Source organism: Nothoprocta perdicaria, unplaced genomic scaffold (genome assembly GCF_003342845.1).
Source record: "Nothoprocta perdicaria isolate Ctin4 unplaced genomic scaffold, notPer1 scaffold_55, whole genome shotgun sequence".
NCBI lineage: Eukaryota > Metazoa > Chordata > Aves > Tinamiformes > Tinamidae > Nothoprocta > Nothoprocta perdicaria.
Genome location: NW_020455810.1, coordinates 3,457,150 through 3,529,238, shown reverse-complemented (window position 1 = coordinate 3,529,238; position 72,089 = coordinate 3,457,150).

Here is a 72,089-nt window from a genome sequence, read left to right as displayed (position 1 = left end):
TATATGATGATTAATCTTTACTTGTTACTTTTGTTACTTTTGCTTACCAAGTATGTTTTAATTTGTTCAGTCTTCTCTTTTAATGTTTTTGTTGATATTTTATACGGTGAGTGGGAAAAAACAGTCATTATGTTATATGGCATTGCTTCATTGCTTGTGGTTCACAAGTAGTCCTTAGAGTCATTGACTTGGTAACTTAAGTGTTATGTGGAATTGCACAACCAATGCAATTATTTTTTCTATAGAAAAAGTATTTTTTTTCTATAGAGTTTTTCTATAACATTTCTGCTTTTGACACAACTATATCTACCCCAGAATGTAGGTTGTATTCAATAGTCCTTTAGTCACTGAGGGTGAATTTTAAACTATAATTTGTAATCATTTAATATGATTTGTCAGTACAGATTGTCCCATTGACCCAAGAGCTTAATGAAAGATTTTTTTTTAAAAAAATCATTAATATATACTTTAGTAAGAAACTTTAACTATCATTGATGTTCTGCATCTGTAGGGCTCAGAGTGCTTATGCTTTCAGATGAAGAAAGGCCTTTGATTCAAGCTGACTTAGAAGTCTGTATATCAGTGTATGTTCAGCACTGTTCTTTAAGGATTTTTTTTTGGTACAGTAGTTAACCAAAAACAAACAAACAAACAAATAAAAAAAAACAAACAAAAAACCCCACTATCCCAAGAGTAGTTTCTTCAATGATGCCAAACAATTCCATATATTTTGAAAGCACTGTTGCTATTAGACCTTAATTAATAGCCTAACTGCAGAATATATAAATTCATATTTTGAAATGGACTGGCAGCAAGGATGTGCTTTGTACAGCCTTGCTTCAGCATAAGCTTAATTGTAGGAAAAGGCAGCTGTGGGAGAAACTACCATGTTTCTCATAGTGGAAACAAATAGCAAATATATCAGGATAACTAGTTTGAACAGGAGTTGGTGTTTCCATCTTCAAACCTGTTTTTAGTTTTTCATAGCCTTCTTAAATGTTTATACCCCTAAATTAAATATATGGTCTGGTATCAATTGACAAGTATTTAATTTCAAAAAAAAAAAAATGGACATAAAAAGGCAAAAGAAAAACAAAAAGAGTTTCCATATGAGTCATTCCTAAACTTTTTTTCCCATTTGGAGAATGTTTTTCTCCAAAACATCTCGCACAAAACCATAGAATACAGTTCAGCAACTGTGTTCGTTGATGCAGTTTCAATTCCAAATTTTTTTAAAAAATAGCTCTTTGAATTGCTTGCTGCTGATATATACTATAGTATTTTCCCTGCAAACTGTAGAGCAAAGTTTTTGGATCTTTCCTGGAGTGAATATCAGAATACACAGACAGAATATTCAGAAAATCTCTGTGAACAAGGGTAAAAGAAAAAAGAAGGAAAAAAAAAAAGAATTGAAAACTTTAGCTTTTGATACTACATCAAAGAACAATGTTTTATATACAGCAACTGCACTAGGACTTATCTTCAGGGTAAGCATATAAAGTAGTGCTAAGGGAAGACAGTTTTTGAATAGTAAAAGATATTGTGGCAATATTACTGAATCCCATGGTACTGTATAATCTTACTAGGGGAGATAAGTACTCCTTAAGAGGAAAATGTAACTGCAACAAGATCCTATTACCTTTCCTAGATTAAGATATTTTATACTTCCCTAGTATAAAGATAATGCCAGTGTAGTGAGTACGTTACGGACAACTGTAGTGTTTGTCTGTTTTCACCTTTATTTTAGGTCTATTCATCAGAGACAGAGAATTGCACACCTTTTAATAGTTCATGTTTTTCTACTTTCTAACTATGTATTCATACAATTGCTTTCAATAATCTGTCAGGCTTTGAATAACTTTTGAGGCAGGCAGATGTGAATGGAAATTCCAAATTCAACAATGGCTCCTTTTTTAAAGAATGAAAATCTTTTAAAATAGGCTGTATCTTATTTAGGAGTTCCAAATTCTGCTTTGGATTTCTTGGGCAAAGTGAGATAGACATCGTAGAGCTGAGTGATGTGAACACAGTTCAGCACAACCGTGAGTGATGTGAACACAGTTCAGCACAAACTTTTTGTAGGGGTGGAGAAAATTAATTTCATTTATTTTTTCAAATTTTATTCTAAAAAAATCTGTATAACTTATGATTACATGGTTGCATATGTGTTGATAAAACACTTTATTTCCATCAGTCAAAGGCTGGTGTAAAGTTAGTCTCATAATATTTACAGGAATCCTATCTGAAGGCAAAATACAATTACAGTTCAGAAACAAGGGTAGAAACTAATATATCTTAAAAAGTTTTTTTTATCTTTGACCCAGAACGATTGAATAAAATGTTAGGCTGTTTGCAGTCAAAAATACATATACATGCAAAACCCATAATGGAATAATAATAAGAGTTCAAGCCAGATATAATTAGAGATTTGACCTGTTCTGAGAGTTTTATGTTGCTTTTGAATTCAGCGTTTTGGTTTGGCTCATTAGAGAGCCAAAGCATTTATGCAAAATTCTTATCTGTATCTAAATGTAGAGCCAATGTCCTTTAGCATTTCAAAGCATTTGCAGGAGAAGCAAATACTTGCATTAGAGGGATGAGAAGGATATCTAAATTTAACAGCAAATGATGTTTGCTATGTTGAAAAAATCTATTGTTTTATTCCAGAAACTTAACTTTGAAAAAATATAGAGAAGTTCTTTTTTTCCTTTGATGTTATACATGCATTGTCACATTATACCAATATACCAATTTTAATGACTTGTAGCAGGTATCTTCTGGTTTTTGCACTGTTTTCTTACCTTAGTTTCTCATATGTTATGTATTCACATCTGAAGCATTACTAGCAGTTCTCTAGGAAAAAAAATGAACTCTAAGATCTATCAAAAGAAACCGAAACAGATCATGAATTAATATAATTATAAATGATTCTAATCTGCTATATCATTTCATGTCATACCAAAACATGAGTAAAATCTACTTTCTAAGACAAACAAGAAAAATAACAGAAATTTCCACCTAATTGACACCCATTCACAAAATATTACAACAAACTCCTGTTACTGCATAACAAAGCAGAATAATGCATCTAGACATGGACATAGCTCTTGGCTAATATCAGATGGAAGGAGCACGCATATTCTGCTCATATTTATTTACCTTCTCATTATTTTACTACATTAGTTGGAAATAGTTCTGATGCCTTTAATACATTGTGACATAAATGAAAATATCTTTATAATGGAAATCCTAAAAATAGAGATTAAAGTAGCTGTGCTTTGAATTCTGTTCTGAATTAAATAAAGCCATCACTGAGATAAGTAAGCTTGTGTTTTGAAGATTTTAGTAGGCATTTTCAAACACCAGAGTTTTAAGGCAAAATTGCCTGCTGGATTAATGAATGAAACCAAAACTCGTAACAAAATTTAAAACAACATTTTAAAGAAATGTATCTCAGAGGAGTTAAGTGTTATTTAGAGAGAAAAGATATATAGACAGGGCATGTAGAGAAATGAGGCCTGTACTAATTGTTTGAGTAATTCTTTATATCCTAATACTTTGCTTAAAAGTATGTTTTAACTTGCTTGGTCATTTTCTTAGTCAAAGACTTTCGAAGAAAAGTTCATCAGGTGCCTGATTTATTACAGTTAGCTCAGTGTGAACAATGGGCCAACACATATAATATACAGGTATATATTATATGTGTGTGTATATATATATATATACACATATCTATATAGATATATAAAGGAACTTCATTCGTGATCTCTGTCTGGGCTGGGAGAAATAGATTATCATGCCATGGAAAGCCACCTAACAGACATATTGGGTACTTTCTTCATGATCCTAAATGGCATGAAAATGCATCCGGCCTTGTTATCCTGAGCATGTGCTGCCAGGATGTTTGGGAGTCAACAAGTACTCAAGAAGCTTTTGCAATATCATTCTGCTCCCTTTATATACTTATCTTTGAGCAAAGGATACAGAAGTAGCAATTAGCAAAGAAGAACTTTCTCAGATATTGCAGTAAACCCTAAAGAACTATGAACAGGTAAACAGATGAATCAGCTAAAACTGGAGCATGGTAAGTGAAGTTACAGTCCATCACTTGAATTCTTTCCTGTAACGAATAGTCCCACCGAAACAAAGAGAAGTTCTCAACATGAATAATGCAAACATGCAGATGCAAACCTAATTTAGGTGAGGTCATCACCATTGGGATTTTTTTCTGAAGAATAATATTTTTGGAGCCCATGAATGACATTAATCATACTAAGAATTAATATATGAGTTGAGAAATCTAATATTAATAATTCATGGAGTGTTTTATCAGTTAAAATAAACGTGTGATATTTTGTCTTCTAAAGGCAGAGCAAATATTGTGAAAAACAAACAGCTCTGCAGTCCATTCATCATTCTCAAAGGTTTTAGGGAGTCATGGATTGAGACAGATCATGGAACGTGTTTACGTATACTTCATACATCCTCATTCACATTGCTGGGTCTGTGTATAGGCAAGCACCAATTGCTGTTTCTTTTAAAAACCTCTTCGGGTAAAATTCCTGAGAGCATTCTTTACTAGACCAGCTAATAAATCTGACAAAAAGGAAAACCTTCTGGGCGTGCAAGCCCTCTGGCTGGTCTGAAAATAGTAGCAGCATCTTTCAAAGCAAAATCCAAGTTAAGTACAATTGCTCAGAATTTGCCTGTCTATGTATCAGTCAAACCATATCTAGAAAAAGTACTTCTTGTTACCTGTAGAGTAGAGGGAATATTTGGAGGATAAAAATAATTGAGGAGGGAGAAAAGCAGAGAGGGAAAGCAAGAGCAAGAGAAATCTTGAGGCAAGAGACATGTAGTTTATAGTCTGTGGGTATGGAAAGGTTAATTCTGTGGTGGGAGATTATAAGGTGATTTTACTGAGTTCATTGGTTTTAGTATTCAGAGGACTGGCAAATTTTCATTCTTCTGCTTGTACTTAAAAGTGGAGTTGTCAGTGTGTAAAAGGAGTGAGAGATTGACTGTTCTTTGGGAAATGCCTTACCTTGGCAGTCAGATGTTTCTGCCAGGCAGGTGTATGATCTCATTTTGGTGCAGAATGCTTGCTTAGTTTCACCTAAATAGATGTCTCAATGGCACCTGGGGCACTGAGTGAAATATGAGATGTTCTTGCAAAGTGCATGTGTAGCACCCAGGGATGCTGATGGCATATTGACAGTAAGTGGTGCAGACATATTGGTGAATCTCCCTTCTGTGGCTGAGTACAAGTGGCTCTGAATAGCCATATGAATAAAAAAATCTAGTCTCCCCAAAAAATCAGCCACATTTTAACCATACTTTAAGCCTGCTCTTGCCCCTTCTAACTCCTAGAGCGTGCATGAGAATTGTTTGGGAGGGTATGGGCTTGTCATCTCAGACCAAAAGTGTGTCAGGGACAATTCTAACAAGGTAGCTGCACAGGCAGCTTCATTCCAGGATCTAGGAATATTCCTTGGCAGTTTGTGATAAAAATAATGCAGGCATTGCACCTAAGCTGAATATTAAGACGATCACAATGGAATGCTATGTAATGCATCGGTATGGTCAATGGGATTCTGGTTGCACTCACAACACAAGGCTATATTCCTTATTCTTTGTCCCCTAGATTCTTGCATCATTTCTCTAATAGGACAACACTACAGAAATATGTTTTCTTCCCTTAAAGGAAAAATTAGAATGTGATTTGGGAATACAGTTGAGGTGCAGATTGCTCTTTTCTGTCTGAGTAGGACCCTGTTTACTTTGTTCTACTGCATAAGATCCTAACCCTATAATGATGTTAAAAAAGTGAGGAATTTCAGATAGGTCAGTGTCTCTTCTATGGAGTATACTATCTATGTCCAAAAAGAGAGTATTCAGTATGTTTACCCTTTCCCCTAGTATGAGAAAAATGACATTTGCTACAATGAATTTATTTATTTAAATTGTTCTAATGAGCTTAGAAAAATCATATTTATTTATAAATTTCATTGGATGGTCATCTACAGAAACACTTGTAAGGTGTTAATGAGTTACTTTAGTTCAGACCCAGGACTAAAATAACAGGCTGTGGCGGGAATACAAACCTTGGTAACGGAAGAATTGGATCCAAGAGAAAAAAAGAGGATTGTTTTCCCCTTTCAGTAGAAAAAATAAAATAAAATAAAAAAAGCCATGATGAAGACTGGGACTATCCAGAAGAGACGGAGTACTGAAGTAAAGAATGGGAGAAAGAGGATCAGGAGGTGGTTAGGCAGATATGAGAAGCAATTGTGAGCAAAGGGGACAATTGAACTGGGGAAACTGAGAATCCAAAGCAAGGTTCTGGCCTGTGTGCTCTTAGTTTCTAAGTTCACTTAGTTGGTAAATGAAAAATGAATGTTGTAGGACAGAATTATCTAAAGGCAGATAACACATTTTATCTCCATCAGAATGTTTGTACTTACTTGAGAAGTGAATGTTTTCAAGTTTTTAAAAATACAAAAGGGAGAAAGAATTGCTGATAGCTGGGAATGGTTTGAGAAGCACAGATGGATTATAAAAGAGTGGGGAAAAGCACACAACCTGTGCATTGGGCTTCCTGTGACAGGTTAATCCAAACATTAATCCATTGCCCAATATTCCAAATATGATTATTTAATATCAGCACCTGCCCCTGAATCTCTTAGCATAATCCTAATGTGTCCTTAGAGGTTATTAAAATTGCTGAAAGTTTAGCCAGTGTTTCTCTCTTAGCTTTATGCAAATGTATTAAATTATGAGCACAGCGAAAAATGAACCAAGACATGAACTTATCTGCTATTAATTTGACTAGTCAAATTAAAAAGGAAAAGCCTAGAGACATTTTGTAGTTACCACTAGAAGGTATTTTTATTAACTCCCCATTTGAACAATGAAAGTAGTTCAGGCTGTCTCATTTTTCAACATTACCAGAGAAATTATCAGGTGAATTCTGCCAGAAAAATCTGATGAAATATGCTTGAAGAATAAACTTGGGGAATGAAGTTTTATAAAGGCTGAGGCAGAAGGGAGAGGAAAAAATATTCTGAAATGCAAATTTTCCACACTTTTACAAATTTTTCATATGTCTATAGATTTCTTCAGCATACAGCAATTCCACATTAAAGACTGAGACAATGTTGATAATATCCTATTTTGTAAGATTTTGCAGCGATCTGAGCCTAAAGCCTCAACTAGCTTTCCTGTATAAAGCTTGGAGAAGTAACTGTAAAACAGTTGCTTATCATATCTCAACATCCTACTCTCTAATAAAGGAAAATCCATAAAGACTGTCAGCTGTCCTGAGGACACATGGCTCTTCTCAGCTGCAAACAAAACGATTATTTCATATATATTAATTATCTGATCCATTTAATGATAAAGATAGCAAATCTAAGGATCTCTGCTCACACACGCTTGCGTGCGCATTGTCTCTCTTCATCTATCGTCTTATCATCATCTCAGTAGTGTAAATATATAGTTGGAAAAGGTATATTTGAAAGAAAAACTTAATTCATTTTTTAGATCACATACCTTAACTGATCTTCAAAATCTTCATACTTGCTACAGCTTCTTAGATTTGTGGTTTCATTTAAAGTTGTCATTATTGTCTAGAGCTTTGAAGACATATCACAGAAGTAACAGCTTGCATCATGCGCATTTTAATTTTAAAGCAAGATAACTCTTTATAAATACTGTGCAATAGGTCAATCAAGAGAAATGCTGCCCTCTTCTTCGTGTACTGTCCTTTGAGCCCAAGGCACAGGAACCTTTTGAGTAGTGGGAGGGCAATGTTGAGGACTTCTTGATTTTTTTGAGGACTTCTTGATAGAGGACTTCTTGATTTTTAAATGGATTTTTAGAGTGCCCAAATGAAATGGCCCAGCAGTAGATGATGTGTCTTGGTTAAACTTTTCAACTTGGCTACACACAATGAAGAGCTTCACTGCACGGTGTTTAAAATTCAAAGGATGATTTCTGCATAACATTTGCCCCAAGGGGTACCAGAGCTTAGCTCTCTGCAAAATTGCACTGAGGCAGAATGATGCTAATCTTTTCTTGTCTCTGCATTTCATTCTGAACACTCAAACTTAGTTTTTCTCAGTGATTTTGATAAAACAACACCTGCTTGCTTCTGCTGATTATTAATTTGACTGGGAATTTGGGGAACATGAGGTTAATTAAGGTACAGAAAAAATAAAAAATAAAGGATTGTATGCTTTATTGAAATGTCTTTGAGGATTTCACATTAAGCACAAATGAACAGATAAATGCAAGGTGATGATCTGTTTCTAGAGCCTTGTGAAACAAATAGATTATTCTTTAAGGATTTATTCATTGTGAGAGGAAGATGCTTTTAAAATAGAACTTTTCTTCTGCATTGGTTGTTCTGTGGTATTGCAGGATTTAGCAAACATACATACATCACTCAAACCTTATTGAAACCATAGAACCATAGAACAATACAATACATAGAACAATAACTGCAGACTTGTTATTGCTCCAGATAAAATTATTGGCAGAAATGGAAAGAGCTCAACACTGAGTGCTATGTGAAGTTGCTCTTTGATATATTTATTTTTCATTTAAGAAGCAGAATATTACCTTGCATTTTTTTTTTCTATTAACATAGGGACAATTAAATACTTATTTTCAGACATAGTAGTCTTGGAATTCTTAGTTGAGATAGCAGGAGATTGATTTTAATATAATATATGCAGAACTTATTTTTGTGAAGAGAGGCATTTAGAACATGAATACACAAGAAATTATTAATAATATGACAGTGCAGCTGATAGGTGAAACTGTTTCTGGTACACAGACTGTTCTGGATTGTTCAAGCACAAAATTAGCTCTAATCACACTACTACATAAAGCTGTGTTTGGGTTACAGATAGCCTTTAGCACTCATTTAAGAAGTTTACGTCTCTGGCATACTGGATTACTCCTATACTACTACTGTCCTGGTAGTAATAAATTCTCTTTCTGCACTTCCAAGTTTTTGTATAGGGAATTTTATCACTACCTAGCATCCTTTGTTCCCTTCTGTGTAAGCATAGTCTTGCACAAACACTGAGCTAGCCTATGTACACCGGATAGGGACCAAGAAATGAGATGATTTTTGGCTTTGGTATGAAGAAATGCTTGACTGGCAGGTGCACATGTAACACACCTTGGTTGAACTGACCTTTCCAAAACTGCAACTGAGATATTTTTCCTTTTTAAGGAGAGGTTGTATAGTTGTTAGGACCTTTGTGTGGGAAGTGAGTCACTGATTCTTATATTTTCATTCTCCTTGGTGTGTTCATTCTCCTTGGACTTTGAATTGATGTGTGCCATGCTGTGACCTGTATTCTAGGCTGGCAGTGGGTGCTGATGTGTCAAACCCATATATTAAAGCTGAGATTCAGAGTGGGAGAGGATGGAAAAAAAAAAAAATGAGAAGAGCTCCGGTTTTGTGGTTTGATCACTTGCCTTGAGATAAAGGCATCTATTATGCTTCTTCTTCCTGAAACTGCTTCCTGAATTTTTCATATAAAAAAAAATAGGACTATACAATGAGTACCAATAGCACCAATGAATTAGAAATTTTTGTTTTTGTCTTTTCTTCAAAAGTAATTGTTAACATTTGATGTAAGAAAAAGGATCATCTGAACTTACCTGCTGACTTCCATCCTCTGACTTTCCAATTGCACATGTCTACTGCTTGTAATGCCTCTGTCTGTCTAAAATTCAAACCCTCAAATATGCTGTTATCACTCCTGCTTTCAGCTGCTGCCAATATTGCTGATTTTTCTCTTGCCCTCTTGTTGCTGTGTTTCCAAGTACTGCTCTAAGCTGAAGCAGACCCTGATAATATGTCAGCTTACAACATGTGGGAGAACCTGCTTTATTTTTTTCTCTCTGAAAGTCAGTATTTTTGTTAGTAATGCATAGCAGTTGGCAGGTCACTTGCTTTCAGGCTGACAGCCATTCACTTGATTTTCTTATGTTTGTTTTATTTTTTTTTTTTTTTGGCTAGCTATTTTGATGGCTTCGCTGTCCCTGGGGTACTCCAAAACACTATCCCTCATTCTCTGTACCTTTCACTAAGCACATTGACTTTGACAGTTCATCCATAAGAAAGGCTTCCGGCTTTGTGTTGATTTCTAAATCTGTTTAGAAATATTCCAATCTCATGTTTGCAATGGTGTCCTCTGTCTCTCACTGGGTAAGTCATCATAACTTTTAACTTAATATAACTATATATTAACTACTTTCACAGCCTCTTTGAATAACAAAACCTGAAGTTTTTGCTCAGTTACATCAGATATCACAGAATCACAGAATGTTTAAGGTTGGAAGGGACCTCTAGAGATCATCTAGTCTAACTCATCTGCTCAAGCAGGGAATCCATGTGAAAATCCACATGTGAATTATATCTATATATATGAAAATGTCCATGAGAAATACACATAGTACTGTTTTTTCATCTTCATATTTCTTCCAAATCTGTCCGTTTTCATCACCTTATTCCAAATTACTCCTTTAGACTCTTTAAGAACCATCTCAATAAGTTTTAAAAACTTTTGCTTCCTGTTCTGTCAAATATTCACCTCCCCTAGCTCTATATAGAATTCAGTTGCTGAAGTCACATTGATCTGTTTCCCTTGTTTATGTCTTCATTCCCTTCATCTTCTGCCTCTGCTGTGTTCTATCATTTCAGTCTTCTCACTTTCAGAGCTCAGTATGTCTATTCCTCTTTACAGAGATGTTCAATGCATTCTTTTTTGTTTGGTTGTTTTCAATGCAATGACTTATAGCTTATTGAAAAGAAGTGAAAAAAAAAAAAAAAAAAAGGCTATAAAGAAAACCTATGCTACATATCAATCCAGAACATTGAAAGTCATTCTACTGAGTGATGGCTCTGTGGTAACTTACTAAATTGAAGATGGTGGCTTTGGTATACTTCTCAGCTAATAGATATCTATATCATACATTCTGATGTTCAAACTGACACAGATGGCAGTGTCAGTAGAGGACAAGCAGAGAAACAACTGGGAGACTAAATGTCTCTTTCACTCTAACACTTGGCTGTTTCACAGTGCTTGGTCTAAATCTATTAAGCTATTTAGCTTATGTACTTATATATACTACAGCTAGAGTATTAGGCTGCTTTCTCCATGTTGTGTATGCAGGTACGTTCGAGGACTTTCCTCTCCAAGCCTATCAAACTAACACGGTTCAGAAAAACTGTGCTAACTTTAGAAGAGGCAACATGTTTAGAAAAAGTAACTGTATAAGTGCTGGCAGATATCATTTCCTGACAAAAATTTGACAATATCATACATGCTCTTTGGGAAAATCAGTGACATCTCTGCTAAAATCTGTTAGTCTGTGCCAGTAATGTATCTTGATTTACTTTTTTTTTTTAAAAAAACCTTTCACTATTTCTCCATGCTGGCTACTTCTGCCATACAAAATATACCAGGCATTAAATACAATCAAGAATGATTTTTGAGGTCTTGCTATCTTGCTATACTGACTGAAATAAAAACATCTTGACCACTTTCTAAATGGCTTCACCCATACCAGCTAATTGAAAGAGAACAAATCCTAGAACTAGCTATGCAAACTTACTGGTTTTCCACACATGCATTTAGCTTGCTGTAGGATCAGGATCCCACACACGTGTAAATATAATTTAACTGCTTAGTGTATAAGAGTTTTAATGACTATTTCTAACAGAACTTCAGCTTTCTGACTCATATCATCATTCCTGGATAATGGCTTGGAGAAATACATACATAATGTTTTTATTTCAGTGACTTTCAGACACCTTAGTGACAGGCACTTCCCAAGGACTTTCTTCAGATTAGAATAATAATGCACCAAACACCTTCACCAAGAGGACAAAAAATATGACAGGTGTCGAGGAGAGAGGAAGGCAGATGAGGCATTTGCAAGTTGAATTATGTATCAGCAAGAAAAACATGACTAGTTATATCACAAAAGAGAAATGTAATGTTTGCTGAGGTGAAACTAGGTATCTTGCTGTCAGAAAGCAGCAGCAAGAGGAGAAAGATGCAGTTTGCTCTCCAAGAGAGAAGGAAAATGGCAATACATTTGTAAGAGTAAAGAAAAAAATAATCAGTCATTAAAAAGAGACCTAGCTGAAGATGCTTACAAACATCAACTTGAATATTCATCAACTTGAAAGTGCTAGGAAATTTATATAAAATTAATGTTTCTGTTAGCACTTCATTCCACTTGTCTTAACTTGCAAGATACTAATTTCTAGTAAATAACTGCTTTGATGTTAATTAAACATGATTTCTGGGGGAAGTAGTGAAATTTTAATACTTCTGGACTCTAGTCTTATTGTGTGCTTATGCCTACTGTGTCCTCAACAGATTTTAGCCTTTGAGCACATCCAAGCTGGAGCAGGAACTCTCGTTCCTATTTTTATAACACACAGCACTTCAAGAATTGTTACTGACTGAGCCTGTTACTGAGTGGGGCAATACTAAAATTAGCAAATCACCAGCAGTAAAATGTAAATAGGAACCCTCTGTTACCCTCAACAGGCTAGAGACAGAGGTGCAGAATTTGACAGTAGACCTTGTCCTCTTAACGATTTACTGCAACTACATTTGGAAAAGATAGCATAAATTGGTCTTCTAGTTTCATTTTAGCTTTCACTCCCTTCTGATTTAAAACCTGGAAGAAGGTTGTGGGATGGTAGGGAGTATGGTACAGGACACTGCATGTATAGCTTAAAGCCTGACGCATAAACTATAGAGGATAAAGGCAATGAATCCTCATTTGTTCACACATCTACTTGAGCAGACAAATACTGACTTTTCCTGTATATCTGTAAAATGGAACCAGAGTATGGCTGATAATCACTGACCAATCTTCTTTGAAGAGCTAATATTGAGAGTCATGTCTCCAATATTTTTCCATCCTCCTGACTTTTTTCTTGCTGGAACAGGCATTCAGAACCAAATTATTTTTGCTGCTCAAAATTCATTTTGAGAATTGTTCTGCATTTTCATTAAGCAACAAAGAGCTGTGTCTATAGACTTCTAATTGCTTAAGTACTAGAGACAATTGTGGAATCCACAGTTGTGTTCACTGTGTGCTCCATATGAGGGAAAATCACACTATTCTGAAGCCAAATCCCTTCTGCAGTCAGTCACACTCATGCTGAATTTGCACTTCATTCAAGTTCTTACTTTTTTAAGAGACTTTATTTCTCTAGTAGAAGCCTTTTCTTTTACAACTTCTCAGGAGAATTCAGAGTCAAATAAACTTATTCATTTCTGAAAGAAGAAAACACCTGACTTTTGTTCTGCTGCAGGAGATATGATACACTGTATGTACTGCAAATGTACTGCAGCTTCTCCTTGGTGTATTAAGTTAGAAGAAACTGTTGTAGTAGAAACGAAAAAGAAATGTCATTAACATAGTGGTTTACTTTAAAATAAGCAGATATTTGACCCTTTTATCACTGTAATAGTGAAGTCATTTATAATATAACACAGCTTATCTTTGAAATATATATGCAGATATTAATGTGGCTTATAGACAAATGTGGTTTGTTAATGTGGGCCAAGATTGAGATTTTAGTTTCATATGAATGCCCCTAAGAACAAGATGATATAAAAAGCACTCACTGTAAAGAAATTCCATTTTTCATACCAACTCTTCATTTGCCATCTCACCGTTTGCAAATATTTTCTTCTCATCCTGGCAGTAAACTCCTTTATAAATCACATAGGGGCCTCTGGATGGAGAAAGGAAAGTAATTGATTTTGATACTGCACTGCCACAGTGATTTGGGCCCTACACACCAGCCCCATGTCTTTTGCTTTGTGTTCTTTTTTTATTCTGACAATACATTAATTTCATTGCTTAGAAAGACGATGTAGCACAGAAAATTGATTGCTGTAGGAAAGCTCAGTCTATAATTCAACAGGATCTCGGTGACACAGTATACTTCATCCTGACTTTAGAATAATTTCTAGTTCATGACTCTTTAGAAGATTAAAGTACTTACCGGAAAACTCCACATGCAACAAGTCTTGACTTCATAGTCCACTGGCTGCTATTGGGACCTCTAGAAGGAAAGTTCTGTTGACCAAGCAGCCAGGTAGCTTGGTTCAGCTCACACAGGTAAGTTTTGGATGGACTGCTTATTGTGTAAAACTGTCAATATTATGACTTTCAGTCTCATTTGTTTTCTGCTCATGTTTTTTGATTGCAGCCTCTTTAGAGTCATACTGCAGTTTGAGTTAGATCTGAACATGCAAGTGTCATTTCCTTTAGAAGCCACCCTATCCCATGAGTTTTATTACTTTGGGGCTATGCTGTCAAATTAATTTATAATTCTTGGTAAGGTGCTGAGTTAACATACCTTTACAGTCATATTTATGAAAGCAGCTACAAAAACAATAGACCATACCTACCAAAAGATGTGCTTCATTTTTTTTTTCCAAAAAGTATGGCTGCAGTTATAAACCTAAGAAAGATGTGTACATTTTCTGAAAAGAAAAAATAAAAAAACAGTTAAAAAAAAGTATTTTGGAGTTCCAACAAAGGGAAATCACTCTGATCTTTCTGTCAGTAACACTTCTTTGCAAAGTCATAATTTGTCCAGTGGTGCTCTTCATTTTTACTCTATAGTGTATTGTCTCTATTGAAGGGGAAACTTATGTTTTCAAGGTCAAACCAACTCTTGCTATAACTTGCTGCACATGTCATTCCTAGACAAAGATAAAAGAAGGGTTTATTGTTTTAATATATGACATCTATCTTGTAAGTCTTGTAAATATTTCCTCATTCCAGAGATAGACACATTGTGCTATGAAGCAAGGAATTATTAGGCTTAACCAAATATATAAAAAAAATGAATGCCACTCATTCCTTGCATGCTAAATAGTTACTTACATGGGCTGACACTTGTTACGGAAATGATTAATGTTCAGAATGTTCTTTTGTTCCTTTGTCTTCATTCCAGTGATTACATGAAAGTAGTAATGCAACATACATTATGCTAACACAGCAAAAAACTCTGACTTTCAGAGCTGACAAAACCAAACTCTTTCAAATTATTAATATTCTTCATTAAGAGAAGCAGGTCAGGTATAATTTTGCAAGGGGTTTGCAAGGGTCAGCAAATGATAAGAATGAGATAGGAAGACTGAGTTACTAATCTGAGACAACACAAGGACTTCTTTCATGTACAAGAAGATATTTTAAGATTTAAACAGCAATAATTCTCATGAAAGAAATGTTAATCCTTGCTTGAAATGACACATTAATTGTCCTTATGTTTTATCTAGTTGAGTGGAGAAAACTAAGTTATTGAAATGTTGTAACTTAATGTTAAGTCATTATAAAAAATGTCAAGTAATTGAATACTAGCTGGATAAATTAAAAATTTGCTAAAATCTTTCTATGCTCTCTGCTTATGATCAAAGAGAAGTTTCTCAGATTTTGTTCATATGGCAGTTTTAAATTTCTGAAACAAATTTTTGCAAGGTTTTTTCTGCTAACATATTACGAGTTTTTTGAATGTGTTGGATCTACAAAATGACTAAGTGCAACGAAAATGCTATACAGAGATGACAAAGGAACGATGACAGTGTGAGAGGTTGAGTCTACTGCCTATAGATCAATAGGTTGCATTCATCAGACTCTATAGTCTCACATTTTTTGATACGTACTTTTAACAATCTTCTGTTTGGAAGATTAACAATTAATCTTCCTAACCAGGCAAAGAGTTTATTAAAAACTTAGATTAGGACTAATTGAAAATTGTACTCCAAGACTTAGACTTAGCGGTTTTCTTTGAAAATGGCCTTATGATAATTTCTGGTAAATTTATTTCCTGACTTCTGGTAGATTTAATAACTAAAATGATCACTATAGTGGACCCAAATCTGTTTTCTTTTAGAAAATTCAGTGGTTGGGACATTCAAAGCAGTGCAGCAGAACTGTAGGGGTGGTTTTATTCTTTTTTGTTTCTCAGACTTCTAGGTAACACTTGAAATTTTCTCCTGAAATATATTTGATAAAAGAGCTTGCATTGCTATAGACATTATTAATTTTTTGACTTTGCTTGCATGTTTACCTGCATGTTAGAGGTCAGTAATCAGATTATTCATTTTCTTGATGTACATTTCATTTATTTAGCATTTTGTATTTTCTATTTTCTGTTATTGTTTCTATGAAACGGTTCACACAGATGCATAGCCTGCATCTCTATTGAAAGAGAGAGAAAGTTACTCATTTCAGAATGAGGCAGTGGTTAGAGGAGACTTGAATTTGTCAAGGACTTGAATTTGGATCTTTTCAGCTCCCAAGTGAGTGTCCTGGCACCTTTCTTAAACATGATTTGCCTTGCCTGGGTACAGAGCACTGGGTGCCATGTGCTCCGTGTGGGGATGTCCTATGCTGCACTGCTTGGAGCTCCCAGGATCTGAAAACAAATGAGATTTTCTTCTCTTTCCTACTTGTGCTAGTTGCAGTAAGTGGTATTTTGATCAATATCTTACAGAGTGTGAGTGCCTTTCTCGCTGAGACCATAAGCATTAGCCTTGATGTCCTGCACCAGTAGTATATTAACAAAAGCTACTTTTTTTGTGTAAAACTCCTTACTCCCTCTTTGCTAAGTTTTCTTTATAATAACAACATTTCCATCCTCTGTTATTAGAACCCCTCCAGGTTCTTCAAAAGACAACATTTTGAAAGTGGGTTTTTTTGTATTTATTGGATGATTCATAAGTGAGAAAATGTACTGTAAATATAAATAAACATAAATATTGTAGTACTTTATAGTCAGAAAGTCCTGAATTAGCGAACTGCTCTTAATTCCTGTGGAAGAACTCTGATTAGTCCTTTTATACAATATTGCTGAATATTGCTGTGTTTTCAAGAATCCAGTGCCTTTTATAGAGGTAGATTTCTACTAACTTTGTTAAATTTAGTAAAGAAATTGCTACAATATATCTCTTCAATGGATTTAGTTAATGAATAGACATATAATATCCATTTGATTGTGATCAAATGCGTTTTGAAGAAACTATATATCAGCTACTCTATGTAGTTGACATATAACTGACTAGGTTTTAAAAAATGGCTTGCAGTGCAGGCAAATGCAATAATTTTAGTCAAATATCCATTTATCTGACTGATCTGCTGTGGTTGAGTCACTTGCACACATTTTTGTAAGGTGTTAAAATCTCTAAGGAATCCAAAGCTGCATACCTAGAAGTGGACAACATTGTCATCTATTTATTTTACCTTTAGGTTAAATACATATGTATGCATATTAATTTACTTATTTATTTATTTTACTTCATTGGCTTTAAGAAACTGTCTTTTTATCTGTTCAAATTCAAAGAAGAAAACACTCGTTTACTAAAGCAGAAGTAGGATCAAACTCAATAAATTATTTCTTTTATTTTTTTAAAGATGAACATCTGGTATACAGATTGCATCTGTTAGCAGACACATATTTAGAGAAAAACGCATGTTTCAGGCATCTTTTGGCTGAGCTTCAGATATTTTAGCATATGATTTTCTTCCATGGACCAGAAGTTTTAGTCCATTTGAAAGAATTTACAACCCATATGATTTTGTTATTTAATTTTAATAGTAAATAAGATGAGTAGCTTTTGTAAAAAATGTGGTAAGATGAAGAAAAGCCCCAAGATTTTGCATAGAATTGTATATTTTGGTAATACCACTATATTATGTCCAGATAAATTAAAAAAAAATCTTACATAGTATGTCTAGTGAAATTAGAGATAAATGGTTTTGTTACTGCATGCCAGTTCATATATAATGCAGTCATATATGGTGTGAACAAAATGAACAGAACCACAGGAACATAAATCTCAGGACGCATCTGCCAACACTTTGTTTCCCTTCTGTTGGCAAGAGTTTTTTTTCATCAGTCTTCTAGCCTTGCCCTTGCAGTCAGTTACATAACCTAAAAAGTTTCATTTTGGGGGAATGTTTTTCCTGTTGTTCTAGATCTTATTTTTTCGGCTTCTCAATAGTCTTGTTCATCACTTCAAATCATGATAAATCACAGTAATCTACCCAAGGTCTAAGTTTTGTTCTGCACATGCAGATTTCCTCTTTTGAAAATAAAGTCTAAATTAGCCAGTAACTGACTCATTTTTGCAATGCAGATATGTTAATAAAGCAGAAAACTACATAAAATATTAGGTAGCCTACCCACTGCTAAGTCTACCAGCATTTGCCTAATCTCTGTCTGATTTTGACCCACCAACTACAGCAAAAAAAAGACTGTGAGGATCTAGGCAAGGTTTAGGCACTCATGAAGCTCAGGGATAGAGTTAACATTAACCTTCCCTGTATGGAATATCTGAAAGAACCTGGTCAGAGAGTATTAGGACTCCGACACTGATGAAAGTTTGTCACGTCTGTATTTCTGTACTTATTTCAGTGCAAGTGTCTGTGTCCCATGTTTGATTTCTCTTTATAAATGTTGGCTTAGGGTTTTTAAATGTCACAGGAGGTGAACACACAGTAATGATTCACTGCAATTCCTTTCATCTTCTCAATGGAGTCTACCTCACCCACTGAGCTTGGAGAAAGATGCATATTACAATGATACATTGATCACAAACTTTTGGCATATTCTATAGGTTAATAATATATAACATGGCAATATGTCTCTCAGATCTCTGATTCTGAAATATGAACTCTAGCACAGAAGTCTGCTCCTGAAAATGATTCTGTTATCCATATTATATATGGATATATATCCATATGATTCTATAATTATCATTCTATCCATTCTATGGATCTACCATTCTATCATATGGACCATATCCATATGATTCTATTATCCATTCTGTGTGAATGATTCTCGTATCCATATTTCAAGAAACTGGAAGCAAAACTAGAGAAAATTAGAAAAGAGACATGGTCAGTATTTGAAGGCAAGAGAAAGTGACTTGTAACAAATGGCTCTGTGCAATTATTTTTGTGGGTTAACTGGATTGTATTAAGTACTTGACGGTAATGAAATGCCAGTTACTGAGATCTTTTTCAACCACATGGAGAAGCAGAGCAAGAAGTTGAAAGCATTCAAACTAGAAATATGATGCATAAGTTTAACTGTAGATGATTGTGCAAAGGAACAAAGTTCTGAAGGCCATGGTGGATTTTCAGCCTCGTGAAAACTCTTACCTGGAAAATTTGTTTTGGACAAACGTTTTGGACAAAGGCAGTGTATTACAACTGGGAGGGAGCTAACTGAGGGGAACATGATGGTCTGTGTTTACAGAGCATAAGACAAGATGATTTAGTGGTCTTTGCAATCTCTAGGTTCTATGAATCTATGAGTTCCTGTTATGTGGTACAGAAGCACATAAACCTTTGCAGACAACATAATTATTACAAGTTCTGAAATGTTTTCTATCATCACTTTTTTTTCTGATATTTAAAGCATGAATCATGGAAAAAGACCACTGGGATTCCAATCCCATGTTTTCACATATCACTGTATTTTATAGTTACTTTGGAAAAAACTCCAAATGCTCAAAAATACTCAGGAGTCGTTTCAGAACCTCATTGATCTTCTAATTAGATCTTCTATCTCTGTTTTGTTGATGGCTGCTTTGTACCTACCTATTCTCATGTCAGCATGGCCTTTGGTTTATGGGTTGATTCGTTGAACTGTACATTTTTCAAAATATTATGATAATACATACCCCTATTCTCCTGTCTACCTCAGCAGTCCATCTCTATATTTGTTTCATTGGGAAGCCAAGTGTTGAGGGATGTCTGTATTGTTTACTATATTTCCTTCCTTTTCTTTTTTTTTTCTATTCCATCATACCTCTCCTCCTCTTTTTTTTCAGTCTTCACTGCTCTTTATTCTACACTCATAATTACTTTTCATTCTTCTTTTGCATTTAGTCATTTTTTTTTTTTATGCATTTCCTTTTTATTCATCTACTCTGATCCAATTCCAGTTTCCTAACTTGAAATTTAAAAAGTAGAATGGCCAGGGAGGATACTCAGAAGAAAATATCTTGTGATATTTCTGTGTAAAACTAGGATATTCTCTGGTCAGGTGTTACTGGCTAGAGATGTCTCCTTATTTCAAACTACATAATAACAGCTGGCAAGCTGTACATATGTAACATCCAATGGCAAAATGTCCCCAGAGTTTAACTATATGTTCTTTTTTGTTACATTTGAATCTAGTTGTATTTGATATAACCTACTGCTTATATTGAAAAAGACATTGAACAGCTGTTCACAAACCTACTTTTTTTTTTTTTTTTTCCAAGTCAAAGTCTTGTGAGATACAAATAGATACAATTGTTAATTACAAAATAATTTGTTCTTTTATGGAGGCTGTTTTAGCTTTTTGACTGCTGTTGTCATCTCTTTCTCTTAACTAATTCTTAACTAATTCTACTCCAACCTTTTCCAAAAGGTTTTCATTTTAGTAGATTTTTACACTTTCTTTCACCAACTTTTTGGCTTGCTTTGCTTTCTTTAAAATTACATTTAATCCATCAGATCAGTGCTCTTTTCAATTTTCCTTCCTTGGACAAGATTTCCACTTTTTAGAGGAGGTTGTCTACTTATATGCCACAACTCGGTGCTTATAGCCATATAGCAGTATTCTTAAAGTAATTTTTGTTTGGTGGTATCACCACTGACTAAGAACAGCTTCTGAAGTAGCCTTGCTCATGAAGCTGTGTAGACCTGAAGGATGGACTCTCCAGGTTGCTCCACAACCTCTCCAGTCACTTTGTCCAAGTTTGACTAACTTCAAGGTGAAATGTGCTTTCTTTATATCTATTTTATGACATTTACCAGGTTGTTGGTTTAATAGAATTTTGATTGTTAATCTAGGAAAAAGTCCTCAAGGAGTAACAGTCAATTACTCTGAAGCTGTGCAAGATCTGTTACTACTGTTGATTTGTAAACTTACGTTTTCCAGAATTAGAAACTGCAATTTTTTCTGTATGGGTGAAAATAGAATTTTCTGTCTCAGTTCTATGCTGAAGTGGTCCAGTTTAGTTGTGTGAATGTCAAGATAATTTTAAAATAATTATTTTCAGATACACTGAAGTCCTCCTCTTTCCTAGATCAATGCTTTAATAAAAGCACCTCAGTGGTTTCAAGGGTATTCCTGATTTAGCTGGATGATATGAGTGAAAGGTAATGACTTATAGCTCATGTGTATTGGCAGTTTGGAAGTTACTGTATATTTCCTTTACTCTCACATCAACCATGTGTGAACTTAGTACTGATAAATGGAAGTTTTGTTTCTATGTTATTATCTTGAAAAGGGATATAAAAATACCTGCTAGATGGATTCAGTACTCATTAACATGCACTGTAGCCATCAGACTGCAAAAAATTTTGAGGGAGGAAAGAGGAAAAGTGCACTTATGTTCTATGAATTATACGTCTTATACTCACTAGTAGTGAATCTTCTGACAGTGATTAGCATGATACAAGTGCAAGGAGCACAATCCCACACATTTTGTACATGGCCTCTTCTTTGCCAAGAAATTATGTTTTTCTAGGTATACAAAAATGTTTTCTGGGTTAATCTCCTGCCTGAACTGCTGAAAAATATAAATTACCTAAATGTATGTATCAGTTAAAATAGGCTGTCCTGTTTTTATTATAACAACACCAGCATTGCAAAGCCAACTCACAATGACAAACTTATTTCTGGCTTTTCTCTTCTCCGCTCATGATCAATGTTCCTACATACCCTGTCTCACATGCTCCTTTTTTTCTACATTACTTACTAAAGACAGTCAAAGAGAATAGAGCATCCAAGGAGGTTAACCTTTATTTATGCTTTTCAATGAATCACCTGCAGATAGACTTTGTAAGTACATAATGTATGACTTAATATCTGTTTGTGGATTGCTTATAAGTTGTTTGCCTACAGCATGAATGTAATTCACAATGTTTATTTTTAGTGATATGTAGATAGCTGTAAAGGTTCTATAGGAACTTTTCTCTTTGCTTGCAGAAGTCAAGTTTTTCAAAATAGGAGCGTGTTACATGCTAAAATTTCAAAAAATCCAGGTGCCCAAGTTATTAAAATAAGTTAATGAACAGTGTTTTAAATGAACACTGACTGGAACAAACCATAGACTTTCCCTGTTCATTTACGGGAATATTTACCATTTTTTTATATGTCATTCAGGGTAGTTAAAAGATCTCGTGGGCATGAAAAATATGGTGATCTTAAAAGAATACCACACCCTACTTTGTTTAGATACTTCATTTAGGACACAAAAAAATTGTTTCTGAAGTTAAGTCAGTCTCCACTGACTGTGAAGGCTTCCCCAGATAACTGATAACTGAACAGTGAATACTCTCAAAAAAGATAAAATTGGGCTAGATGAATCCCAGCTACATAATGCCCCAAGAAAGAAGACATTTGTTTTATAGGGCTCCAGTGATCCCTTTGAGTGCTCACTGCTGGAAGGGATCATTTTTTACCCTTTTTTACTTAAATCTCCGTTGTGAGAGAATACCAGTGTTTTGCTCAGTTATTCACAAGGATATGGGAGACAGATTATTCTCTCTGTTTAGCAACAGATTTTTATGCATTTGCAAACCATTATTCTGTTTCCTCCATGCTTTCTTTTTTAGACCAAACATAAGTAATTTCTCCAGTCTTTCAGTCTAAGCCTGGTGATCTCCAGCTATCCTTATTGTCCTCCTCCTCCTCCTCATTCATCTTTATGTACATCTTCTAGGAAAAACGGTACTCCAAAATGGACTTCAGTCTAGTTAGAGCATTACCAATGCTGAGCAAAACAGGAGGACTGTTTGCTGTTCTTGCAGGTTCACTCATATTTCTATTGTGCAGTACAGTGTTTGCGTCTCTCATGACAGTAACTGAATTTTGTTATAATCTTCAGATTTTTCTCTATAGCTCCCTAGTTTATAGTTGTGCATTTGCTTGACTCTATGTTCAATTTAATTGCAGTTTATCATCCGTTTTTCCCATTCATCAAGCTCAGTTATTCTTCCAGTGCTCATTCAGTCCTTTCTAGCTTGGCATTGCTCACCTGTGGTCACTAACATTTCTGTGGAGCAGAACAGGATGGAAAGCTACCTGCCTGGACAGACTGAACTGCAATTGCTCACATGCAACAGTCAAAAGATTTCCAGATTCTCCAGTAGTAACAATTCTTGGCTACCTTAAGCCTCTGTTTGATAGATTGGAAAATTCAGTTACAAGCTCTTTCACTCTTTTTCTTTTCTAAACTGTGATAGTTCATATCCATTTCTTGTGTGTGACTGTATGTGTGTAGAATTCATGGCTTTTTTTTTGAAAATTCTGAGGTTCAGACTACTTTCAGAGGGAAAAATATACTGATTTCTGGACCACTCTAAAATTTGTTAGCAGCTGTGACCATTAATATAAAGAGGTGGATATTTCTAGATCACAGGATGCCACAGATGGAGGCATATCAGAAATCTAATGATAACAGATAAGGTAAGCAGTAATGCAGACATCAAATATAATTAATTGCCGACAAATACAAAGTCTAAAGGAATATCTGACTACCAAATAGTTAATTTAGAAATCAAAAACATATAATTCCTGAGTGAGATATCTGTGTTGTTGTGAGTGGCAAAAGTAAGCTCTCAGCTCAGAGCAAATACAAAGACCAAATATGAAGAATAAAGAACAGAATAAAACAAGAAAGGTAAAAGTATAAAAGCATTATGAAAACTGATGGAACAGTTTCAAATTCTCTGTGAGCACATAGTTATCAAAAAAGGGACCCAAGATGAATAATAAGTCCAATGAGAAACAGAAACATATAAAGAATTTTGTTCATCAGTTTTAACCATTGTGACGGCAATATATGAATTAATTCCTTTTTCTGGATTTGTGAGAAAGAGTAAACAGAGTCTACTTTCAATGTTTCTATGTTTCTATGTTTCAGTGTTTCTATGTTTCTATGTTTCTATGTTTCTATGTTGATTTCATCATTTCATACTATAATTTAGTCCAAGATCTTACAAGAAATATCCGCTGACCTACCTGATGTGAATATGCATGGTGGAGAATGGCTGAATGACTGAAATATATTTTAAATGTAATTTCCATATCTGCTGCCTAAGGGCACAAACATAAGTAAGAGAGACTTTCCCAACAGTCAGTTTTCCCTGAATGGCCAAGCATCATTCTAAAAACGCATTGGGGATAACATTCAGACAAGCTTTATAAGTAAAGAGTTTTCCACAACATCAGTAAGTGTAAGATACTGTAGTCGGGACCAGGGTCTAATCACACAGAATTACTGGAGCATTTTCACAGTTTTAAATCAAGCTGTTGAAAGGCTCTGCAGCATTTCTTGTCTCATAGAAGAGCAGTGCAATCAGCTCATGTTTCTGGAGGAAGTGTGGGAGAGAAGAGGAAGAGGCTCTGTGGGATATGTAGAGAAACCCTGCCAGATCCTGAGCTGGGCCTGAATTGAGTCCTGTGGAGATCAAGTCGTGGAAGAATATGTGGAAATGCATTCACTATCTCAGAGGCCGATGATAGCAATTTGCATTTTATAATCTCTTCCAGCTACTACAGTTTTCCAGAATCTGAACAACATCCAAACCAGTCCATAGCCTGAAGTGAGATAAGGAGGACACCAGCATTCCTTATGCTAGCATCAGAAAGAAAACAGGATGCAGAAATCTCTGGAGAGGAGAAAAGTACAAAAAGTCCTCACAGTAGTTGTATCAGTGTTTATACACACACACACACATGCTCTTTACAGTATATCTGTTACTTCCTAAACTTCCCATTTAGTTTTACTGTTGATGCCAAGATCTGTTGCAGGCATCCATCTCCACTTTGAAAAATCATCATTTCACTAAAGGACAGTCAGCATTGATCTGTAGGGAATAAACAGGAGACGTTCTTCACTTGTGAGCGTGATTCGCTAGGTTTATGTGTCTGCTTGTGCAAACTTGTGCACTTTGGTAGGGGACTCTCTTATCTGTGGAAGGATTTTGGCATTTTCTGGCTCACACTGCAAACCAAACTCTAATCTCTTCATCTGGAGATGCAGAAAAATCTGTGGGAAAGGAAAGGGACAGTTTGTCATCAGTGATCAGGCAGGGGCCACACACAAAGGCTATAAATAACAAAGAAACAAAGTGGGGAGAAAAAGATATTGCTATAGACCATGACAACATCTTAAGAAGTTAGGCAATAATTTACCTACAAGTAGAAAAATATAGTTAAAAAGTTATAATCCTAGAATTGAAGGAGTTGGTAAGAAGACAAAAGACATATTTAATCCTAGGATTAATTTACAATTTGTAATATTGTGCTTCTCTTATAAAGTGTGTAGAATTCGTGGGGAGTGTAGGAACAGATGACATTTTGGTGTTGCCTTGGAACTGAAAAATAAGTATGTATGCTTTGGGCTGGTTTAAATTTTATCCCTTTACGAGCAAACGAAGGCTCAAGGTGTGGCCATTTCAGATCAGAATAAAGTTTTGCTCAAGTCAAGTTGGAAGATCTTGAAAGATAGGAGATAAAGCTTTAAACGCTTTAGTGCAAAGAAGAAATGGAACTGGGGCGACCTGTGCTCTGTTTGAGAAATGGTAGTACTAAGGTGCCCTTCTAGTAAAAAAAAACTTATCATACAGTTTTTGCAAGAACTAGCTAAAATAACAGGCAGATGTTTTTATGTTTGGCTCTGTTGGCTCTTTTATACTTTGTTACAAAGTTCAACACTGTTAAATTTGCAGCATTTTCTAAAAACACAAGATTTACTTTTTGGAAATAGGTTAAAAATTTAAGTTTTTGCATTCAGATTACTAGATAAAAGGAGGTCAGACTGGTGTCCATTTGTTATTTTATCAGTGTTTTATTAATCTTAATTCCTTTGCTGCCACTCTGTAAGCAGAGTATAGTAGTTTTTTTGAGGTTTACGATCTGAAGCTGTTCAGAAAGACAAATGTCAGGGGAGGAAGACTGCAAGTCTACATGTTAGGAAATTAATATTGTTCCTATTGATTCAAGCAGAGTATATTCAAACGTTAGGAGAGCTGTGCAGTTTCGACCATCCAAAGTTTCGGTGTGATCCTAGTATCCAGCACATAAAGACTTTGAGAAAAAATCACCTCCATTTCTCCAGACTCATGCTCTTGTATGGGTTTCTGTTATCTTTGTTAGCCCTATACAGACTCTCGCACTATACAAATAATGAGGATGCTTTATACTAACAATTATATTGTCTGCAGACATGAGCCAGCTCCATTTGCATGATAATGAAATGCTCCACCAAAGGCAGACAAATTTTTATCCTTATGTATTGTGCAATTCAAAAACTGCATTCTCACCTCCATGTGTCCTAGCATAAAAATTCTACATCTTCATGTTAGCAAACAGAAGGTCTTTGTAAAAAGTGCCTCTGTTGTAGTTGGAGGACACATGTCACTTCCTCTCTCTGGGGTGAGAAAAATTTTAGCCTAAGGAGGGATAGAAATTTGAAACACCGGAAGGACTACAAATACAAAACTGTAACTTGCTTATTTTATAGCTTATATTCCACTCATTACAAATTCCCCAATCGACGCTGGAGTAAAAGTTTGATGAAAAATTTGGAAACTTGCCTATGTGGATGGATATCAACTTGAAAAGATAGCTATGCAAAATGCAACACAAAAATGCCAGGCAGTTTCTAATGGATGGTTGCCTGTGGAGATTTCAAAATGAGACTGGTAAAGCACTGGAACACATTACCTAGGCATTTTTTAAAAATATTTTGGTGATTTAAATATCCTATAGAAAAGGTCCTGAGCAGTCTGTTCTGGCTTTGAAGTTTGCCCTGCTTTGAGCAGGCAGTTGAATCAGATCTCCTATAGAAGTCCCTTCTAACCTAAATTTTTCTCCATTTCCCTGATTCTCTCTACCTCTGTAATTAGGTGCTATAAGTCTTTAGACACAGGGTCCTACACTAATTTTTGAGCAGATACCTTCCTCACCAAGGGCTTAGCTCACAGCTCATCTCTCTGACTGGAAGCTCTCTGCTGCTATTGCTGCCTTTGGATCAGGGCCCTGCAAAACAAACTAGATAGTGCTCAAGGGATGAACCAGCTGTCCTCCATATCTTTTCATATTCCTTCAGCATGGGGTTGCATGTTGTTTACTGAACCAAACTCAAATCTCTCTCTGGCAGTAATATTGATATCTTCAGGGATTTATGTTCACTTATCACTGTGACATTCAAATGCTTAGTGGACTTATTTTTATAAGCTTTAAGTGACATCTTTAAACCAACCTAGAGTATAGAGACATTATTTCGTATTTCTATAGATTATGTTGAATACAACAAGATAACATGCAACAAGATAATATCCAGAGTTATGCACAAGCCTCTTCCTGAATGTAGATTTGAATACACAATTTTAGTCCATTAAATTAAGGTAATCAAACCAGTTCTGAGAATAAATCACATTCAGAATTCCAGGAATGGAAGCACTGTCTCAGGAATGGAAGCACTGTAGAGCACACCTGCCTCTTTTCCAGCAGAGAATGGAAACACTATGAAGTGGCCTCACATAATATGGCAATGGCACTTTAATATTTACTCCATATTTGAATTTTTTTTTCATTTTAGTTAGTAGATGAATTTCTGTGAGATTCTGAAAGTTATAGAAAATGCCCTGTATTCCAGATAGATAAAGTTGAATTATATGTGGCTTGTTTATTAAATAATATTATTCATATACTGGGTCAGAGGATACAAAAATAGAAACCTGCATAAGGAGGAACATATTTTTTTCAGACCATTTTTGCATATGAACGACAAATTAAAATGCTCTCCCCAAATGCTGCATTTTAAGCCATGCTCAACTATGCATAGAAAAAGAGAGGTTTGCTTTATGACTTCTTTCTTCTTCTTTTCTGCCGACACCACTGAGAAGTAAAGTTATGACAGAATGTAGGTATGACAGCTATTATGACACCTTGGTAAGTGATATTTTGTGGTTTGTTTTTAGTGTTAGCTGGAAGAGTTATGCAAAATAGAGATGGGTTCAAACTACTAAATTCTGTTTCAGATTAAAGTGCCATCCATATTTTAAGGACTGTGGAATACAGAGATGCAGCAAACAGAGAGGACAGTCTCTTTTTTTTTCAATTCAAATGCACATTGGTGCTCAGATGGACTTCTTTGCCTTACTCATTTTGTCAAGGAGTACACAGAACTCATGGCATGGCTCAGAAATCTCATCCTTCTACATTTACAGCAGAGAAGATGCTTGTGAAAAAGCTTGAAATCAATGGCAAAAATATTGCCTTACCTGAGGTTAACTTTCATATCTTAAGGGCAAGCAGCTCCAGTGTAAATGTCTTGGAGGGGAGGGAAGAAGAGAGAACAAGAAAGTGGACAGAAACGTGCTCCCCACAGTCTGGGGAAAATTAGAGCCCTCCATATTCTTCCTTCCCCAGCTTGAAAGAAATCTAGACCTGCTTCCAGGGTCCAGCTTTTTGCAATAAAAATCTCCTGCTGTCACTCAAAGAAAACACGAGGATGTTAAATACATTCTGCTTTATATTAAATAAATACAAGACATTTATTTTAGAGTGTCACTTTCAAATCATAGCTATATCACAGAATAGTTGAAGTGAAAAATTGGAAATGCAAACACCAATCTTTGCATTTACTTTTGCAAATGTCTGAAGGTTGATTTGCCTGATCACAAACATTGACATAACTTACTCATATTCATATTTTAACACTGAAAAAAAATTGAGAATGTGAACAACACTCTTAGCCTTTCTTGTCATTCCCTTTCATTTATGTTTTTTTGATCTGCTTACTTCAACCAGGAAATATTGATTTGTGCCCTAAATAATTGCATACACAGGTAGAAGAATAATTCCTTAGCATTTCCCCTCAGAAAACACTGTTGGCTAGCAGGAGTTTCCATACATTATCCTTGCAGAACTTTGAAGGGCTCCTTCAGCAATGGTGACAAACAAACATTGTTAACAGAAAAATAAGGCAACTGGGATCATTATCCTAAGCTAAATCATCCTGTTATAATAGTTTTGTGTTATTGCAGTACAGTACTGAAAATAATGAGGCTGAAAGTAATTTCATCATCTTTTCATTATTTTCTGTCTATATGAGGCATTTTTATATCTGTACAGTCTCCCAGACAGATCAAGAAAAGAGCATATCACCAACTGGGTTCTATTTAAAAAGATAATAAATAAATAAAAGGAAAACCAAATAGAAATAAAGTAATTTCTCTGTTCCTTGCCATCTTAAATAAAATATTTCTATGTCTATGCTGTTGATAGTATTGAATTCTAAGAGCTTTAGCCGGCTCCAGGACTAGTGGTGTGATTTCATTCATGTCTAAGTTTATTTATATCCCATTTACGCACATTTTTGAATACATTACATTCTTGAAATGCCATTTAAAATTGTTCTTTGGAGAGGAGTTTGAGAAAAACGTAAGTGCTTAAATTCTAACAATAGTAAAAGATTATATTTCTGATCGTGTAAATATTCTTTACAAAGATCACTGTAGTGAAAAGCCAAAACACTGCTGCATGGCAGTGATTTGTATTTCACCTTTTTTGTAATAACCGCCAAGAACAGGCATGTTGAGGCAGTTGGTGAATGCCCCTTAATATGTACAGCTTGAAAAGACATAATAGAGCATTTGTAGCCACTGAAACTTTATGATACTGTTTGAGAATGAAGAAAGAAACACAATAGCTTTAAAAACATCATGATGGAAGTATTCTGTGAAGAGAAACAAACTTCTTAGCCCATTAAGACCATTTTCAGAGATTGTGGCGATCTTAGAATAATCCTTTTTTGTTGTTATTGTTGGTTTTTAAACTACAGTAGTGCACTGTAACTCAGAGAAACTGTTAAAAAGCAAGGATACTTATTATACACAGAGGAACTTATTACTACGCAGAGGGTCTGTTAAGTGAGGATATACTTACTACACACCTCAAAGTCCCCTTGGGGAAAGATGGAATGCAATATAACAGCTTAAACTAGCTCTGTTCCATTTATTCAACTATTTTCTCAGTCATAAATGCAGAATCCTTCACGTAAACAATAACTTTTAAAATTTATAATGATATTCCATAGTCACTCAGATTAAAAAAAAAAAAAACACCATATTTTCAGAAGCAGTATCCCACAGCTTTAAAGTACAAAACTATTCTTTAATAATAAGGATGTGGGATCCTTTGTAAACCACTCGTTTGTCTAATACGTGTATTAATATTATAAGTAAACAAGACCTTCCAGATGCTAACTAGGCACAATGATTTCCAGTGCCATAGCTGAGATGGGAACCAAGGGCAAGAAACTCAAGTTAAAAGCAGATCTCAAGTAAAGAAGGGGTAAATTCTTGCTGAGGCTTCTATTTTTTTCCTTCCAGGTCACTAGCTGCCCTATTTCTAGGCTGGCTAGGAGCATAGGCAGAAAACACTCCTAAAGGAGAGGGATGTGCTCAGGTTCTTAAGAAGCAGATGGTGCTTAAATGACCCAGTAGTGTGAAGCATGTGTTGAAACATGGGCTTTGTGTGCTTAAGTCAACAATCTCTGCCTTCAGCACAGACTATGCTTAGAGGTATGATTCTTACATGGATAATAATGCTGATTTGTGGTAATGCCTCCAGTGGCAGCATGACCATAACCTTCTTGAAGCCTTATAACTCATGTGTAATTGTTGTGCGTAACAAATAGTCTGAAGACCATTACTAATTCATTCCTACTACCATCACAAATAGCTTCTAGGGTACCTATGTAGAACCATTGAATTTGAATACAGAGAAGCTAAAGCATACCAGGATAAGAAAGAGTCTTATGGGCTATGAATAGTCAGACTTGTGAAGAGTGGCCTATTCTATTGTATAACAGAAAAGACTAAAGTTATTCAGGATTCCCCTATCAAAAAGGTTGATTACCTCTAGATTTAGATTACTCCATATCAAAAAGAAAAAACAATTTCTATTATAGAGGACACTATGTTTTACAAAATGACTTTAATGTTTTATGAAATGAGGTGTTTGGAGGTACTGGAATCAAAGTTCTCTTTCTACAGAGTGGGGAGGGTTGGCTAAGCAGTAGCTTGATCCTGATGTCCCTGTAGAATAGTCCTGCAGGCAAACCATACTGCTTATGTATGTACCAGCAAGCTAGGACACTATCTGCCACCATAAACTCCTTTCAGAGAGGATGCTTGCCTGCCTTCATTGACTGTTGTCATCCTGACTCGTATCCAAAACACTGATCTAGAAATGAAAGGCTCTGCTTTCTTTTATCAGACCCAGGAGTCATTAAACTTCCATCTCAAAGATTATGATGTTCAATAGCAATCAAAATTTTGTAGCTTTTTATAAACAACCTTAATGATATCATTAGAATTCTCAAAGCGAAATGTATTACTCCCATTTCAAATTGTTTCATTAAGTATGCATTGCCTATTTCAACTAATTGAATTAATTTGCTCTTTTAACAGAAAATAAAACAGAAAGATCTGACACCTGAGATTAAATAGATGGCTACTATTTTCAATTTGGATTTCAGAAGCAAATGATTCTGCTTTTTTTTTTTTTTATTGGATTCTTTTCTCCCTTGACATATATTAAGCTTGATAAAAACATTTTTTTCTGTCATGCTTCAAGCTCTTGGCAAGTTTAAGTCAAGTTCACAGCATAATTTTAACTGGGAAAATAATTTTGAGGAGGGAAGAAAATGATAGAGGATATATATTGAGAGTAGTAAATTCGAAGTCATAGTGTTTTAGACTTACATCAAGTGTAAAGAAAAGATGTTTCTTTTCTTCTTCATTTCTTTTTCTCTTTTAGACATTTGGGGACAATGGAAAAGGGGAGACAGATGTGAATGTCCTTGTCACTAGATTTCAGAGAAGTGGAGGAAAGTATACTGCATTCATTTTCTTGATTAATACTCCAAAAGGGAAGTCCATTTCCCTTCAAAAGCAGTACACATGGTTCTCTCCTATGATCTACTCCAGTTGCTACATGTGCCTGCTGCTAATATCCTGCATAGAGCTTAATGGTTCTGCAAAAATGGAATATTATTCTGTTTGATATCATATTGCTGCTTAAAGGGCATAAAGATATGTAATGGTGACCCACCTCTGATGTCTGCTCCAACCATACTAGAGAGAGAGAGCTCATTAGTTTCTGTACTGAAATACAAGGAAATGAAAGGGAAAAAAATGTTCTTGTTTGTCACCTAGAACTCAGTGAGCAGTCTACATCTTCTCTGCATGTAACATCTGATCCTTTTAATTTATTCACAAGACCTGCTCTTGAAATTCATTGTGTTGTTTCCATGGTTAGGTTGAATTATTTATCAAGATGTGTGAAGTCAAGCCATAGAGATGCAAATTCGCAAAGTTGCTGGGTATTGCTGGGTAATATATTAAGATGAGTTTGAAATTCAGCAATGATGACTTGATGGACTGCCAAGGAAGATCTTTTGGGGCAAACTTGGAAATAAATTTTCTGCAGAATAGTCAAATACATAAACAAAGGACAGACCTACACTGAATGATTAGAATTTATACGGAATTAGAATTCAGATGTGTGGCCTGTATTTCAAGGAAGAGAAAATTATGAATTTTCTTTTTCTTTCATATATATAAATAATCAAAGCTAAATTTCAATAGAACCTTTTCAGTTCAGATAATTAATTGTCCTAGCTAAAAAAAAAAAAAAAAAAAACATAGTAAGTTTCCTCTAAAGATCTCAATTTTACAACAGTTAAACAACATTCACATTAGCTGCTAATCCCAGGGGATCAAGATGCACACAGCCCCAGCTGACTGGAAAGATAAGAGTGATGCATACCTTAGTAGAGAGCATTAAATGAATAGTCTGTGGTTTTCACTTTGCACTACCACAACTGAAGTAGCAATAGAATTTCCGTAGAGCAACAAGCTATTTCTGGTGCAGTTATGAACCAATGTAGTTAAATCAATGCTAGCTCGGATAGTCTCACCTCTGCTGCAATCAGACCTCTGGACCACATTGGACATGTTTCCTGGATTTGCTTTCTTTTTTTTTGCCTACACTACTCAGCATTGCTCCTTTCACTGCCAACCACTTTCTGTCTCTAGACTAAATTAACATAAATTAATCTTCTATGATGACTTTACTGTAAGAATCGTCTATAGATCTGGCTCTGGCCAAGGCTGAAACCTGATAACATTTAAAGTCTCTGGGCTGTACTCAAAAATTAAAAAGCTGGCACACTGACAATTGCTTGCGGTTGGTGATAGTCTTAGGAGCTACCTCCATCAATTGAATTGGGCCGTTTACTGACTTTCCTCTATTGATTTAGGTTATGTTTTTTGTGTCAGAGCTTGTCTTTTTTTATATAGCCAGCTGAGTTGAATACAGTACAATTCTGCAGTACAATACAAATTCATGGAATCAGTAGAATTACAGCAGTTGATCCTCAAAAAGGGAAAACGTCAGTCCTGAGTTTTCTGGCTTAACTTTGGAGTTAGAACTGCTGTGAGCAGCCAGTTAGATCAACTTCCAGAGATTCCTTTTGGTATAAATTGTGCTATGTTTCTGTGATATAGAATATTCTTATCTTGATTTTCTTATTTGTAGTCACTGTAGGTATTACTAACTATAAAATCATATCCCAAATCTGGAGATGTAATTCTTGTCAAAGAATGTCACAAAGCCTAAATATCACTTTTTTTACTTTTCTTTGATACAGCTTTATTCTGAGTAGAGCAACAATAAGTTACCTGATATTTTACTCTCTCGCTACAGCATCTGGCATTGCTAACAGAGGTTGGACTGACCAGTTGTATAAGCTTGAATTTCTAAACATATTAACCTCAGTCATGGTTATGCACCTTCTTTCAGACATAGTCTCCATGAGCATTGATAGTACTGTGGATAGTATACGGATCCCTTGGAGTCACCACAGTGAAATCACTGGCTGGCTGGTACTTAATCTTATTTTAATTGGAATGACCATTTTAAAAAAATAAGTCAGGTGTTTTGGTTGTTTATCTTATTCAAATAGTATTCAAAGATATTATGAGAAAGTCGTAGTTTAAAAAAGAGAAAAAAAATCTCAGAGTAAGAATCCCAGCTGTCTTGTGTTTGCCTAGCTGCACAAGTTTATCTACTACTCCTATAAGATGCTTTTAGTAAGAAAATAATCAAAAAGAATTTTCTAGTTTATTTCTAGTTTTAGAACAGAAGGGTAGTAAAGCAGATTTTTCATAGTGGATATAGGAAAGGACTGTTTGAGGAGCTGGCATTTTTTAGTCTGAGCAAGAGGAGGTTCGAGAGAGACCTTTTCATTCTCTACAAGAAAGAAAGATGTAATGGGACAGCGTTCTATCTCTTCTCCAGAATAACTATCAAAAATAAGACAAGAGGAAATGGACTCAAATTGCACCAGGGAAGGTTCAGGTAAGATATTAGGAAAAAGTTCCACACAGAAAGAGTTGTCAAGCACTGGAACAGGCTGCCAGTGAATAATGATTCTATAAAGTATGATTTACTTTTGACAAAGATGGCTTTTTTGTTTTTTGGTTTTTTTTTTTTTTTGGTTAATTGAGTGGTCAGGCCGTAATCCTTGTAAATTGCTTGAGAGTATTTCGCTTGGCTTGTGGTACAGTAGTTTAGCTGGAAAAAAGAGGAACATTATTTGTGACAGATTAGATCTTGTGAAATGCTAGCTGCTCTGATATTAGTGAATTTGGACAAGATCAAGGAAAAAAAAAAGTGATTTAATCTTGCTGGGTTGTAAATGTAAATGAAGTAATGTTGTGACAGCTGTTAAACAATACAAATAAATTAAAAGGAAGATGAAATTGTTAATTAATCTTTTCTCAGAGCTGTTTCCAAGATGATGTTGCAATGATTACCATTCATTTTGTGCTGGGATTCATTATCTTTTTATAGAACTGAACTATTTTTGGTGCTAAAATCAAAGAAACTGAGATTCTGTTTGGTTTTGAGCAAGTACCTTTCTCTTGTAGTAGTTTTAACAGCTTTGTCACAGAAGTAGAAGCCTGACAATTCTTATGAACCTCACAAATAAGCAATTTAAAATTTCAAATTCTGCTCAATAGTCATATCATAAAAAAGATATTTCCTTATGAAATTCCTTCATGAAAAATTATATTTATTGTAATGTATTTCAGAAGTAGAAAGTTTTCTACACTTAGTTGTAGAATCATTTTTTAACATCACTTTTCTATTTTTGCTAGAAGGATAAAAGTGTCAGGGAGATCATTTCAAGTGTCCTCCATTTAGAATATCAATATTTCAGCACCATACTTGAGAGAGGAGTGTAATTTTTAAACAGCCATCACATTTCGATTAACATAGCTTTCTCACAGAAATATCTATGGTAGCCAAATGTATTTCTTACATTTATACAGCCATATTCCAGAAATTAAATAGTCTGGATATATTTATAGACATCACAATTAATTTCTTCCAGCAGAAAAGGTTGAGAGGAATTTTAATGCTTGAGGAGCATATATTCCCATAGATATCTTCAAAAAGATTCATGAAACCAAAGGACTGGTTTCCCCTGCCAGCCACAAGATCAAACAGGTATCTACCTCTGAAAAAAAAAAAAAAAAAACAGAAAACAAAATACCCATGACCTTTTAGAAAGAATTTAATCTTCTAAGTGAGATATTTCAAAGTACCTGGAAGAGGAAGAGGAACATGGAACATAACAGGGTTTATCTCTGCCACTCTCTGGGCACAGAGGATTACTAAATAATGGAGTGATTTGTACTAAGATGGGAAGATACAGTACAGAAAAGAATAACACTATTGATTGGTGGCCATAATACCAGGGAAAACCACCAGATCCTCTTACAGGTGAAATGAATCTTTTCTATCCGCCACTAATTAGAGTGTAACTAATGATCTCAAATGTGTAACCACTTGAAACTGGAAGCTAATGTGGAGGTGAGGCTGCCATTCCCCAGGTCAGAGAAGGCAATTATCTTGTAGCAAATATAGTCATGAGTTCTCTTCTTTATTAGAGTTTCTGCTCTTTGGCCAACAAGATGTCAAGCTTATCTGTAATAACCTCAAAGGAGGTGAAGTGGAAGGGAGGAAATAGAAATGAAATGATTAGAAAATGGAAAGACTAATATTGTCCACCAGGAAGCAAAGCACTTGGTATTATTTTATAAAGGCAGGGCATGCCATTTGTTGAAGTATCTTATCAAATTTGGGCCAGTGTGGTTTTCAGCCCAGGATAGCTGTAGTGGCTTCGGTATCACACCAGTGCTAGGGAGGTCTTAGTCATTAAGTAATAATTCATTCTGCTTGCACATTATATCAGAGACTTCAAAGGGCTTGCTAGAAGCAGGTCAGTACCATTCAACTTACGATAGAGAAAAATAATATCTTGGTTTGATAGAAAAAAAAATATTTTTCCTGTTTTAAAAACACAGAAGGCTGTCCTTAGCATTATGACTACTCTTTTTGATCTTAGGGTTTCAGATTTACATTTTACCTTGTAAAACTGAAACTCAGGTGCCCCTGCTTAAGATTTATTTATAAAATAGGAAAGGAAATCAAGCAGACCTATAAGGTGGGCCTGTCTAAATCTTCTGCTAATGACAATAAGTGCTCTCAGAATACCAAGAAGATTCATAGCTCCAAGATGTAAGATTTTAGTAGACTGTAAAAATAGAGCAGTTTTAAAACAGAGGAAACTCAAAATGACTGAGTGATTCAGAATAGAAGGATTGATAAAAGAACCTCCTTTCCTTAGGGGTATAACCTTAGAGTAAAGGACATACCTCAAGTCCTTTTTTTGGGCTTGGCTTTAGTTAGCTCTCAGACTTCCTGGAATGTGACAAACTATATTCAATCCTCTTAGGTCTTTATGGAAATTCTCATTATTTCAGAGGCTTGACGGCACTCTTTGCTTCTGCTGGTGCTGCTCAGCTTCACCGTAACACCTTCTCTGCTCAAGCTCCTAGCAGAACAAGCAGTTCTCTTCCACGGGGTTCCCTCACCCAATTTTCTTCTTCTTAGAGGAACATGACATATAATGCATACTGATCTTCAAATACAGAAATAATGCAAATACCATCCACTACTGTTTTAAATACTATTTAGGTATGTAAACTTAATCTGAAAACCTACCTAATACAAAAAGCACTCTCAGTGACAGCAGGAATATCTGCTAAAGTTAATAAATGTTTCAATGCTTGACTGTGAATCATTTGAAACATTTCAGAAATATAGGTATTTTTTTTCAGTATGATTCTTATGAGCTTTTGCTTGAATTAGTGAGGTATCCTCTTCATGCTGTCATGATCTTTTAACTTTTCAGTAAAATTATTTGTTTGCTTTCAGCTTTCTACAATTGAGCTTGAGACATATGGAGAGATAGATACACAGCTTTATTTTATTTTTTTTTTAATCCTGTAAATCACCTGCATTACAGATAAAAGGAAAACAGAAACACATCACAGTAAATATCTATGCTCAGAGGTAAACAGACTAATATTTCAGCACATCTTGACTGCAGCCTTGATCCTGGCAGGCACACCGACATGAAGCAGACATTAACATAAAAACTCTTTGCACCAAGAGAAGAAAACTAGTCATGTGTTTATCAGTTAATGGATTCTGTTTAGAGTTCATTATTCCTTGCTAACCTGAAGAGGCAAAGCCAGGTTCTAGCACAATATCAACATTGCTACAGTTAGGCTGAACAAATTTTACTTGAAAAGTGGAATCCTCTCAATGCTTTCAAAGTCAAGGGCATTTTATTTTATTTTACTATGATTTTACTTTAACAGTTCACTCTGGCATGAAATAGACACTGATTAAACAGATGACAGGCAAAAGCATAATGTAATGTAAATGAAATTCCCAGAGACTGGACTGAGAATGATTAAAGCAACACTCACGGCTAGATCATTTTGTCAAGAGATTCCTGATATACAACCATGACAGGGTGAGCTATTTGCAGTTATTTAGATTTTTACACATTTTTGATAAGGAGCGGAGGGATATGGAAGACTGCAGCCGTGAGAGGAAAACCCAGTGGTTCAAGATTCATCTGGTTGAAACTCAGCCTTTCTACCTCATTCTAGACTGCTTCTAGGAACTGTTGAGTCTGTTGAGTTCAGTTGCAAGTATCAAGGGGCCATTGCAGAGATGAAAGGGAAGACCTGAGAAGAACATCTGAGAGATAATGACAGTTATTTCCATTTCACACCATACCTTTTGTAGTGATAGTCATGCAGTTCAGCGGGAGGCAATAATACACTCCCAGAAGCCAAATTTGCTATTAAGAAGCAAAATGATGTTTTCCTGGGAATGTGAAAGACAGACAGAAAGTAGGAACGCTTCAATGTGAGAAGGAACTCCACAGAGGCAACTAGGTCTTAGCAGGAGGGCAATGAAAAATGTTTAATAAGGGCCTACTAGAGCTGTCAAGTCTACTAGAACCCAGGAAACTTCAGAAAACTGATGGGCTTAGGGCAGGCATCCTGTGAGCTTAGCTCAGACAGAGCTCAGAGGCATTTTTGTCACACTGCACAGCTGTATTTTTTTCATTTAAGAAGTTTGTTGTTCTGTTGTGGGTTATAATAAAACCTGCCTTCGTCATCCCAAGTTGGTTTTGGTCAAAGAATATTGATAAAATTCCCTCAAATTTCTGTCTTTACCAGGAAACTGAAAAAAGAAGTCAGCAATGCTAAGTCAAGGAGACATTATAGCAGATAGTAAATGAGTCATGATGATGTTTTGTAAAATGTCTGGATAAAGGCCAAAGCAAGACTCTTTTGCTCTATATGGCTCTTCTAGATGGTTTCTGCAAGAGTTCTAGGCTCTACCATAGCAAAATCAGAAAAAAAAAAAAAAAGAGGGAAATGAGGAAAATGACCATACTGTCAAGCAACTGGAGAAGTGGTTTGTGAGGAATAATTAAGTGAAAAATAATAGTGCTGCTATGAGGAAAATATTAAAACAGTCACAAAGTCACAAAATATTTGCGGAAGGTCATCAATATGGATCAAGAAGGCTCAGTGACAGCATTCCATGTGGATACAATAAAGAATGTGATTATGTGATATTTTAAATACTAAATGTTAACTATTGGCAAGATGTGTACTGGCTGCATTTTCAAGATCTCCTACTACTTGAAAATCTAAGCTTTGGGGAAACTGTATCCCACAGTGACCATAGGCAATTTAGCAGAACTTTTAAAAGGCTTTAGAATGTTCTCTGATACACTTAGTGGGTTAGAGAGCAAGTATATTCTACTTCTAGAGTTTCTCTTCAATGAAAATAAGAATATAGGAAAAACTCTAGAATACATTTCTATGCTTTTCCCTGTTCAGCAATTTTGTACCTCAGTTTCAATATCTTTAAACAATAGCAATCAAATTATATACCCCTCTGGTGCCCTTTGAAAGAAAGCTGTTGTGCTCCTAGATGGAGCTCTCTGTTGTGCAATAGAGAATTTGCCAGTAAATACTGTAAATATGTAATTGAATTGCTGTCAGTGAATGCTGAAAAAGCAATTTATGCTTCCACCTCAGAGAAGAAAATGATATTGCATATCCTAATAAAATGAGTGGCTTTATTGTGAACTTTTAACTTTTGTGTCTTGTACTGGGATTATTTTTAAAGAGCAAAGCCTGTCATTCCTGTCCTGAAATCTATATTTTCTATAAAATATTAACAGTAATTACGCACTCATTCTTAAGTTTGCATGCTATTCTATTTATATAATATATAAAAATATATGTATTACATATTACATATTACATATTACATATTACATATTACATATTACATAATAATATTAGTTAATGCATAAGTATATGTCATAATATATATGATGTTCTATTATTAATATTAAAACTTTATATACTACATATTTTTTGATTAGACACACTGTGAAGCTGCTTTCTCACGCTTTCTTTCTGCTTTGTATTCTAACAGAGACACACGGTAAACTACCCACAGCTGATCATAGCAAATATTTCATATTTAGCTATAGAGAAAAGCCTAGAGTGCATATTTTCCAAGATTTTTGTTTTATTTGCAATGCTTTTGTTTTTAATTAAAATATTAAAATGAAGAGGGAGAGTATGGCTCATTTTTTTGGCTGCTTTGGCCTACATTTGAAGGGAATATTTTGAGGTTTGCCACTTAGACCATCTGAGATTATGGTCTATGAAAGTCAAAAACACCTCAAACAAGATAAATCTTCTGGCATCTGGGTTTGTTACACTTCTAACAACTGTTTTATTTGTTTATTTCTACAAAGAAGGGTTTGCACAGCAATATCCATCCTCCTTACTGAGGAGAATTAACTAACTTTGGGCCCCAAATATTAATAGACATTTGTCATTTTCATACTTAAACTGATAAAAATTATGCACATCTGAAATCCCTGCTGAAGCTCATTTTTGAAATTACAGAAAGTGTCAAAGGTTTTAAAATGGATTTTATTGTATATTTTATTTGTGAATAATGACTTTGCTTGCTTCCTTTCAGGTCATTTTAAGATATTACACGTGGCACTCAAATCCCAGCAATATAAGACATGTGTTTGAAAATCTGGAGTTAAGAAAAGCCAAGCAAGATGGATTTCTGCATTTGATCAAGCATGCAGGAAGCACTGTTGCTTTCTATAGCTACACTTATGGTGCTTATTTGCATAGAATTATTGGCTATATAAACATTGGGAAAGTCAGATATGTCATTTGAATTGAAAGGTCAAAAGAAAGCAGAAACTATGAGAATCCCTTAAAACAAAAACCTTATGCAGGTTTCCTATATCTTTTTAAAATTCAGAGAAAAGAATCCTGAGTGACCTGTCTCTGTTTTCCTACTTCAGTAATACCTACAGCATGATAGGAAAGTGTCCACTCTTTTCACTGCTTTTCTTACTCTTACACATTGATAAGTGTAGTCAGTGAATAACAGTATAGAGTGTGTATATAGCATTTTCCATCAGTAAGTCTCTAAATGTACTCTACAAAGGACAGTCATTTTTAGACTCTAAAAACAGACATGGGTTGGTTTGAAAATAGAGACCCATACACACTACATTTTCCATGTAGGAAACCAATATATTAGTAAGTCTATATTTGCTATAACTCTATATTGCATATATTTTTGATCTTTTGAGAACATTCATGAGCAGACAGCCACTGGTAAAAAGAACAAAAATGCATTTCTTCTGATGACTCTTACAGCAATACAAAGCCACATAGTAAGTTCCACCCAGCTACGGCATAAATCAAAATTTTGCAACAAAGACACGACAATGAGTAATGTACAGCTGCAGGAAAAATAAGGCAAACGTTTTAATCAGAAGCATTTGATCTTACTAAGAGAATAATGCAAAATTTCCTTGGATCAGTCCATGGGCTCTACAGATTGACAAATGCATAGAGTAACTATTTCTACAGAGGAGGTTTTTGCATCCCTTCATGTCCTACACATAAGAAAAAGAGAGAAAAAAAGGAAGCCGTGTGCATATGGAGGACTTATGTCATATTGTTCAAAGAAGATTGTAATTATCTTGATTTATCAGAGCTGGATCAAGAAGCTTACTCCCGATATCACTGAAAGAGAATAATTATATTTTAATGAATACTAATAAAGCTGATAATTAATGACTTGATAAATTTTGATTAGATCCGTTGTAACATATTAGAAGAATATCCAATTAAGTTGATTGAAATTATTTCAGAAAACTCTTGATTCCTGAGATTCTTATGGTAGTCATGGCAGTTTGAGAATAGTGACCTGAAACATATGATGAGGCCTTTGGCTCCTTTGACTCACAAAAATGGATCTGAGGTCATGAAATAAAGCCTAATGTCTCGTCAGGCTTTCTGCAGTGAATAACTAAAAAAAAACCTCAAACTTAATTTCTCAATAAAACAGAGAGCATAAGACTACTAAGTTTGGATGATATCTGACAGAGAAAACTCACTGATAGCACTATGAAAAAATTACTGGAAGCCACTGCAAAGGCAGAGAAATCAAAACTCCAATATTCTCCTGAAGTGGAAGGTAGTGGCATTTAGTGGTAATCTTCTCGGGACAATTAAACAAAATAATTTATTTTAAAAAAGAACACTTTTTATATTCAAAAGAAAATAAGTAAGGCCATTGAACTCATTTAAAATGAGTTTGTACAATGCACAGTTTTTCAAATAGAAATGTCTAACACAAGAACTAATTTGGACAAAGTTTAATAATAAAGTCCATTCCATGCTATCAGTTAACACTGCAAAGAACATTGAATAACCTAGTGAAAATGGTGTTTCTAAAATGAAGTGTAACAAGCAGATGATGAAAGATAAGTAATGTGGTAATTATTGCCCGGTCCCCACTTGTATCCTATCTTCCCATGATGTGTCATGTCCTGCTCTTGCAGGGCTATTCCAAGGGGGGAAGGTGGGCCAGAAGGTGACCACATCACTGGAAGAGATGATAAGAGGTTACACGAAGAGCTAAAGTCTAGGCAATATAATCAGTTCAGTCCAGGGTCCATCCAGGGAGCCCAGAAAGAAGTAGCATGAAATACAGCAAGAGACAGAAGTAGAAGCAAAGCTACGGCAGAGATGCAAGGCCCACTCATGGGGCAAGGCTAGAGAGAGAACTGAAGATGAACTGTGTCATAGATATGAGATCTGTTTAAGAGATGGAGGCAGAAACAGGACTGAAGACAAGGCTGTATCGGTGACATAGTGCAAGCAGGGACTGAAGGCCCAAGAATGCTTCTGGAGCCACGGGCAGAAGTGCATGGCTGGAGCTCCGAGGTCAGCTCCCGGTCAGGGTGACCACAGTCTGATAGTTCATGCAGGTCCTGAACATGGTGGATCTTTGGCTTCTGCAGCTCTTGCAGAAAGCATATCTTTAGGCTAGTGAAGTCGCTGCTGTTATGCCAGTTTGCATCATCTGAGGATCTCCCCCTTTGTGCGGAAGTCATGGTCTGTCAAATATTATGGATGAGATACCTTTAACGGCAACATGCTGTTTAAGTAATTGTAAGACGCTTGCTTGCCTAAAAAATGAAGTTTGACATTATTTCTTCTCTACTGATGTTTTAATTGAAAGTGCTTGCAAAATCAATTAAAAGCTCTTTGTGAGGAGCTGTATTTCAAAAAGCAATTAACAAAGTTTCTGAAGCAGTGGTGCAACCATCTGAAGGACTGTTTATACATTTTAGGCTAACATCTTTATGTATTAATTGTACTGAGAATGGTTTTATTGCACTGATGTTGTAATTACGATTTATTGCAATGCTATAATTCATGTGACTTGGGTATGCTTTAAATGCTAACCATTTTAGTGTCAATAGAGTAGATAAAACCTAATGCACCTTAAGAACACTTTGAGATAAATATTTTTAAAATGGATAAATCATGTTAACACCAGAGTAACCTTCACTCTTTCATGCACATTCAGTAAATAAAAAGCATGTTACCAAAGCTACCTAAGATTAAGGAATAGTTATATGAGCATAAATGAGTGTAGAAATTTTAAGTGAGTTAAATATTGGTTCTCACTGAGGAATATTTTTATTTCAACTAAAAGCTTATTTGTGATCTTTCACTGTGGTTGTCTACACCACTGCACTATCAGCAGTCTCACATAGTACAAATTTAATAGTCTATCAGACTCTAAAGTGGATAAACGTTGCCACAAGCATTTTTGTCTCTTATTGGAAATAGTAATTCATATAAGCACATCCTGTAGGTGAATGAAACTTCAATGTATGACACATCAAGATAGTTTTCTTTCCTATCTCTTTTAACCCCACAGTTACCAGTTAAAAGCATCTGAATGCTCAGATGTATGGATACTAAGAAGTAGTTCCAGCTGTTTGCAGGTTTGTGAGGATCATTTCCTATAGATTCATTAATAGAAATCAGAGAAAGAGAGATCTGGAAGCAGCCTTGTCAAAGAGGTCTGTCGAAGGCTGCACCTTCTCTGCAGGTCCATGGACCTATTTGGTAAGAGAAGCTTCTGGAGTACAGCAGGGAGCGGGTAGAGAGGAGACTGATGGAAGCAGGGAATGACTGCAGTCCTTTTGGACTGACCGGGTTTAAGAGGAAATACAAAAAAAAACCTTTTTTTTTTTTTTTTTTTTACTTTTAATATCCTTAGAACTTGGAAGCCTTTTAGCATGGTGATTCCTACTAAAATATTGTGAAGTGAGTTAAATGTTGGCCCAAGTAATTTTGGTAGAGAGAAGAAAGGGAAACAACATAGGCAATGTTTCTGCCTCAAAAGATGACAAAATTGGATGTGGAATTTTGAAACTGAAATTTTACATTTTGAAAACAGTTGTGGAAGACCAATTTCACACATACAGATTCAATGTCTCAGTCATTGCAAACGTATTTAGATAATTATTTTGCTACCCTCCCATCAAATGACAGATGATGCATCCACACATTTATGAGTATGTTTTCTCAGGAATTTCCAAAGAGAAAATTCCACTAGGTGGGACCAGACTTACAACAGATGCTGAGGAACCTACCACGTTGCCCAGTCGGGCAGCACCACTAAAGCATCATGGTGCTTCACAATTAAAAATATGGTTTGCTGGGACGGCTTCGTTTGATTTATCACTTTGAGAGGAACATCGTTAAAAGTTGTCTCTATGTGAGTGACTTGAAACTGTATGGTTGAACTCCCAGACACCTTCACAATTAAGTATTTGACTTATTATCACAGGAAGTCCTTGGGGGGAATTCTGGACACTTAAACTTCCCCAGATAACTCCTGCTGTTCCTAGACCAATTTTTATGCTTAATTTTTGTTGATTAACATTCTGAGTGACAGAATCTGGCTGTCCAGAGATTTTCAGTCAGTTCCTGTTGCAGAAGTGATCAAATTCTTCACAGAGAAAATAGCTGTCAATAAGCAATCGGAAGTGTACCTACACAAGGGAAAAAGAAAGACTTTGAAAAGAGCAGAAAAGGGACAAAGGGGAGTGTAGGGCATAAGGAGGCCCTGTCCTCACAGGGAATGGTTCTGGAGCAGAGAATCTTCCTGAGAGGAGCTGAACTGTCAGCCAAGAGTGAAGTGCAGGTGCCAGCGCAGGAGGAGCGAGTGCCCCTAGCCCCAAGCAGTGCTGAGTCAGCAGAGGTGCTGCTGGCAGGGGAGGTGGCCCAAGTTTTGCACTTGCAAGAGCCACCCCAGGGAGCGCAGGGCATCAGGGACAGCCACAGAGACAGTAATATCAACTGTGTGAAGTGCAAGCAGCTGGAAGTTCTGCTCAGCATGGTAGCAAAGCTACAAGAGGAGTTTGAAATAACCCCAGGCATCAGTACAGATTAGGGGTCGACCTGCTGGAGAGCAGCTCCACAGAGAGGGATCTGGGAATCCTGGTTGACACCAAGTTAACCATGAGGCAGCAGTGTGCCCTCGCGGCCAAGAAGGCCAATGGGATCCTGGCCTGCATCAGGAGGATGTTGCCAGCAGGTCGAGGGAGGTGATTCTGCCCCTCTACTCAGCTCTGGTGAGGCTTCACCTGGAGTACTGTGTGCAGTTCTGGGCTTCCCAGTATAAGAGGGATGTGGAGCTGCTGGAGAGGGTCCAGTGGAGAGCAACTAAGGTGATTAAGGGAATGGAACTTCTCTCATATGAGGAGAGACTGAGTTGGGCCTGTTTTCTCTGGAGAAGAGAAGGCTGAGAGGGGATCTGATTAACATGTATAAGTTCAGGAAGGGAGAATGTAGGGAAGAAGGGGACAAGCTCTTCTCAGTGGTGGCCAACGATAGGACAAGGGGAAATGGGCATAAGATGAAACCCAGGCAGTTCCATCTCCAGGTGCGGAGGAACTTCTTTACTGTGGGGGTGACAGAGCAGTGGAAGAGGCTGCCCAGGGAGGCTGTGGAGTCTCCTTCTCTGGAGGTCTTCAAAACCTGCCTGGATGCCACCCTGTGCCACATGCTCTAGGTGTGCCTGCTTGAGTGGGAAGGTTGTACTAGATGATCTCTAGAGGTCCCTTCCAACCTTGAATATTCTGTGATTCTGTGATTCTGTGAAAAGCTGAGGATTATCTGAAAGTCAGAGACAGAGATAGAGTGGTGATGCCAGGCTCTGGCCTCCAAAACGTGAGCAAGCACTGGGAAGTCCTCAGCAATAAAAAAGTACAGATCCCATCCCCCAACACAAAGGATAAACCAGGATAAAAATGAATGGAAAAAAGTCCAGGCTCGAGATGTCAAGAGAAATCATTCTTCTCCCATCTCACCTTATCAGGTACCCATATCCGTCAGTACAGGTACAAAATCCTGGAGGATGAAGGACAATCAATAGATGGTGAAGGCAAGAATTCGTCTCCTCCGAAAATATTAACTAGAATAGAAATTAGAAATTAGAAAGTCCAACCCCCCATGTTGTGACCACTGGCAGGAGAAAAAAATAGGCAGATTAGCAGGTTATAGTCATGGGGGTTTCCTCAGTACAAGAAACAGAGGGTCAGATATATAGATTCATTCAATTCAACTGACTTGAACCCATTCTTCAGTTTCTCTTTTAAATTAAGTCCTTGACTTCCAGTAGACTTTGACAGTACTGATCCAAGTTGCAGACAATAGCCGAAATTAAAATATGGGCAGAGAAGTCCAAAATTAGCTGCTATCCATTTTGCATTAATAGGGTCTATTAGACCTTCAAGTTGCTGGACATTTTCCTTTGCAGCTTATAAGATATGTATATCTTTCTGCTCATAAATATTTGATTGTGTTATGTTTCTTTGTGATGTCAGCCTGACAGAATTCTTAATTAAACACTAGTTTTCTGTAAGCATTGCATGTTAGTGTTAAGAATACTGAATATACCTTCTTTCTCTCAAAAGCTATTTGATTTCAAATAAGTAGACAATTGTTGACATTGCAAGACTAGTTTCAAAATCCGGATAATGCTTACTGAGTAATGATGGCTTTCTTAATAGTTTTCACACAAATTTTATATTGCTATGCCTTGCTTCGCATCCAAAAATGCTGATCCAAAGCAAAAAAAAAGACAGCCTGAATGTGCTTGGAAAAGACAGAGATAGAATTGGGTATGGGCATGCTGAAAGGCCCTTCATTATGCAAAAATGCTTACAAAATTCAACCCTGTTCTGAAGACAAAATTAATGATTTCTGCATGGCTTTCATGTGATGTTTACATTAAGGTACTTGACCTTCACACTTCGCACTTGAACTTCACACACAGTGTATTCTCACAAGTAGGAAATTGGTATTTCATAAGAAAATACCAACATCTCCATTTTGTGGAGTAAGATAAGAAAAAATATGACCTTCTGTACTAACTGCTTTTGACTGCCATCACGAACTGAGGAAGTCCTAGGTTTTCAGAATATTTTAATTTAATAGATGAAAAGAGATCAATCACCTTGACACGACATAGGAATACTGTGGCACTTTTCCAGTAAATATTCAAAAACAGCTTCTTTATCTATCTTTTATGGTTCTGTAGTTCCTCCTTCATTCATTATCAAACATTTAACTTCCTTCAAAAAGAAAAAAAAAGTGGCAAAGCTGAGATTTTTTAGCTTTGGAGAACTTGCCCAGGGTTCTTCTTATATAAATTCTTAGATAACTTAAATAGCAAGAAGTCCTTCAGAACCCTTCCATGAACAATGACAACAGAATCTTGTCTTTGCATAAATCAGGTCATATGTCTTTTGACCTGTGCTTCTGTATGTTTACAGCCAATTGCATCAAGCAGCAAACTCCCCAAAATAAACTTGTCCATATAAGCAAAGTCTCCACCCTGTCTAGGAAAAATTCAGTGTGTGGGAAGGTGTTGTGTGAATGTCAGTCATGTTACATTCACAAACAAAAAAAAGCAAGTCTATATTAAAAAAAAAGTACTCCAAAATGGGTAGTGTTTTTTTAAGTAGGATGCTCAAATGTGTGGATAATTATTCTGCACGAATATTTAGTCTAAGTAAACAGTGGGAAGCTTGCTCTCTTCAAATATTGTGTTAAGCAAGTTGGAAAGCAAATTATGAAGTCACATTTTCTATGTCTTCCAGTAAACATCTGAGCTTAATGATGTTTCAATTGAATAGCAGAAAATTGTAGCAGTGATTCTCCAAATTCAAGTTTATTTTTTATGGTTTCTTTGCTGAATTCCCAGAGAATTTCTCAACAGAGGAGTGATTTGGTAGGAAGCAATCATGAAAACTTCCCTGAAAAGACAGTAGGAAGGCATGCAGAATATAACAGACTAGTATTAAGGAATTCTGTTCTGTTAAAGTCAAACCAATGTCCAGCAAAATAGTAATATGCCTTCAGAACTTGCTATTAAAAGTTAAATATTATAATATATACTATGAAATAAATAACAGAGTTATAATAATAATAATTATTATTATTGAATTGTCAAGCAGAATGAGGAAAAAGTTCATTGTCCCTATATTTATTGCCAGGTAAGATAGTAGGAAGCACTCAGGGACCACATACCTGCAAGGGCAGTGCCTGGTAACAGAGTTTGGACATGGTTTGGTGTAGCAGTTAGAGCAGCAGTAACACTGAAAAACAGATATATAAGGTACACATCTTAAGCTGTTTGAAATGTGACCCTGACTAAAAGCTGTAAGCAGGTCTAGGCAGAGATTTGGGATCACGACTATCCCTTTCTTGCCCCCTGAATACAAAAAAAAAAAGTGATTTTTGAGCATCCACATTTGCATGCAGGTGGTGATTTTCATCAGGTGTGAGAAGGGCCCAATGTTATATCTCTAGAGATGCAGAAACCAGCTTGCTGTCAGCAGAAGATTTTTAGCACAAGCAGCCCAAAATTAATCCTGTAGTCAAGTCGGGATGCCAGCAGGGGCTCAGAAGGACCTTGGAACACTATTCTAATCAGCGGGAAGGGTGGATGATAGACACAATGCTCTTTCTTTCTGTGAATTGCCAAGTAATGTATCATCCTGGAGCAAAGTAGATGGCTGTTTTCCATATTTTCATAGCTGTGTTAGTAAGAAAGTCATTTGATGATGTTAGCGTTACTGAAAAATGGTCAGGTTGTTGTGGAAATCTATCATTCTTTCAAGAAATTGAGCTGGCTGAGGAAAGGCAGGGAATGGCTGTTACACAAGGGTGAAATTTGGAGAGCTGAATAATGAAAAGGGCTTGCATCTGATGGTGATGACTATGGAAAAAAACAGTGGGTCGGGCTGCTTTGAGCTATAGGGCTTATGTCAGCATTTATCAGTGTGAGAAGCAGCATCTCTGATTTTTTTTTTTGTCTTTTTCAAATGTTAAGTCCCACTTGGAGTGCACAGCGATGTCTTCGAGGTCCCTGCTAAGTCAGAGGTGGAGGGGAAGAATATATGGAGCAATAAAGAAATTGCTGGAGAGAATATGAATGAAGCACAAATTCCATTACAGAGGGCTGAGAGGGACAAGACCTTCCTAGAATCACTTGTCATGAGTTAAGGGTCCCTTCTGAGAAGACAATAGAGTGTTTGCTAGAGGTGTTTTCACATTCCTTATAATGGGAACAATAGGACTTATCGCTACTTGGAATTTAACTTTGATAACAGTTCATGAAGAAAAGAATATATAAAAGTTCTTAATAAAGATGACTCCAGGCAATTGCTAATTAAGCAGATGTGAAATGTTACTCTGTGTGAGTACCACTTAAGAAAGCCCTGTGAACGACAGTAATATTAGATAAAATTAGAAGGTTCTGCCAACATTTATAGCCTTGGAAGGCATCACTAAGTCAGTATAGGTCCACAGTTATGTTCTGTGAGAAATGACTTAGCAATAAACATTGTAGCTCCATCACATGCTTAAAATATGCAACAACAAACCAGAGTTTTGGTTGCTGTTGCTTTCAGGCTCCTGGGAAGATATTTCTTAAATAAAGTCATATCACTGGTTGCTCAACATCTCTTCAACATTTGAGTGGTTTCATGCAATACTAGAAAGTGTGCTAGAGTGGGAAATAGGCTGATCACAGGTAATTGAAAACACTGATGAATTGGTATGTGCTGGCAGAATGGCAGAACGGGGCAGTGATGTTAGATAAATTTATGGTATTTTCAGCACTAACTGCAAAGCTGAGCATTTCACTGGAAGAGGAGAGAGTGATGCAGAAGGTGACTTATGCTGGAAATAAACACCATGTGCAACCATAACAAAAACTGCATATACTGGGAACGGGGAGCTGGACGTCATAACCTGTTGACTCAATTTTGTGTCAGCTGCCTGACAATATTTACCTGTGATCTGATCCACCTGTGTTTTGGCTGTGAACACTGGCTAAGCCAAGAATGACTTAGCCATGTCAAAACATAAAATGCCATCAAAGGAGCCGCAAAGTGCTTCCCAGCCTTTATCAAGAAGTTAAGTCCTTAAGCAGATGTCTGTCTGTTTTTTTTGCCCTCCTCTCTCACAGCTCAATGGATTCGTAAATGCATCTTTTCTACACATGTATTTGGTGTCAATTAGCTTTTCAATCTGGCTCTGCAATACAGTAATACTAGTAAGTTGATCATATGTCTAGATAGAGAAAACGAAAAAACTTCCTCACCATTGGTTCAGCACTGGGAATTCTCCCCTTGAAGATATTCAGACTCCGCTAGAAAAAGTACTGAGCAACCTGACCCAGTTTTGCAGTTAGTTCTGCTTATGACAGGTGATGACAAAACCTGGCAAGTGAAGTTGAAGGTTATTTTCAGCTGAGATACTTTCCAAATTCAGTAACATGGCCTCCTGTTTCTGAAGGCTTCAAATAAATTGTTGCAAATCCAGACTGCGTATTTGAGGGTCCTCATGTAAGGGAAAAGAAACTGGATTTGGGGATTTATGTTTGTTTGTTTGCTCCTGTTGCATCCAAAACATCAGAGCTGCACTTTTGTGCTTTTGCTTTTCATGCGTTGCAGGGTACTTCTCTTTCGGTTGGCTAATCAAAGTCAGAGCAGTTCCTTCGTATCTGACCACCTCTAAGAAAGACAAAGAGGTCTTAAGGCAGGCTGGCACAGCAGGCACCTGCAAGCATTATGCAGGTAAAACAGATTGCAAATAACAGCAAGGAGTATTGATATTACATCAAATCAAGCTGAAATTATTTCACAAAGGAATACTAGCTGTTTTACAGACTATTGATATTTCAAGTCCTTCCATGAGCTCAGTGGAATTGTACATATTGTGGTTCCTACATGTTTCTTTATAAACATACCTCTTTGCATTATCTTGCCTTTCTATCAGAATTCAGAATGTTGTTAGCAATAGTTGGTACATATAGCAAGGAAGTAAACAGTTTGTTGTATTTAATGTATTTTTCTGGAATATAAAATAATCTGCTTTGAATGTTTGCCTGTAGGGTTGGTATGCAAACAATGCAAATTTGTATCGCACAGCAATGCAGTTTGTCATCAGAAAATATGTAAAAAAAATGTAAATAACATAACGCAAAAAAAATGTACACTGAAAAATCACTGAAAAAATACTTGCTGTAATATTGAACATTCAGCTTTTAAGATGATGTATCGTGGCACAGTACATTATTTTGGGGTATGTAGAACATTGAATTAAACAGTATTCTCAGTCTATGTAAGCAGTTCAGAAAGACATAGATGTTTCCAGTGCAATTGACTGGGGCAAAAGGTAATAATGTAGAGAAATTATGATGAGGTTGTCGGTTAGAACTGAATACCTGATAAGAAATAAATTGTCATATCAAGACCATGAGATGTCTATAAATGAGTAGAGCATAGGCTCATCTTAGCTAGTATTCTCCCTCGAGAGCAAGACTGAAGCTTATACGTTAGATGAAAGTGAACTCTTGGGTAATACAACAACCCGTTGTGATATGATAGACAGTAGTAAAAGGAATTTCCTCCCTGACCTCTACAGACAATTAGCTTCCTCCTTCCAGCATGAAGTTTAATGACCATACCATTATATTCACTTGCATAGTCATAGTGATAATTTTATTAATATTAAATTCAATCATGGAGTTAAGTTGAAGAACTGCTTCCAGCATGTCATGATGTGCTCAGTTTCAGAAATTGCTCTCTTGTGTTCACTGATGGGCTAATGGATAACTCCTTCTGTCACTACATGTTGGAGAGAAAGCATCAAAATAATTTCACATGAAATTGAATGGTCTGCAGTGATTAAAAGTGAAATTACTGTGACAATTTAGAGAAATAGCTACCTGCAAAGCTGCAAAGGAGTATGTGAAGATGCCAGTAAGTTTCTCATTAATGTCATTTTAAGAGCCCGAGGCAAAAAAATCCATTTCATTCATGGTGCACTTTCTCGGGAAGCAGTAATAAAATGTAATTCTCAATCTCAGTCTTCCACTCACCACCTGCAAAATGTGCTCTTGCTTTTCAAAATAACATAATTGCTCTGGGTAATCCTTAATACTATGACAGATGTTTTGCTGGACATATAATGTAGCAATTATTGGGTTTTAATAGACAAATCTGAAAACAGGTAGTTATTTTTTTCCAAGCTAAAACTGCCTGAAACTTTTTGTAGACCTCTGGCAAACTAGAACTGATAAATATTTTGTTCTCCACAAGCCATAAGAACTTGAAAGTGATCACAGCAAAAGCCTTTGAGGTTTTGTGATGTACTTGTGATTGCAGGTACACGATCAGTGACATGTTTCTTCATCAGTCAACAGGTTTGGTCAAAGTATTTTTTTTCCTCTATAAAAAGACACTCCATTATGATTTTAATTCCTTCATTATCAACAGGATAGAAAAAGGGACACATGGACACCCTTCTTTTTGCAACTATCCTACACAAAGTACTTCAGTCTTTCTTTGTTTCCTCTCTTTAGAGACTTAGAGACCCTTTCCTGAGCTTTCTTCCATTGCAGGGTTTTTCTGGTCAGTCATACCCACTAAAACATCAACCATGCCCAGTTCAACAGGATCACATGGATAGTATATACTAGTCTTAGACAAAGTGTCTCCTACTCTCCAAAGGAATGATCTGGTATTGGGCCTTCAGAATGTATTTGGGAAGCTGCATTTTGTCTATGCCAGTGAAACAGTTTTGCCTTGTGGCTTGACCTCAGTAAAAGCTGTGACAGGACAACTGATGGGATATGGTAGGCTGCTTGCCAAACTACTTCCACTGTGCTTTGCATTTGTAATTACTCTGAAACAGATCTAAAACTCTACACAGAAAGTAATATTAGTAAATGTGCCACGGGGCACCAAAGAAGGAAATTTTAACTTCATCCTTAAGATGAAGCTGTGGAAGTCACTAACAGTAAAGATCTGTTATCTGATGGTCTACGCTCTGTGGTCTACGCTCCTGTGAAAGCAGTTCAGACAGGCTAGGTGGGAATGACTGGTATGGAGATAAAATTTGACTATGATAAAGTTGTCTTACAACAAGAAAGAGCCAAACAAAACTTACTCCCCAAAACCTTAAGCAACAAGAGCAGATATAGTCCATATTTTTAAAGAAATTTTTCAAATCTTAAATTCAACAAGTCCTTTCTTTGTAAATGCTGTGACCATCTTATGAAGCTTGATTTATGTGAAGAACTCCACACAAATTAGGTGTAATTCTGAAAAATAAGTTATATTGAAACTTACAAATATCATTATGGTTTTGTATCAAAGGCAGATTTTAATTAAAAATATACACCCCTCAGTCCCTACCTTTTCTAGCAGGAACCACCATCTGTTTTCTGAAGAGCCCTGTGACAGATCTATGCAAAAAAAAAGCAGATAATTCTGGTTATGATGTCTGCTCAGTAACATCACACAGATGAAATGTGTCTCAGAATAAGATTTTTTTTTCCCTCTTTATTTCCAAAATGAACCCAAAATGATGGAATATGAGTCTTTAAAATTTAGCAGCATAATTCAACATAGACTTAGAAAGACTATACTGGTATTCATGTTGAATTTTGTCAGTTTTGTCTTTTTTTTTTTTAAAGAAAGGTAAAACATTAAAATTAATGAAGTAGTTCTGTGAATAACAGCAGTAATGAAATGTTGATCACTATAAAAGTCTTGGATGGATAGATTTGTTGAAGTCTGATAGTGATAAAATAGCCGTTTGTTGTGATAATGGCTCTCCTCTTTACCTATCTCTGCAACATATGTAGAAAACTGTTATTTTTGAAAAGGCTACTCTTCTTTTTTTTTTTTTTTTAAACAAATTTTTAAAAACTTAAGCAATAAAAATAAGAAAAAAGATGCCATGGTATGAGACTATGAGTGCTTCTCTGACATTGTGTGCTATGGAAGAGGAGATAGGATATGTGACCTTTATAGCATCAGTCATTTTTTAAACTTAATTGGAAAAATCAGAGAATAGCTCCAGAGGAAAATTCTTTCAGAGCACTTTATGACTAGACTTTTAGTATTAAGTCAAGGAAATTGATGTACTTGAAGAAAGAGGGCACAAGTGAAGGAGAATTTGCAGATCTACACAGCTGTAGGCAGCAGAGACCTATTATGCACTGACATTAATCTTTTCAAGGGACATGAAATTGTATGAAAACAGTTTTGTAATCATAGTATTATAGTCCAGCAATCAATAAATACTCTGTGGAATGTTCTCTGTAGTGCTGAAGTGTTGAATATGCTTCTGGAAGAATTTTAAAACAACTGTAAAAAGCAATGCAAACAAACAGAAATTAAGTTAATGAGGTGCCAACAGTATAAAACTGTAAATTTAGGTATAGTCCTGCTCCCAATAAAGCCAATGATAAAATTCTTGTTGACTTTTAAAAAAAAAATCTTGTGGTTGCAACATATGGTCAACTCTTCTGTTTCAAGTCAAAGCACTAGTATACTGTCTCTCATTCAGGATGAGACAAATATCAAACAGAATGAATGCTACTCGAAAGCCATGCTGTTCAGGCTTTCTGCCATTATTAAATGAATGTACTGGAATTGTCAGCAGTGGAGTGCTTAATTTATCTTGCTTTTTTTGTAAATATATTTTCAAGATTTTCTGAAATATGATGACTTTATCAATGGGCTCTGGGTCAGAGAGGGAAAGCTATTTCATGCTAATAGGAATCATGAATATCTGTAGACTTTGTATTTAAGATGTTGCGAATGTGGAGAGTATTGGAGTAGAAGAGATACACACATTCAAAGCCTTTACTTAGGTAGGTAGTGGCAGAAGGGATAGACAATGTGAGAGAGTAAGTATTTACACAAATGGACACCTCTGGGACTGGCTGCAGTTAAATACTAATGTTGATTTTGAGTGCTTGGGAAAGGGTGGCAGGTGGCACCCTGCAGCACAGGCAGACTGGAGACAGGTCGCACAGGAATGATGGGGTATAGGATTACTTCAGAAGGGGCACAGGATGCATTTGAGAATACAAAATTGCTTGTGAAGTGACAGTGAGAAGAGAGGGAGAAGAGCAACTGTTGAGACAACTATCTTGAGAAAAAGAGTAGAGTTTATCCATAATAAATATAGAGGAGAGTTTACAGTGCCTAGATTTTTTTTTATGCAGTTGAGAACCTATTTACTGTCCACTGCATCCTGATACTTATGTGCTGTTGTAGTCACCCTCCTTTGCCCTCTTGTCTTTCTCTCCTTGGTGACCACATCATGTAGATTTGTTGTCAATAGCTTGGTGACACAGCCTAGCACCAGACTGTATTGAAAGCTTTGCTTCTACTGATTGTCTGATTATCACTGTGAAACTTCTAAATTGAATGCTTTCCTACTGTAAGTTCAAGATCCTATACTTGATACTACTAATGGACACAAAGCAATATAAATTGTCAAAGGAAACATCTTGAACAAAGAAGAGGAATCTCTTTTTTTTTTTTTTACTCGCTAAGAGATGGAGGAACTTCCAGTATTACAGTATAAGACACAAATTCTAGTTGCAGGACTCTGTGTCTAGGATGTCTACAGGGAGAAAGCTCTGCTCACACAAATGCTTTAAATGCCTCTGAAAAAAAAGATAGGTAGTTGTGTTAGCTACCTATTTACAGACATACCTCTGTCTGTAAATATTAGACAGGCAGGAATGGATTAAAATGTCTTCAGATGCAGAAGGATTTGTCACCATGTTTACAGAACCTGCAATGGCAACCCAAGCATGATAGTTTGGAAGGTTTTTTTGTCTTTTGAAACCATAGCCTCAGGGAGCATTGCTCTTTTCTTTTGACACTCACTAAATATACATGGGAGACTGGGTAAGAATCAGCGGAGATTACATGTTCTATTGCACCGGGAATAAAAGCCAGCAGAAGCAGCAGCAGGGAATGAAATTGTTGTCAACCATGTGCTAAAAAAGTTTTTCACTGAAATATCATAGTTTTCATATGAATTTTCTGTAGGAAAATCAGCAAGGTGACATAGGTAGGACATTATCGAGCTGTACTACCCTCTATCAAGAACTGAACAATTTTTCTCCTCTTTATATGATACTTTTCCTGTTCAGCCTGTGCCTGGCCAGAGTACTTCCCACAATTTTATTTGTTTTGGATTTGATTGTCATGTTAAGAACTCAGTGGATATTTGTTGATTTCTTTTAGATATTAACGGTAGGGCTAGCCTTACTGATAGCTGTTCCTAACCAGCTGAATACACATACTCTGTACACTGCCCTTTGAGAGGACCAGAAAGAGGGATTTATCTACACAGAGCACGGTGAGGGAAAGGTCATTGCCTGTTAAAAACAAAAATGTTCTAATGTTCTAAAATTCTAAAAATGTTCTAAAATCAGTGAGCAAAACAATGTTAACTCTTCTTTGAATGACAGATGCCTTAGTAAATAACTTGCAAATAGCCTGTGTGCATTGAGCACATTAACTCTCTGCAAGCAGCAAGCTGTATGAATAACGATACAAAATTATATCTATAAGCAAATTTGCTGTTGTTCATGAGCAAGTTCCATGTCAACAGGCTCAAGTCATGTCATTGATAAAACTCAAATTTAAATATTTACATATTTTCTGCAAAGTAAGAGCTTGTTACTTAAGCCTCCTTGAGTTACACACACTAGTTGTGCAAAGTGAACGAAATAAAATTTAACCAGAACAGAAATCTCATCCTGTGTCTGTTTTAGCACCTCCTCAACTCAATCAGGAAAACAGGAATATGACTATTAACTTTCAGTAATAAAAACTCAAGTAACATGATGGTGAACAGCAGCGTAAACCCCCTATACGAATTTGTGTTGAGCTTGTTCTGTTAAGCCCCATGTGGGAATATCACTTAATATCTCTTAGCCTTGGGCCATTTCATAGCTCCAGATGTATCTTTATGGTAATGCTAAGGCAATAAATCAGAAAACTGTCCTGAAAGAGGGTAGTCCTGGGCTATTCTCCCTCTCTGTCTGAGCTAGCTGCAAGTTCCTGGACCCTTGTTGTGTCAGAGCTAGGGCCCCAACCTGTGTGGATTTGACAGAAAAATTTTATTTTTCTAGATTTGTCTTCTACTACACCAGCTATTTGTACCCAGTCACTCAACAGCTATCTAAACACTATATAACCTGGCAAACAGGATGACTGAATGTCTCAGAGTAAGGCTACGCCCTGAAGAAGCCTTAATTACACATTTTCAATGGCTGTTTGTAGGAGAAAATACAATTACTCTTGATACATGGGTGCTGAGAAGCAGATTCCAGTTGCCTACAAGCTCCACTTGCAGACAGGAGCTCTGGAGGGTTTATGAGTTTAATGCCTATTACACATTCAGCTCACAAAAACAAGTTGAAAACTGCTGATGCATGTGGTGAGACATTTTCCTCAGGAAAACATAATGATGGAGAGATATATGTAAAGATCAATGCTCTTTGTAGTCCTACAGAGGATGCAGAAGGACCTTCATAGAAATGCCGATCAGGTTTTTTCTAGAGAATAATTGTCTGGCTAGAGTAGGCTGGCAGCTGCTGAGTCAGCAGGTCCTTTCTATGGACCATGGGATCAAAGGTCTAGGTGCTAAAGCAAGGATTATATAGAAATAACAGGGAAGAGAAAAATAATTTCTGATTAGTTATTTGAGCTAGGCTTCTCTAGCCCAACTTTGCTGCTGTTGTCTTATTCATCAGTGTCAGACATGAAGTGTCCATGAGCTGAAGTAGATATTTGTCTGCATGCAGGTTTTGGAAAAATGCATCTTTCTGTATAGAAAAGTAAGACCATAAACATGTCTTGGCTAGTACATTTCTGTATGTTCAACTTATGTAAACGAGACTACTACCTCCTATACAGAAATATGTACTGTCTGCTGTAAATTATGTGTGGTTTAAACTATGAAAAATTGTAATATGCTATGTGAATAACATTGAATAAATTGTCACAGTGAATATAATATAGATATGTTTGTGCTGTTAAATAAAGTTCTGAAAATTATTTGTAACAAATATTTTGAAAATGCCGTCCATTATGTTTTAGTGAATTATCTCTATTCCATACCAAAGGAAATGGCTTGAAATAATCTATAAAAGAACAGTTATATTAATTAAAAGCACTAGTCTTCATCAGATCTCCCCAAAGTTATAATACAGTTTAGAATATGCAATCCCAAAGCATAGGCAGGAGTGGAAGGAAAAAAATAAAAGATGATTCAAATTAGGAACATAAGGAACTAAGGTGAATCTTTTTGGGGAAAATTATCTCTGCCAATTTTTCTGCAATATTATAATATCCTCTGTGCAGTGCATAACTTTCCCTGAACCCTCCATTACATCCAGCAATCTTCATGGTTGTTTTTTTTCCAACAGAGGGCTGGAAGGGGAAATTGAGCAAAAAAAAAGCATCCCTGCTTTCATATTTTGTAATGAAAGTATTGAATTCTGAATCTCATCTTATCTGTGTACTGCAATGGGAATTGCTCAGCTCACAGCTTGGCAAACTGGTGTGAACTGCTGTGATAATGTAGCCTGATTTTGTGACTGAGGCAGGCACTGAGTCTTCCCTGACGAGCTCTGTTTGCGCTGGTATTTCTGTCCTGATTTAAATATAGCTAGGGATAAAGAATCTAACAATACTTTTGGGTAAAAAATAAGTGTTCTAGTGATTAATGCCATTACAATTACAGCAGAGCAACTTCTTTCTGATCTGTGCTTTTTCTATCAGTTTTCAGCCACTTACTCATATAATTCCTTTACTTTCTCCTTGTATGTACTTACAGAGTATATTCAAGACCACTATTATTTTTCCATTAAATAGATAGAATTTGAAGAAATATTTATATAAATATTTCCCAGATTTTAATCATTCTTGTGTTTTATTTTTCTCACAAACACTCCTCTGGAGCTGTGACAGCACCACTGTGCTCAGCACTTGCAGTCCTACCAAGCTCAGGGGTGACAGAATCAACATGCTCTGACTGGAGATACTCCTGTTCATAGATTTGAGGATTACACTATTCCTTTGACGAATCCATTGTACTTGGAGTGTACTTCCAGTGAAATAAATTGGTCTAGGATGACAAGGCTGTCTGTTTAGTTTATTCATGCACAGCATTAAATAGTTAAATAAGGTTTGGCATTGCAAATGCACAGGTCTAAGTTTGCTTAGTCCTATGACAGCAATTAAGATTTACCTTATTAAGTCAGGATTTCCTTTTAAGATTATTCCTATCTCTTTACAGAGAACTAAAATGCCTTTAAATGGTAATAATAATAAAGACTAGAAATAGTCTTTTTGAATGAGAAAGCTACTTAAAAATAAGCTGGATATCATTGTCCTGATGATTATCAAACTCTAATCCTCCTTCTTTGCGATAAAATAAATATGCACACATAAGAGGAAAACAATGAATCATAAATCAACTATGCAATAGTTGTTTCCAGTGACAATCTTCATCTACCACTTTTCTTCTGGAAAAGAAAGCCCTCTCAGACCTGATGCATTTGTATAAATGTTGTACTTCCTAAAACCTTCTCTTTATCTGCAGGTCTGGACAAATCAATATTATAAGGAATGACTGTATATGCAAGGTTATTCATCATGAAGGGCAAAACCTGTGAGACTGGAAAGAAAAGAGGCTAAGTAAGGAGGGAAGGAGAAGGACCTGCAAGGAAGGGTCTCGTCTTGTGCGTTGGCGAGTTACGCAAAGACAATGAACTTTTCTGGGTCCTTGTCTTTCTTCTTAGCTGGATTGGGGCAGTTGAATTAGTTGGCTTGGCAACTGTGAAATGAATCTTGCTTCTTCCAGCTTTCCCAGCATTGGCTGCCTCTCATGTCAGACCATGCTTTTATCAGGCTACACAGAGCTGCTGTGAAATCTCTCTTTTTAGCAGCCCCAAAAATACGATGTAAGAAATTTTGCCACTATTTTTTTTCTCTCATTTGACTACTTTTACTTCATTACTAATTGACTCATTGGTGTTCTTGGCATCATTTGTGAATGTCGTCAGTAGGTCATTTTGTTCAGTCTAGTTCAGCTGCCTTATCTTTATTTTTTTTTCTGATCTTTATGAGCAGTTTTATATAACGTTTTCATGCTGTCTAGATCACAACAAAGTTCATGATCATTTAGCATGACCAGCAAACCTTGCTAGAAGCTATTGTTTTCTATCAACTCTGCATAACCTCACTTCCTTGTTTAAATAGATATTACTTTGTATTTGGCTATATTAAAAGTCAGGCTATTTTATCTGCCAGAATCCTGAAGGGTTTTGTAACTAGTAATAGCACCAGTCTCAGAGCAGGATCAGCCCTTTCTGGAATGAGCCACAGAGTCCATATCATGTAGCTGTTGGATGACGAATAGTCTCAGGCTTGTGCTCATTAATACCAAGCAGTTTTTCTTGGTAAGAAAGATTTTTTTAGGAATCTAAGCATTTGTTCGTGCTTGATTCCACAATAAATGAAGTCATGTTAATGTAATACTGTCATCAAGGCTTGTAAGGTCTGGCTAAAAGGGGCATTTTTGAAGGAATCCTCTGAAAATAGCAGTATGGGTAGTCTTACCCCATTACTCTTATTATAGCTGTTTCACTGAACTCAGTATACTGAGAAAGGAAAATTATCCCCATGTTTAGTGTTTTTTTTCCATAATTAATGAGATCAGAACTGAGATTTTTGATAAATGAGTACCCTGAAGAGTTTAAAAATATCACTGTAAAGCACAAATGGTTTCTTAGACACCTTGCAATGCATTTTCTATACAAAAGGGGTCAAAAATAGTAATTCAATAGAGAAGCTATCTAAATTAAACTATAGGTCAGACAGCTTGTATAGGCTGACCGTTTTTAGTGAAATCAAAAAAAAAAAAATTCACTTCATCTCTACCTAGATTTGATTGGTAGGTACTTTCATTGCCTTAGTCCAATCCACAATCTGAAGATTTCATTATTATTTCAACACTTAAACACGCTACTGATATCTAAGGAAATGGAATAAAACCAATGATGTGTCCAAAGAAAGCAATCCCTGAAGGCAAAACTTGCAAGAGAGGGCAAGGAGTCTGAGTGCTGATACTTAGCATCAGTTTCAGTATCATAAAATTCCATATACTTTCTACAAATGCAATCCACACAAACTAGATGCTCATGTGTAACTCAGGCGTAGCCTGAAGAACACAAAATATTGCCAAAATTACATAAATAGATATGAAAAGCAAAAGATCTTATGTAAATTATTGATAGAGATGATACTAGAATTCTGATATTAAAAATAGAGAACAAGTGTTTTCATCATTCTACCAGCACATCAGAAGAATATCTCTGTATAGTGCACACAAGAGCTGTATTTCTGCTGAACTTTGGCTAATCTGTAACTGGGATAGCTCCTCAAAGTATGTCCTCTGTTCCACTTTGTTTCCCTCTCAGTGCTATCGGAAATGCTACAGGGGGATCCAAGCATGACAAAGGTAATGTCCTGGATGGGAAATCTGAGCACAGGACTGAGATGAGGTCAATGGGTAAAGTACATCAGTAACTCTTTGAGCAGGGCTTGGCACTCATGATTCTTTTGCTCCTACTTGTCTAATTGTGTCTTCAAAGCTAGGCTCACTGCTGTTCTCAATTCCTCTCTCTGGTCTACTGCATTTTGAATGTTTTTAACAAGACTATCAATTTCCGTACTTTCACACAGAACAGCCAACAGCTGAGTGCTCTCCCAGGACATTCAAACAACAAATTTAAACAGTGTCACTCTGCAAGGGAAACTGGACTGAGGTTTGCTGTAATTCTGGAGCGGGAAGGATTTTCCCAGTGTAAATTGATGCATTAAAATGGACTAAATTCTGTTTTATTATCCTGCTATGCATCAGAATAGATTTTGGATCTGGTTCTGAGAGTCTGCTTTGTTTAGGAAATAGTAGCTGCTTAATCACTCCGAGTTTTGTACTGATGGGAATATTAAAGTACTCAATTTTAAAAATGGCCTTTTTTTTGCCATGTTACATCAGTCATTTACTCAGCATTTCAGGGCAACAGAAAATCTAAGTTATTGTTGTTATATTGTTGAACTGTTCATCTGGATCTCTGAGTGCTTAAAGGGCACAAAACCAATATACTATAAATAATGTACCTTTCAATTTTTTTCCCTAGGACATCTAAGCAAAAGTAATATCTTTGGATTTCTTGAATACTTAAATTATCACTCTTTTATCTTTTGAAATGTGTTCCTAGATTAAGGTTTGACTGCAAACACTTTCCTGCAGTAACTTGGATAACCTGTTATTAAAAATTTAAGACGTTGCTATTCCTGATCTAATAGTAATTTTGGAATTAAATTTATTCCACAACTGGAAGAAAGTAATTTATTAATTTAATTTTGTGATTTCAACTCTGTGTCACTTTCTGCATGATTCAGTTTTGCGAGCTTCTGACGTGAGTATTTGTATACAAAAAGGCGGACCAGCTGGTTCTTTTTTAAAAGCAAGGGCCCACTGGCTATAAACAAACAAGTTAAATTGAAAATGGGTCTGTCTTTTCTGGCAGGTTAATTCAACTAGGTATGAAAAATATTAATTTCCTAGTAAATTAATTTCCTACTATTTAATTTCCTAGTAAAGCATGTAAAGAACGAGCTTTAGGATAGCACCCACTGCTTGCTGTGGATAATATGAGTTCTGCTGTATAAAATTTTGTTTCCAGCATACAGAAATAGTCTCTTATTTTTAAATTCAAGTCACAAAACTGAACTAGTTTTCCCTCCCCCCACACACTTTAAGATGCAGAAGTGACCTATTCTACAGCAAAGGCCCTTAATAACTATTGCTTACAAGTGCCGTGAACATTTTCTAGGCCATGCCTTCTTATGGCAGCCATCCTTTTAAAAACACTCTGACAATTACTGTAGAAATCTATGAAGAAGAAAGGCATAATTAGCGTGGTCAAACATGAGCAACCACAGGAAAAAGATGATTGTGATTATCTTCAAATACTTTGACCTGGTTCTTTAGTTACTGGTCTGATTAATTTTTAAGTAGAAAAGACTACAATATAGCGAACAAAGCATTGCCCTTTCAGTTCTGAACCACAGGAAGAGGAGATTGAAATATATGAAAAGAATGAATAAACTTTTGTTACTGAAATGAAAACTAAAATTTTGCACTAGCTTGCATTTCACTTCTGCATTCCTCCTCAGATTATTTCATGAAAAAAGCATTAATTTTAAGAATATGTGACTATACATCTACTACACCTTCTCCGTTACAGTGCTTTTAGCACACAGAAAATAGTATTTGTATTAGCGTATCAGTGAAAAAGGCATGCTTAGTGATGCAATGCTTCTGTACCTGTAAAACAGCATTACAGTAACAATATTTCAGTGGTTAAACATATTGTCCTGCAGAAACAAAGAACTACAATAGTCCAGAGAGTCCAAGAGAAAAATTTCCCTTTCTTAGACCTATCCTTCATATTGTAAGTATTAGGACTATATTATATATTTAATATTTTTATTTAAATATTAAGGCTGTTATGAATATCAGCAATGCAAAGCAAGTACTTTAACCAGTGTTATTGCTGCCAGTGCAAATGCCAGCATTTTTTTTTTATATGAATCATTAGCTGCAGAGACATGCTTAATGACCCACAGTTCCTTTGAGATATGAATATCCAGCTAAGTTCTGTTTGGCCTTTGGCTAAGCCAACTAGCTGAATGGAAGTGATGAAGCCTGTTTGATTACTGCAAGGCTGCTGACAGATGGTCTTAATATCTCATTGACAGGTACGTTCCATGCATCACCAGCAGAGAGTTTGATATTTAGAAAAAAGAAACCTTTGTACAGCCTGTGGATTTAATATCTAAAACCACAGATATCTCCTAGGAATGGAAAATCTGTGCTAGTTATAATCATTCTTTGAGTGTTCAGTTTTCTTCCAGTTGAAAATGAAGCTGACATTTTGCATATGCAGTTTGGGTCAACAAACTGATGCTCATCTTGTTTTTATATATATATATATTTTCTCTCTCTCTTTTCTTTTTTTTTCCTAAGATTACATTAAGGTATTAAAAAAGGTGATAGGTAATAATAGGTAAATATAGGCACTTTGATTTTCTAGTGGGCAATTGTTTAGAATGCTTCTTCTTTAGGTTCCATTGCAAAAACCAAAGGCCAGTTTAAGCGCCATGCTAAATAATTGTAATTCCCTTTGATTTTTATAAGATAGAGTCATTTGCACCATCTGAGATTCTCTTGAGTTTTTCACTCTAGATATGTCAAGAACTTAAGGAGTTTTACCGTTTTGGGTCAATTTTTATTTTAGACATCTGTTGCTCATCCCCATGGTAAATTGAAACATTAAGTTGAATTTACATGCAAATACATGCAACTCTGAGGTTGATTCAATATGCTTTAGTAAATAATATTCGCATGATATATAGTACTTGCTACAATTTATCAAGATCCTAATTCACAGTTCTTAGCCTCCTAATTAAAAATGCTTTTGTACGTTATAGTTTCCTATTTTGCTGCTTTTCTGTCCAAGCAGGTGCATTTGTAAATCTTTGTTTATAAATCATTGTTATAGCCCATTGAAGTGAAATGGAGAAAAGATAGAAGGAAACTTCCAGCTTTATGAAATTACCCTTCTGATAGTATATAAAATTGCAAGCTTGCTAAATGCTAAAGAGGCAGAAGCAATAACACCTAATCCATCCAGAATTATTCTCTGCTGATTGATGGATTTCTAAGGGGATTCTAGGACTTAAATAAATTTGTTTAAAATATCTTTATTTCCATACAACAAGGACATGAGATAAAAATATTAACAACATGATCATCCTCCAAGTTCTTTTTACATCCATCCTGCTGACAATTTATTAAAAGTTATTAAAAGTGTTTGGACAAGTTGCTCTGCCCTGCACCTTGGCACAGCTCACAGAAAATGATTTTAGTCTCTCTCTTTACAAATGTGTGGAAAAAAAAGATCTAATTTGTTAGAGTGTGAATAGAAAATGGTATGATCTCATTAAAAAATTGCCATGAGATTAGAGTCTACTCTTCAGATAGAAATTTTTATCTGAGATTTAATGCAGCATTGAAATTTCTTCCATATTGTCAATGTTTTTCTTTTTGTGCATGTGTGCCTTGATTTTCTTTTCAAATTCTTGATTTTTTCAAACTAGTATTTCTGTGATGATGTAGTCAGCTCAATGTTTAAAAGTAGAAAAAGGCCAGGCTTCCTTAGCATTGATATACCTCCTATGTTAGAGAGTAGAACTTTATTCCCACTGGAATCTGTGAAATCCTGATCTTTCATTTATCTCATAAATTAAATTCCTTCATCAGCCCATAGACATCTATAGATTCGGGAAACTCAAAGAAAAGGCAATTGAGAAAAATAGTTATTTTTTCCCCACTAGTTTTAACCCTTTTTATTTATTTCTTTAAATTTTCACCTTTGCCTGAAATAAAGAGTTGAAGTAGAGTCAGTTATGCAAAAAGAAACTATTCCAAATTAACCAAGGCAAAATAAAACAATAATATACTGTACATAACACATGATAAAATTTTAAAGTACATTTTGAATATTGCATTGCTCGATTTATAAATCACTCAAGGAAAAATATGTATATCTTTATGAATATTTAGTGTTACCAAATACATTAGATTTAGATCAATATGTGGCACGGAACACAAAAACTAATGCATGAGCCAGGGCAATTCAATAGATATTATATTATTTATTAAAATATAAAACTAGTAATATACTTCACTTCTAAGCTGAAAATGCTCTATGTTTGTATATATAAGTATATAAATGTTCATATTTAACAAGTTTTCCATATTGTCTGATGATAAGGTTGCCTTTATGTTTTTGCTGTGAAGGGAATAATTTCACTTCAAATAATTCAGCTAACTGTATTGGCCGTATAGTTTTATGAAATTACTCCAAATGTTGCCCTTGTGTACTTTAATATTTCTTCCACCTGCATTTCTTGTGGTCTGCTTCTCTTTGATCTGAAAAACACACATGCATGTTCTGAATTTATAACATAAAATATTATTAGCAAAAGAACAAGTACCTCATTACAAATGTAAATGTTCATTGCAATGCTTCTAGAGTTCAGTGACTCTGTGGAAAACATCTGTATATAGGAAAATAAGTCTGAACAAGCATGTTTTCCTGGTTGTGGCTTTTAGGCACTTATGGGGACATCCAACAAGGCAGGAACATCTTTTACAATATGTACATGTCTTCAAGCTACATTCAATATCTGAATGTTAAATGACCCCTCTGGTCAAAGTCCTGAGCAATACAGTACAAATTCAGTGCTAGCCATGTTTGGGCATTGGCTTTAGGAAGACCTAGAGAGTTCCTGAGATCCTTTCCAACTTGAATGATTCTATGATTCTGTGACTTGCATCTTATCATCTCTTAGCTGTCATCTGAAGAAATTCAGTAATTCTCAGCAGAAAAAAAAATTCTACTACTTTTACTTTTTTTAAAAAAAAAACTTGCAATTTTCTGCACTTTCATACTTTTGAATATATATTTCACAATGTATGTTCTGGTTTTCTTATTTCTGGATTTGAAAGGGAATGACTGTTTCTCATAGAAATGATTCATAAACTGTCAGATTCCTGGGGTCTGAGTATCATTGATTAGAAGTAGGGCACTTGATAATTAGCAGTTATATTTGCAGCAAAGAGATTTTATGGCTCACATGTTTTGCATATGTTGTTATACATGAAATATCAAATGCAAAATGTTCCTATCATAGATTTGTGTTATATTTTGAAAAATAAAAAAGAATAAAAGAATATCAAAACCATCAGTTAATGAAATGGTAGTCTATTTTCATAATAAATAGTACAGGTATACAGAAACATTGTAATTCAATTTCAATAAAGCTACACCATGTGAAGTTTCTAGACATGGAGTTTTCAAGGGTAATTCTTGATGGCAAAATATAAGGGCTCTGTTTGTAGACAACAGTAAAGAGTATGAAACAGTAAAGAGTATGACCAGATAAAATTGCTGATAATAATAGAAGATTAATGCAAGTATAACGGGAAGAGAAAAATCATTTTGTGAACCTTAAGATTTGTAAAGTAGGAAGCAATATGCTTTTAGTACAACCGCTTAGGACTGACTATTTAATTTATTCAGTTAAATTGTCTCCTTCTTTTCATTGGGTATATGCTTATTTTTTTTTTCTTTTTTAATTTATTCAGCTTTCAGAATTGCTTCATTTAGCTCAGTTTTGGGAGGTTTACAATTTCTTAATCAGCTAGTGAATTCTTTTCAAAGATGCAAGTCTACTTTCTCAAGGGATAAATAACTATGATGTTCAAGCCACTGCTTTCTTATGGCTCATTTGCAAGCAAAAATGTTAGTATCATTGGAAACTTTAGCTTTTACACTTACTAGAATTTCTAGTTCAATTAATTAGGGAAGAAGTTACATTCTATAAATATCAAAACTGGCAAAAAGACACTAAAATGCATTTATCTTATGATGAAATATTCATAAGTTCCTCTCTACACATATTAGAGATATTTATGTCTAATGCCGATTTTCACTTTTTTATCTTTTGTTTAATAACTCTTCTGTTTTGTGAACTCATTTGAAATGGTTATACGTAGTGAAAATTATTTTACTTACTTTACATAAAATATTTAAAATCTAGGCAATCTGCCCAAGTCTAAAGCAGACACTCTTTTCTTTTTATTCTCTAGTGATTTTATTTCTGTCTTTTTTTTCCCTTACTATTTCATCAATCACTGAGAATATGACCACCTCTTTCAAAGCAGCTTAAACTCACTATACAATTTCTATAACTGTATTATTATCTTATTTTGTCCTATTAAACCTGCTTGGAGTTGTTCATTCCAAATGAATGGTGTCTACAGATAGTGGTGAGGGGTTTTAAGGATTAAATTAATTTTAACCTTCAAAAATTGATTCATTCGCTGCTGTCCACAAGGTTATAACTTGGAACCTATCCACTCTGCAGAGTCAGAGACTTTCATTTTTCGTTAGGTAAAATAGTTTTGCAACACAATTTTGACTTAATAAAACATACAGTAAAATGCACAAAATACCATAAATAAAATCAATGTTTGCAAAGTTGTCTAGATATTTACAGCCCTGCATTTGTATACATTTATATAGTTAGCTGAGGTTTTACGCATGCATAGATAAGAGAAGAGTTTTTGTAGGAATGACTTTGGGAATTGGCTGCAGTTTTAACAGATTAGATTAGGAAGGAAAGAGTGTACTAAGAATGGGAGACAAATAACATATCAAATGAGTTATAAAGATGCACACAAAAAATGCTGGTTTTGCAAAATAAGAGAAGATACAGAGTACTGAACTTGTAAATAATTCCTGCCACAATTTCATTCACACTAGAGAGAACAGAGTATAAATCTGCTTTTCCCCAGGTGATCCAAAAGACTTGATTTGTTTCAAAGTCCTTGTGAGCTGCTACTTTATAGATCACTATAATTGTATTACTTCAGTTATTCAAATAAATACAGGATATGAAAGGCTTTTCCTTTTTTTTGACTTTAGATATTAAGATATGTCTCTTTCACACAGCTACTCTTTAGCATACATTGGTAAGGAAGAGAGTTTCACTGACTATCCTATAAGCTCAATGAGCTACGCATTGTCTTTTTATTGAATGTGGGACAGTCTGATTGGTTCTCCCTGGTGCTACTACCACATTTCTAATGCAAAGCCGAGTAAATAAAAGGTGACATCTTTGTCATAGTTTAACATATAGAAATTATATTTATCATCGCTTCCAAAACCTGAGGTTCTGCAGGCAATGGATCATTTTTGTTGTTTTTTAAATAAAAACAAACAAACAAACAAATAAACAAATAAACAAAAAAATGGAAAGGACAAAAATGAGACTGGGGAGACTTCAAAAACTAATTACATGGGAAGAACCACGACCAAATTTTCATTTTAGAGTCTGAAAAAAATTGAAAAAAAATCTAAAATCAAGGTGAAGAGAGCATTCAGAACCCTCTCCATGACTTTCTCCATGTCCATTATCACCACATTCTCATGCCATGCTAGCCCACAGTTTACCATGTCCCCAGTTTGCTGTGGATTTTCTTGTAGAAGCCCTTTGTACCTTCACATCCTTCTCATCAGATTCATCTCCAGGTTGGGATTTTGCTTTGCTGACTCCATTCCTGCAGGATCAGATAGTTGCATGCTTCTTTTTTATATTTGTGTTTAGTGAGAAGCTCCTTGTTGCATCCATGCAGGCCCCCTGACACATTTGCTTGATTTCCTGCACACTGGAATGGACCATTCTTGAGCTTGGAGAAAGTGATCTTTGAATCAACTCTCCTGGACCTGTCTCTCCTCAGTTCTATCTCATTCTTGGATTCTTCTAAATAGACTTCTGCACAAGCCAAAATCTGTTGTACTAAAGTACAGAGTTAGGACCTTGCTACTTGCATTTTCTCCTTACCTCAGGATCCTGAAATCCAACATCACATGTTCACTACAGACAAGCCAACTTTCACATTTCCAACCAAAATTCCCTTACTTGTAAATGTCATATCCATCTCTTGTCAGCTCTGTGATCATCTGCACAAGTAGTTACCACTGGTTAAGTCCAGAAACCTCCTCAATAGCCTATTATGTCGCATTTCCATCAGTTTTTGGTGTGTTTAAATTCCTGCATGAGGACCAGGGTTTGAGAATCCAAGGCTTATCCTGGTTGTCTGTAGATCTGATCTATCTTTTCTATGTGACTGGGTGGTCTGTAGCAGATGCTCCCCTCAGAAGGTCACCCATATTTTTTTGCCCTCTAATCCAAGCTATAATTTCTCATTCTCTGTTCCAAAGCAAAGCTCTAGCTTTCCAGATGCTCTTTTATATGAAGGACAGCTACCTCTGATCTTCTTCTTAGACCATTCATCCTGGAGGTGCTTTTCCCCTCGTTCTGGTACCAAATAAAGTAAACTTAAAATAGAGCCAAGCTCAAATATAGACTTACCCCACAAGGGCACATGTTATTAGCTGATGCCACGAAGTTGTTGGGTTTCATTTTTTGTCTTTGAAAGAAAAAATACAAGAGAAGTATTTGGGAATTTTCTATTCGGAAGTTGCACCAAGACACACTGCTGCTTTTTTCCACTGGTGCTGCACTTCCTTCTAAGAGTTCTCAGCGTAAATATAGACTTAATGCTAATGTCCAGTGCCTCCGCACTTCGTAAGGAGATGTCAGCCACTAGATGCTGCTCAAGCATAGTTACACGTGCTCCTGCTTCCTACTTGCTTGCCTGGTTTTGTTCAGGACAGCACGCACTTTTGTACAGTTCTCCTTCCCAAGACTCTAGTTTCCTGAACATATAGAAGTGTCTGCCAGAGGAGAATGCTTAAATTAAAAGTTTATCTCACCATAGAAGTGATTCAATTAAAAATCCCTTTGAAAATCTTATGCACTTTGAGAACCCTTCACACAAGGGACTGGATTTATTTTATACTTGGGCAGTCATGCTTAATTTGTCACTCTCATTAGCTGGATAAAATGTTGTTAGTCTTCCTTTGTGTTTGTCTTACTTTTTTTTTTTTTGGAAAAGCTTAACAGCAAGTGGAGAAACTAATTAGATGAACATTTTGACTTCTGAAACTGAATGATTAACAAACAGGTCTTATATAGGACATTTAGAATTGTACCAGGACTTTTTCTCTTAGATTTTTCTTTTCTTTTGAACTTTGCATACTTCTTTTTTTTCTAATTCTGTTTTCAAAGTTACATGTAACAGCAATCACTTCTCCCTGAAAACACAATTGTAAACAGCATAATAATGGTCAGGAGTGCTCCCAGAGAAGATCTTAGCAGTGCAGAGTCATTCATTCTCTTGCCATCTTCTTCTATACCTTCTCTCTGAAAGTCCAGCACTTTAATATTTAGAAAAAGAAGATAGACAAATTATAACAGACATAGGCACTGTGTGTATTATCTCTGTCTGTCCACTACAACCAATTTTTTAGCAGAATCCATTCAGTGTTCAGTTGTCAGCATGTGTGGCGAATGTTACCAAAACTTAAATATACAGCTGTATTCTTCCATTATCATATAACTCTATGTGGATATGCATACTTGCTGTTAAACACCTGGAAAGGTGAACTACAAAAGCCAGATATATAAGGGCAGAAGACTTCATATTAAACGGGACCAATCACTAAAAATTATATATACACAAGTCTAGTGCTTTATAGCATTAGGGATTTAGATGGTCATTGTGGGAGAAACAAAGCGTCTAGTAGTGCTTGTACTGATATGAAAAAGGTTAGACCTTGTGCTGTGAGTTGACATGGATTTAACTTGCCCTTTGTGTCTCTAGTCAGAAGGTAACTGTCCACATGTGTTTTATCTATCCACAGCGCACAAAAAAGGGGGATAAGTAAACACAAGCTGAGTTACATAATCAAAGCAAGGGAAAATAATCTGTCAAAAACACATGGGGTTGATTCTCATTGAGTGAGAGAGGCAAGTTCACAATCAAAATAGGAGGAGAAAGACATTCAGAAAAAGAAATAGAGCCTATTTGTCTTATTCTAGTATATTTTATAGGTCACAGAGGTAATAAAAGGTATATATGTGTTCCAGGATGAACTGTGAAATAAAGGCTACATATGA